A 72,089-nucleotide genomic window follows, 5' to 3' on the forward strand; every position below is an offset into this window, starting at 1 on the left:
ATAGCTTGGAGACAAAGATTAAGAAGATGCAAGAAAGGTTTAACAAGGACCTAGAAGAAATAAAAGAGAGTCAATATAAAATGAATAATGCAATAAATGAAATTAAAAACACTCTGGAGGCAAACAAATAGTAGAATAACAGAGGCAGAAGATAGGATTAGTGAATTAGAAGATAGAATGGTAGAAATAAATGAATCAGAGAGGATAAAAAGAAAACGAATTAAAAGAAATGAGGACAATCTCAGAGACCTCCAGGACAATATTAAACGCTACAACATTCGAATCATAGGGGTCCCAGAAGAAGAAGACAAAAAGAAAGACCATGAGAAAATACTTGAGGAGATAATAGTTGAAAACTTCCCTAAAATGGGGAAGGAAATAATCACCCAAGTCCAAGAAACCCAGAGAGTCCCAAACAGGATAAACCCAAGGCGAAACACCCCAAGACACATATTAATCAAATTAACAAAGATCAAACACAAAGAACAAATATTAAAAGCAGCAAGGGAAAAACAACAAATAACACACCAGGGAATTCCCATAAGGATAACAGCTGATCTTTCAACAGAAACTCTTCAAGCCAGGAGGGAATGGCAAGACATACTTAAAGTGATGAGAGAAAATAACATACAGCCCAGATTATTGTACCCAGAAAGGATCTCATTCAAATATGAAGGAGAAATCAAAAGCTTCTCAGACAAGCAAAAGCTGAGAGAATTCAGCACCACCAAACCAGCTCTCCAACAAATACTAAAGGATATGCTCTAGACAGGAAACACAAAAACAGTGTATAAACTCGAACCCAAATCAATAAAGTAAATGGCAACGGGATCATACTTATCAGTAATTACCTTAAATGTAAATGGGTTGAATGCCCCAACCAAAAGACAAAGACTGGCTGAATGGATACAAAAACAAGACCCTACATATGTTGTCTACAAGAGACCCACCTCAAAACAGGGACACATACAGACTAAAAGTGAAGGGCTGGAAAAAGATTTTCCATGCAAATAGGGACCAAAAGAAAGCAGGAGTAGCAATACTTATATCAGATAAAATAGACTTTAAAACAAAGGCTGTGAAAAGAGACAAAGATGGTCACTACCTAATGATCAAAGGATCAATCCAAGAAGAAGATATAAGAATTATAAATATATATGCACCTAACACGGGAGCACCGCAATATGTAAGACAAATGCTAACAAGTATGAAAGGAGAAATTAACAATAACACAATAATAGTGGGAGACTTTAATACCCCACTCACACCTTTGGATAGATCAACTAAACAGAAAATTAACAAGGAAACACAAACGTTAAATGATACAATAGACCAGTTAGACCTAATTGATATCTATAGGACATTTCATCCCAAAACAATGAATTTCACCTTTTTCTCAAGCGCACATGGAACCTTCTCCAGGATAGATCACATCCTGGGCCATAAATCTAGCCTTGGTAAATTCAAAAAAATAGAAATCATTCCAAGCATCTTTTCTGACCACAATGCAGTAAGATTAGATCTCAATTACAGGAGAAAAACTATTAAAAATTCCAACATATGGAGGCTGAACAACACACTGCTGAATAACCAACAAATCACAGAAGAAATAAAAAAGGAAATCAAAATTTGCATAGAAACTAATGAAAATGAAAACACAACAACTCAAAACCTGTGGGACACTTTAAAAGCAGTCCTAAGGGGAAAGTTCATAGCAATACAGGCATACCTCAAGAAACAAGAAAAAAGTCAAATAAATAACCTAACCCTACAACCTAAAGCAACTAGAAAAGGAAGAAATGAAGAACCCTAGGGTTAGTAGAAGGAAAGAAATCTTAAAAATTAAGGCAGAAATAAATGCAAAAGAAACAAAAGAGACCATAGCAAAAATCAACAAAGCCAAAAGCTGGTTCTTTGAAAGGATAAATAAAATTGACAAACCATTAGCCAGACTCATCAAGAAACAAAGGGAGAAAAATCAAATCAATAAAATTGGAAATGAAAATGGAGAGATCACAACAGACAACAGAGAAATACAAAGGATCATAAGAGACTACTATCAACAATTATATGCCAATAAAATGGACAACGTGGAAGAAATGGACAAATTCTTAGAAAAGTACAACTTTCCAAAACTGGACCAGGAAGAAATAGAAAATCTTAACAGACCCATCACAAGCACGGAAATTGAAACTGTAATCAAAAATCTTCCAGCGAACAAAAGCCCAGGTCCAGATGGCTTCACAGCTGAATTCTACCAAAAATTTAGAGAAGAGCTAACACCTATCCTGCTCAAACTCTTCCAGAAAATTGCAGAGGAAGGTAAACTTCCAAACTCATTCTATGAGGCCACCATCACCCTAATACCAAAACCTGACAAAGATCCCACAAAAAAAGAAAACTACAGGCCAATATCACTGATGAACATAGATGCAAAAATCCTTAACAAACTTCTAGCAATCAGAATCCAACAATACATTAAAAAGATCATACACCATGACCAAGTGGGCTTTATCCCAGGGATGCAAGGATTCTTCAATATCCGCAAATCAATCAATGTTATACACCACATTAACAAATTGAAAAACAAAAACCATATGATTATCTCAATAGATGCAGAGAAAGCCTTTGACAAAATTCAACATCCATTTATGGTAAGAACTCTCCAGAAAGCAGGAATAGAAGGAACATACCTCAACATAATAAAAGCTATATATGACAAACCCACAGCAAACATTATCCTCAATGGTGAAAAATTGAAAGCATTTCCTCTAAAGTCAGGAACAAGACAAGGGTGCCCACTTTCACCACTACTGTTCAACATAGTTTTGGAAGTTTTGGCCACAGCAATCAGAGCAGAAAAAGAAATAAAAGGAATCCAAATTGGAAAAGAAGAAGTAAAACTCTCACTGTTCGCAGATGACATGATCCTCTACATAGAAAACCCTAAAGACTCCACCAGAAAATTACTAGAACTAATCAATGATTATATTAAAGTTGCAGGATATAAAATCAACACACAGAAATCCCTTGCATTCCTATACACTAATAATGAGAAAACTGAAAGAGAAATTAAGGAAACAATTCCATTCACCATTGCAACGGAAAGAATAAAATACTTAGGAATATATCTACCTAAAGAAACTAAAGACCTATATATAGAAAACTATAAAACACTGGTGAAAGAAATCAAAGAGGACACTAATAGATGGAGAAATATACCATGTTCATGGATCGGAAGAATCAATAGAGTGAAAATGAGTATACTACCCAAAGCAATTTATAGATTCAATGCAATCCCTATCAAGCTACCAAAGGTATTCTTCACAGAGCTAGAACAAATAATTTCACAATTTGTATGGAAATACAAAAAACCTCGAATAGCCAAAGCAATCTTGAGAAAGAAGAATGGAACTGGAGGAATCAACCTACCTGACTTCAGGCTCTATTACAAAGCCACAGTTATCAAGACAGTATGGTACTGGCACAAAGACAGAAATATTGATCAATGGAACAAAATAGAAAGCCCAGAGATAAATCCACGCACATATGGACACCTTATCTTTGACAAAGGAGGCAAGAATATACAATGGATTAAAGACAATCTCTTTAACAAGTGGTGCTGGGAAAACTGGTCAACCACTTGTAAAAGAATGAAACTAGAACACTTTCTAACACCTTACACAAAAATAAACTCAAAATGGATTAAAGATCTAAATGTAAGACCAGAAACTATAAAACTCCTAGAGGAGAACATAGGCAAAACACTCTCTGACATACATCACAGCAGGATCCTCTATGACCCACCTCCCAGAATATTGGAAATAAAAGCAAAAGTAAACAAATGGGACCTAATTAAACTTAAAAGCTTCTGCACAACAAAGGAAACTATTAGCAAGGTGAAAAGACAGCCTTCAGAATGGGAGAAAATAATAGCAAATGAAGCAACTGACAAACAACTAATCTCAAAAATATACAAGCAACTCCTACAGCTCAACTCCAGAAAAATAAATGACCCAATCAAAAAAATGGGCCAAAGAACTAAATAGACATTTCTCCAAAGAAGACATACAGATGGCTAACAAACACATGAAAAGATGCTCAACATCACTCATTATCAGAGAAATGCAAATCAAGACCACTATGAGGTACCATTTCACACCAGTCAAAATGGCTGCGATCCAAAAGTCTACAAATAATAAATGTTGGAGAGGGTGTGGAGAAAAGGGAACCCTCTTACACTGTTGGTGGGAATGCAAACTAGTACAGCCACTATGGAGAACAGTGTGGAGATTCCTTAAAAAACTGGAAATAGAACTGCCTTATGATCCAGCAATCCCACTGCTGGGCATACACACTGAGGAAACCAGAAGGGAAAGAGACACGTGTACCCCAATGTTCATCGCAGCACTGTTTATAATAGCCAGGACATGGAAGCAACCTAGATGCCCATCAGCAGATGAATGGATAAGAAAGCAGTGGTACATATACACAATGGAGTATTACTCAGCCATTAAAAAGAATACATTTGAATCAGTTCAAATGAGATGGATGAAACTGGAACCTATTATACAGAGTGAAGTAAGCCAGAAAGAAAAACACCAATACAGTATACTAAGGCATATATATGGAATTTAGAAAGATGGTAACAATAACCCTGTGTACGAGACAGCAAAAGAGACACCGATGTATAGATCAGTCTTATGGACTCTGTGGGAGAGGGAGAGGGCGGGGAGATTTGGGAGAATAGCATTGAAACATGTATAATATCATGTATGAAACGAGTCGCCAGTCCAGGTTCCATGCATGGTACTGGATGCTTGGGGCTGGTGCACTGGGACCACCCAGAGGGAGGGTAGGGGAGGGAGGAGGGAGGAGGGTTCAGGATGGGGAACGCGGGTATACCTGTGGCGGATTCATTTCAATATTTGGCAAAACTAATACAATATTGTAAAGTTTAAAAATAAAATAAAATTAAAAAAAAAAAAGAAAAGCAAAGGAGAAAAAGAAAGATATTCCTATTTGAATGCAGAGTTCCAAAGAATAGCAAGGAGAGATAAGAAAGCCTTCCTCAGCAATCAATGCAAAGAAACAGAGGAAAACAACAGAATGGAAAAACTAGAGATCTCTTCAAGAAAATTAGAGATACCAAGGGAATATTTCATGCAAAGATGGGCTCAATAAAGGACAAATGGTATGGACCTAACAGAAGTAGAAGATATTAAGAAGAATTGAAAGACTACATGGAAGAACTATACAAAAAAGATCTTAATGACTCAGACAACCACGATGGTCTGATCACTCACCTAGAGCCAGACATCCTGGAGTGCCAAGTCAAATGGGGCTTAGAAAACATCACTATGAACAAAGCCAGTGGAGGTGATGGAATTCCAGCTGAGCAATTTCAAATCCTAAAAGATGATTCTGTGAAAGTGCTGCACTCAATATGCCAGCAAATTTTGAAAACTCAGGAGTGGCCAGAGGACTGGAAAAGGTCAGTTTTCATTCCAATCCCAAAGAAAGGCAATGCCAAAAAAATGCTCAAGCTACTGCACAATTGCACTCATCTCACACGCTAGGAAAGTAATGCTCAAAATTCTCCCAGCCAGGCTTCAGCAATACATGAACCTTGAACTTCCAGATGTTCAAGCTGGTTTTTGAAAAGGCAGAGGAACCAGAGATCAAATTGCCAACATCTGCTGGATCACTGAAAAAGCATGAGAGTTCCAGAAAAACATCTGTTTCTTCTTTATTGACTATGCCAAAGCCTTTGACTGTGTGGATCACCATAAACTGTGGAAAATTCTGAAGGAGATGGGAATACCAGACCACCTGACCTGCCTCTTGAGAAACCTATATGCAGGTCAGGAAGCAACAGTTAGAACTGGACATGGAACAACAGACTGGTTCCAAATAGGAAAAGGAGTATGTCAAGGCTGTGTATTGTCACCCTGATTATTTAACTTATATGCAGAGTACATCCTGAGAAATGATGGGCTGGAAGAAGCACAAGCTGGAATCAAGATTGCTGGGAGAAATATCAATAACCTCAGATATGCAGATGACACCACCCTTATGGCAGAAAGGGAAGAGGAACTAAAAAGCCTCTTGATGAAAGTGAAAGAGGAGAGTGAAAAAGTTGGCTTAAAGCTCAACATTCAGAAAACGAAGGTCGTGGAATCTGGTCCCATCACTTCATGGGAAATAGATAGGGAAACAGTGGAAACAGTGTCAGACTTTATTTTTTTGGGCTCCAAAATCACTGCAGATGGTGACTGCAGCCATGAAATTAAAAGATGCTTACTCCTTGGAAGGAAAGTTATGACCAAGCTAGACACCATATTAAAAAGCAGAGATATTACTTTGCCAACAAATGTCCGTCTAGTCAAGGCTATGGTTTTTCCAGTGGCCATGTATGGATGTGAGATTTGGACTGTGAAGAAAACTGAGCACCGAAGAATTGATGCTTTTGAACTGTGGTGCTGGAGAAGACTCTTGTGAGTCCCTTGGACTGCAAGGAGATCCAACCAGTCCATCCTAAAGGAGACCAGTCCTCGGTGTTCACTGGAAGGACTGATGTTCAGGCTAAAACTCCAGTAGTTTGGCCATCTCATGTGAAGAGTTGACTCATTGGAAATGACCCTGATGCTGGGAGGAATGGGGGCAGGAGGAGAAAGGGATGACAGAGGATGAGATGGCTGGATGGCATCACTGACTTGATGCACATGAGTTTGGGTGAACTCCTGGAGTTGGTGATGGACAGGGAGGCGATTCATGGGGTTGCAAAGAGTTGGACACGACTGAGCGACTGAACTGAACTCAACTGATTGGGGTCTTAAGGTAAGAATACTGAAGTGGTTTGCCATTCCCTTCTCCAGTGGACCACGTTTTGTCAGAACTCTCCACTATGACCCATCCATCTTGGGTGGCCCTACAGGGCATGGCTCATAGTTTCATTGAGTTAGACAAGGCTGTGAGTCATGTGATCTCTTTGTTTAGTTTTCTCTGACTGTGATTTTCATTCTGTCTGCCCTCTGATGGATAAGGGTAAGAGGCTTGTGGAAGCTTCCTGGTGGGAGGAACTGGCTGTGGGGGAATCTGGGTCTTGCTCTGATGGGTGGGGCAGTGCTCAGTAAATCTTTAATCCATTTTTATGTTGATGGGCGGGGCTGTGTTCTCTCCCTGTTCTTTGGCCTAAGGCTGAATTATGGTAGGGTTAATTCTTTTAAACACTTACAGGAAAACTTGTTATTATGGCTCTCAAGTGCATTTTCTTCACTCTGCTTCTGCCAGTACACAGCACAAAGCTCTTTTCTCAGTGATGCTGATTTTTCAGGGTCAGTTCAACCTTTTAAGATGTCACCTTGTGATTTTGGCACACCTTATGAGGAGATGGTGTACAGGGAGGCAGAGTTGCCCATTATCAGCTGCAAGTCATAAGTGCTGTTTGGCAGAGTTAAGAAATTTAAACAAGTTTCCCAGGGCATAGGTAGTTCCAAATTATTGCCTGTATTATAATTCTAACTTGTTTACTTAGCAATACAAGGAGGGTTTTAAGAAACAACTCTCACAATAAACATTTAACATAAAACACCTTATGCACATATCTCTAGCTGATTAGTGGTTCATATAATCTCTTACACTTTCCATCATCCAGTCTTAACTTCATGTCTGAAGTCTTCCTGCAGCTCGTTCTCTACTTCTGCTGCTGCTGCTGCTGCTGCTAAGTCACTTCAGTCGTGGCCGACTCTGTGCGACCCGATAGACGGCAGCCCACTAGGCTCCCCCGTTCCTGGGATTCTCCAGGCAAGAACGCTGGAGTGGGTTGCCATTTCCTTCTCCAATGGGTGAAAGTGAGATGTAACATATTTCTCTCTCTAGAGAAAACCCTGTCTAACTTCTTCCTGAGGTAATCAAAAGGGGAGACATTACTTTAGCTAATTTTCTCTTGTTGCAAAAAAACTCCTTGCCTCTCCCCAATAAATTCCTTTCTGTCAGCAAAAGGCACATCTCACTGCTTATTCTATTCTACCTCTTCTTAGTCCCTAATGAAATGATCAAACTCCAGTAAGTATTATGTTTGCAGTTTTGCAGTTTTATTCCGCTTTTCCTTCCTTTTGAAGAATCACATTTGTTCCCCCCCATCTAGTGTGTGAATTTATCTGCTCACTGTGTCTTGTTAGTTAGTACATTCCCTTTAGTTTCAGGGGTGCTTTAGGTTAAATGAGAAGTTTTAGAAACACCAGAAACAAAACTTACAGAAGAATTTGTTCAAGGTTAAAATGGTAATGTTACAACAAAATTTGCATAACACCATAGGTTCTCTTTCTAAAGAGTTTTCTACTGGAATTCCCATCAGTTCAGTTCAGTCGCTCGGTCGTGTCCAACTCTTTGCAACCCCGTAGACTGCAGCATGCCAGGCCTCCCTGTCCATCACCAACTCCCCCCGGAGTTTACTCAGACTCATGTCCATAGAGTTGGTGATGCCATCCAACCATCTCATACTCTGTTGTCCCCTTCTCCTCCCGCCTTCCCATAGTTTTATTATTTTCATTTTCATTTACAATAGTCTCCTATCAGCTTCTGTTGTTGGTCAGTTAGGCGTTAATTGCAGGGGTGCTTACCATGGTGAAATAAAATGGCTCAAACTGGGGATCTGCCTGTTAAGATGTATCTGGAAACAATGGTGGAGTCAATCAATGTTGAAACGAATTTGGGGTTTTTTTGTTAGTCATATGTTACTGAGTGCAGCATTTTGTTCCCCAAATTGGACTTTTTTGTTGTTATTTTGAACCAACAGTAAAGACCCTAACTATTGAAATACAAATGGCCAATGAACATGAGAAACATATTTTTAATAAGATAAATTCAAATTAAGAACACAGTGGGAACATATTTTCAATCTATCCTATTTTCGTGAATTATTTTAAAAACAATATAGTCATTATTTATACAGACATAAGCAAGCAAACACTCAAAAATGGCTTTGTGTTAGTGAATTGACAGATTCCGCCCCCACTTTTGACTAATGTGTCTTCTGTGTCCACCATGTGCCAGAAGCTTGACATGCATTATCTTATTTAATTCTCAAAACAAGTTTGTGAGGTAGGCACTCTTATTATCCCCATTTTATAGATGAGAAAATTGAAGCTTAGAGATGAAAAGTAACTAACTTAATCCCATAAAACTTTGAGTGGCAGACTTGAATACATGTCTTTTGGATTCTAACACCTATGCCAGCCTCATTGAGTGTTGGAATTATAGGAGATGTTTTATTTTTTCCCTACTCCCCTCAATGTATTTTTTAAAAAAATGAACATTATACTTTTTATAATCAAAAGATACAGCTCATTTTTTTAAAAGGAGTTCCTCCTGTATTTCTCAATTTGCTCTATGTGAGATCAACAACTTTGGAAGTGGTATGAAATTATCCAGAAGTAAGGTATATTTGCAGAGAGAATGCAGCCCTGTCTACGGATCAAGACAGGCAAGTGTAGGTTTCATAGAGTCGTCAGTTGTGGCCCTCAGTATGTATATAGTCTTGAAGGGCTCTTTGCTTCAGCAGAGGACTTTTCATGTGGAAGTCTTATATAGAAATTGAGTGTATTTCCTCTCTCTACCCACTCACACTCATCACTCCTAAGCCTGGGTCATAATATACTTCATTCAAAATGTATTGAGATAAGAATTGTCCATGTTATGGCTTTGCTCTTTATCATCTATAAAAGAGAATCTAGAATATTGAACAGTTTCTCATTTAGTAAAACAAAATCAAGCTACTCAGGATTCAAATGTGCTAATTATTATTTTGTTTTATAAATGCTCCCACAAGATTGTCCTGTATAATTTATTACTTAAATGGACAGCATTGTAAATGTTTAACATGTTTTTCTCAGTGGGAGTAAGTTCTTTATCACATGCCTGTTGGAAATAGAAAAAAAAAACACATTTGAAACTAATTACCTTACTAAAACATTGTTTAGTATTTAGGCCTCGTTAATTTTATAAGTCAATGTCAAGCTGTTGGTTAGATGAGCCTCTGTGGGCTATTCACACCCTGTTTAGAATTCTTGCCTCTTAATTGTTTTTCTTAGGGCATCTTTCACATCCTTGTTCCTCAAAATATAAATGAGAGGGTTCGGCATAGGGCTTACATTACCACAAATTGCTGAGATGACTTTATCCTGGTCCTGGTACTGCCTTGACTGAGGTTTCAGGTACATGTAGATGGCTGTCCCATAAAATATGTTGACCACAGGTGGATGGGATCCACAGGTGGAGAAAGCCTTGAGCCTGGCCTCTGCAGAACGGATCTTCAGCATGGCAACCACAATGCAAGTATAGGAGATGAGGATGAAGGTGAAGGGCAGGGGCAGTGTGAATATACCAACGACCAGACCCAGAATAAGTCTAACTGGAGTTTCTAAGCAGATGAGCTTCAAAAAGGCCTGTGTCTCACAGGTAAAATGTTTGATGAGATTGTGTCCACAAAAATGGGCCAGAATTGCAGTGATTGGTATTTCTGCTAAAAGGAAGCACTAGCTCAGGTCACCACAGCCAACTGTATGCAGACCTGGTTATTCATAATGATAGTGTAATGCAGGGGATTTGAGATTGCAATAAATCTGTCATAAGCCATGACAGCAAGGAGGAGGCACTCTGTCATCCCCAGAAAAAGAGAAATGACCATCTGAGCATAACAGCTAGTATAGGAAATGGTGGGGTAGTTTCTTAAAGCACTGAAAGGTACTGAATTGCTAGAGTAGCAGATATCAAGGAAGGACAAGTTGCTTAAGGAAAAATACATAGGGGTGTGAAGCTGTCTATCTACTTCTAACCAAGACAATGATAGGACTGTTACCCACTAATGTGATCAGATAGACTGCTACCATGGTGCAGAAAAAGGCAATCTGGTCTTTTGGATGATTCAACAAACGCACGAGGATGAATTCTGTCACCCCGCTGGCATTATCAGAAACTGGAATATCCATTTTGTTCTATTTGCTGAGGTAGAAGAAATTGAAATCATTTTATTTTGGGAGACATTGATTATTTGCTGTATCCTCAGTAACATGCATGCGTGCGTGCTCAGTCACTTTAGTCCTGTCCTACTCTTTGTGACCCTATGGACTATAGCCCACCAGGCTCCTCTATCCATGGGATTCTCTGGACAAGAATACTGGAGTGGGTTGCCATGCCCTCCTCCATGGGATCTTCCTGACCCAGGGATCAAACCTGCATCTCTTGTGTCTCTTGCATTGCAGGCAGATTCTTTACCACTGAGCCACCGGGGAAGCCCCCTCAGCAGCATATCAGGTGCTATTAGGAGAAGGAGAATATCTACCAAATAAGTGATGTTGTTTGTAAGTTTATGTTCTATTTTGGAAGATAAAGCATTCATACACAGCACAAGATTAATTTACAAAGTAGCACAATCCATTGTAAGTTTTATTTCCTTCCTATATAAAATGAGGGAGGTTGGACTCCACCTGAACATGCTTTGAACACTCCCCCTTAAAGAAAATGTGCTAATTTACTGCTTAAACATAATCAGATCCCTGAATCACAGAATTACTAACTGTTTTTTCCTGCTCTGAATATTAGTCACAGATTTGTCATTAGCTGGTTCATATTCATGATATAAAATATATGCCCAGTTCACTCTCATTTCTTCCTTAACATGTACATCAAATCAATCACTAAGTACTATGGGTTCATTCAAATCTGCCTACAAATCTCCATATCCACAGCTACTTCATCATCTCCCATCTGGACTGCTTAATGATACATGAGCTGCTTAATGTATCTCCTTTCTTCCATTCTTACCTCCCTATAGTCTAGTCTATACATAACTGCCAGAGACTTTTTACAAACATACATAATTACGACCTTCCCATGCTAAAAAGCCACTTGAAGGGCTTTTAATTACAACTGGAATGTAATCTAACCTACTTACCATGACCCACAAGATTCTAAATGATCATGAATCCTTACCTTGTGCTGTCTCTTCTCATGCTGACTTTATTTTAGTCATATTATCTTTATGAAGAATCTAAGCTTGTTCCCACCTTAGGACTTTTGCACATTGTGTTCTTTCTGCTAGAAATATTCTTCCTACCTTCTTTGTTTGGTGAATTGCTAGTCATTCTTACTATTAATGTGTGTGTGCATGCTAAGTCACTTCAATTGTGTGTGACTCTTTGCAACTCTATGGAGTGTAGCTCGCCAGGCTCCTCTGTCCATGGCATTCTACAGGCAAGAATACTGGAATGGGTTGCTGAGCCCTCTTCCAGGCAATCTTCCCAACTCAGGGGTCAAGACCGCATCTCTGATGTCTCCTGCATTGGCCGGCATGTACTTTACCACTAGTGCCACCTGAGAAGCCCTCTTACTATTAATATCTCAGTCCAAAAGAAAGTTCATTCGAAAAGCCATCCCAAACCCCAGTAATTTAAATCAGATCTCTTTGTTAAAATTGTTCATAGTACTCAGAACTTTTCCTATATGGCTTTTATCATAGTTTGTGTTTATATAGTTGTGTGATTATTTAATTTTTGCTCTCTTACTATAGCACTAGAAAGAACAAGCCCCTGACTCTTCTATGTACTGCTTTATTCTCACTATCTTACACAAAATATGGGTTCAATGTATGTTTGTTGAATGAACCAAAGCCAGTTACTTGGTCTTCTGTCTTACCAAATGTCATGAAATTGATTTGACTGAAACTACTTTGAACTGGCTGAAGAAAATAAATGTTTGATTTGACGGTAAACAGCTATGATGATAAACAGTTAATATATCATAGTATTCAGTCTTTTTTTTTTTTTTTTTTTTAACTTTTGGCCACACCCTGCAACATGTGGGATGTTAGTTCCCCAGCCAGGGATGAAATGCATTCCCCCTGCAAGGGAAACATAGAGTCTTAACCACTGGACCACTGGGAAGTCCCTCATGGTATTCAGCTTTATTAATAGCTCAGAAATGATACTTTTTTAGCTCTATAATTTGCCCTTTGCATGGAGTGCATAGTCAGTCACATCAGTCCTGTTTGACTCTTTGTGACCTGATGGACTGTAGCCCGCCAGGCTCCTCTGTCCATGGGGTGTGCCAGGCAAGAATACTAGAGTGGGTAGCCATTTCCTTCTCCAGGGGATCTTCCTGACTCAGGGATCTGACCCACGTCTCTTGCACTGTTGGCAGATTTGTTACTGCTGAGCCACTGGGAAAGCCCTTTGCATGGAGGGAAGGTGTGATAGTGAAGAGAGAAAATGGGTTTATTCTAAAATCTGGAAAAAAAATGTTTTCACCCTTTTCCATCCATTCCAAATTTTATTTTTTTTGTTTGGTATGATTATATCAGATATGCATACTATCACAGACTAGTTCATTATTAAGGTCAAGCTCTTTTCCTGGATTGTCTGTAAAAATTCTCATGAATTACGTGCGTGCTCAGTCATGTCTGACTTTTTGCGACCCCATGGACCTACTAGGCTCCTCTGTCCATGGGATTCTCCAGGCAAGAATACTGGAGTGGGTTGCCATTTCCTCCTCCAGGGGATCGTCCCAACCCAGGGATCAAATCCACACCTCTTGTCTCCTGCACTGGCAGGAGGATTCTTTACCAACAGCACCACCTGGAAAGACCCCTTCTTACAAAGTTCTAGTCACAAATCAGGATTTGGGGCATCTACGGTGTAGTTTCAGTCTCATGAGGCAGTTGTCAGGCCTTGGTGAGAACAGGCTGTGGATGGGAAGGTTTGTCTTGGGCGTTAGACAGCAGGGAGAACTATCCAGGCTAATGAATGATGTAGGTGATCTCTTTGGATTCTCCACTCAGGACAGACTCCAAATCTCAGAAAGCACATGATGTTTATAGACAAGTAATTCAGGAAGTAGAGTAAGAATTTATAACAAGCTCCTCAATAAAACCTAATACAGGATAAAGCCTTCTGAAAAGAAATCAGGACCAAGGGCCAACAAACTGAAAAAATACTGAGCTGCTGCCAAACTTCGAATTACAGTTGTTTTTACTTATGAGTGATCCTACAAGAAGGGCTTTTAACTAGAAGGGGATGACAGAAGATGAGATGGTTGCATGGCATCACCGACTCAATGGGCATGAGTTTGAGCAAGCTCCTGGAGATGGTGATCGACAGGGAAGACTGGTGTGCTGCAATCCATGGGGTCACAAAGAGTCGGACATGGCTGAGTAACTGAACTGAACTGAATGAGAATTTAAAGGCTCCTTTTTATTCTGTATACTCCCAGAATTAAAATCAGAAAACACAATCAGAAGTGAAAAGGTCTTCTTGGAGTAGAGTTATGGGATTGTGACTGAAACAAAAGTCAGGTGATCTGATCTTTATTCACCACAAGCATAGTTTATTAATAGCATTACAAGAATTGGATTTTCGGGGCACAGATTTTTTCAAGGAGTACTAAAGTTTCACCTAGAATGGCAGCATTTTAAATCATAAGGCCTTATTTTGACTGGCAATATCTGCCATCATATAGCCCTAAAAATCTCAAAACAAATGCCAGTGTAGATAGCTGGAAAACAAAGAAGACATTTTTGTGTTTATATGATTTTAGAGAATCTCACTCAGAGAAGGTGATGACACCCCACTCCAGTACTCTTGCCTGGAAAATCCCATGGATGGAGGAGCCTGGTAGGCTGCAGTCCATGGGGTCGCTAAGAGTCGGACACGACTGAGCAGCTTCCCTTTCACTTTTCACTTTCATGTATTGGAGAAGGAAATGGCAACCCACTCCAGTGTTCTTGCCTGGAGAATCCCAGGGATGGGGGAGCCTCGTGGGCTGCCATCTATGGGGTCACACAGAGTCGGACACGACTGAAGCGACTTAGCAGCAGCAGCAGTATCAGCAGAGAATCTCACTAGACTAACCATATATGTGTGTATGTATATATATATATTTATTGAATAATTCAGTGTTTTAGCGCTGTGTGGGCTAGATTCTTTCTAAATTAACTAGACATATGTGGAGATTTTCACATGTAGTCACAGGCTTCTGATGTTTCAGAAATATATTGGGTACGCTTTTCTTCACACAGGTTTCCCAAAGAGGGCTTTCCTGGTCCCACTTACCATGTAAAAGCATGCTTCCCAGGAGGACTCATTTCATTTTTTATACTAAAATTAATGGATGCTTGGAGTATCTTCCCTGTTCTCTGTGCTCTTCAGAAAGCTTCCAGGTCCTCAAAATATACTGGAATAGATAGTGAGTACAGACAGGAATTGCTGTTATTCATATCAGGCAGTGCAGACTGTTGGTTAAGAGCATGGATTCCTAATCAAAGTTTGAATCCTGGATCCATCATTGATTCACTATGTGACATTGGTAATTTGTTTAACTCACTTATTTTGGTTTCTTCAGTTATAAAGTTGGGGAAATTATAGTGACTACCTCATAGGGCTTTTGTGCTACATATATATTTATATATCTGGTGCATATATATATATAATATAAATATATATATATATTAGCTATTATTATTTTAAAGTGAATCTTCATTTGGGAAGTAGCACCCATGACAATGTGACCACATTTGTCGTCTTTCTTTGCTGGAAGAGGGAAAATAATTAAATGAATGAAGACATAAATAAGGCAATATGGTCAGATTATACTATGAGCCTTCTGAAAGAAGAATTTGCATTTTATTTATTTCTATAACTCCAGTACTTGTCTCAATTCCTGACACATGGCAGGAAGTTAATGAATAAATGAAGATTGGGGGAATCAAATTGATTTTAGTCACTGGAATAGCAAAAAAAGCCCCTCAAACAAAAACAGCAAGGTCTCTAAGAGTTGTGTTAATATATAGCTCCTTACGTGTTGTAGGATCATTACCTTACTGACGTATTCGGGTCTTTCAAGGGGGGTGAGTTACAGGTGCATCCTAGGAGATCCATGTCAAGACTGACCATTCCATACATATATGTTGATTTGCTCAAAAAGACAAGTATGGCTTCCTTCTTCCTTGCTGGGTGTATGTTCTTCACCTGCTCTTGGGTTTTATTTTGATTCTATTCAGCATTTTAGAAACCAGGACTTTAAGTGGTCCAAAAGATGAACAAGAGAAGAAGAGAACAATCTTAAACATTATCTGCTGTTACTTTCTGTGTTTATTCACTCTGGTTCCAAAGAAGCGATTTCACTAAGAGACTTCAGGGATTAGGTCCCTAAAATAGGCAATTAAATCCTGTTACTGAACTAAAGCTGTATATTCTTCTGGGATGTTATTTCTAAGTCATTAAAATACAAGTAGATTTTGTCTATTAATACCAATGTTTTATTAGTGACAGTATGTAAAATTTTTGACTAACACTATCAACCCGACTTCTGCTCTTGAGTTACCAGATAATGGAACCAACACTAGGGTGATTACTCAGAGTCCTGTGTTTCTTGGGAGGGTTTCCAATGCAGTGACTCAAGAAGGTAATGAATGAACAGGAAAGGAGGAATGGCTTCCATCTATTGTGATGCCATGAAAGCTTCAATTAAGCATTCAGGTAAACAAAATTATGTTAACAGTGTTTATTGGAGATTTCCTCTTCTTCACTTTACCCTCAATTTCCCCAGCCCATCCCAGCCTCTTTGACTTGAATGGTTTCTGGAAATTCCACTTTTTCCTAAAACTTTGGTGAATTACTTTTGAGGTGCCATACCCAGGCGGCACTGTTGGTAAAGAATTTGTCTGCCAGTGCAGGAGACACAAGAAGTGTGGGTTCAATCCCTGGGTTTTGAAGATCCGCTGGAGTAGGAAATGGCAACCCACTCCAGTATTCTTGCCTGGAGAATCCCCATGGACAGAGGAGCCTGGTGGGCTACAGTCCTTGGGGTCTCAAAGAGTTGGACATGACTGAGCATGCATGCACTTCATAGGCTGTCACTGTCTAAATATAATCCTGCACCTTCTCATTCACTGTCCCATTGATCTACTTCATCTGTGCCTATGGCTAATTATGATAATATTATTTTATTGATTTCTTGCCCAGTTGTAGCCTGAATATATGATCTGATTGTTTATTATTTTACATGTATCCTTCTTAAAATTTCCAACTCAGAGTTCAAGATTTTAGGGGCTAGGAATGAGGCATCTTAGTAAATAGTCTAGCTGGAAAAGTGAAAGTTAAAGTGTTAGTAGCTCAGTCGTGTCTGACTCTTTGTGATCCCATGGACTGTAGCCCTCCAGGCTCCTCTGTTCATGAAATCCTCCAGGCAAGAATAATGGAGTGGGTTGCCATTCCCTTCTCCAGGGGATCTTCCTGACCCAGGAATCGAATGCAGGTCTCTTGCATTGCAGGAAGATTCTTTTTTAAAAATTTATTTATTTTAATTGGAGGCTAATTACAAGCAGATTCTTTATCACTGAGCCACCAGGGAGTGCTTCTCAAAATGTTTTCAATGAGATAAAAACAGAATTGAGAGTAAACAGTAACTTTTAAAGTGATTTGACATTGCCAAAATATTTTTGTTGTATTTTGTAAAATATCAGTCTGTAACAGCTTGGAACTTTAAAAATAGTTGTATTTTACCCCAGATAGTTAAGTATTAGTTGGCCATGTATTCATTTAACAAATTCTTATTATGTATGTACTCTGGGCCAGGAACTATGCTAGGGAAACAGATGAAAACCTTCTTGTTCTCAATAAACTTATGATCTAATTTGGGATAAATACTCCAAAACAACTGATTATAAAATACTAGGGAAGATGTTGAATTTAAGATTGAACTAAATGTTATTAAGCAAAAGAAAATGGGATTAAGTCACCTGTCCAGGTTTAAACAGAATGGAGTACGCTCTGGGGAAGGCTTCACTGAGGACATGACATTTGATCTGAACTTGAAGGATGACTGAGGTTTTGCCAGGCATAGAAGACAAGAAGGTCACTGCAGGCAGAGAGAACAGTGTACACAGTGGCATATATACATAAAGGGGTCAGAAAACAGTACTGCTTTCCTGGGGCCTGGGGTCTGCAGAGTTAAGGTAGAGAATAAGGATAAACAGGTTTGCAAGGGTCTCAAGTAATGTTGTATATCCTATAGGTAGGACTTCACAGGTGGCTCAGCAGTAAAGAATCTGCCTGCCAATACAGGAGATGCAAGAGACCCAGGTTCTATCCCTGGATCAGGAAGATCCCCTGGAGAAGGAAATGGCAACCCACTCCAGTATTCTTGCCTGGCACTTCCCATGGATAGAGGAGCCTGGTGAGTTACAGTCCATGGGGTCGCAAAGAGTCAGACACAACTGAGTTGGCTGAGTACACAAGCATGCATCCTACGGGCAATAGGGACCCACTGCAAGTTTCTAATCTTGGAGTGGGATTGTAGAGGAAGGTTTAATATGATGACATTTTCCCCTTTAGATAGTCATTCTGGAGAAGTTGGTTGGATGGCTAGTTTAGAGAGAGACTGGATTAGAGAAAAATAGGAGCTGATTATAGTCATCCTGGTAAGGGCTGAGGAAGCTGTGAACTAGGGTAGGTGCACTGAGGACAGAGAAGAGATGGATTTCAAAAATATTTCAGAGCAAGAATCAATAAGATTCGGTGAGTGAGTGGTCATTAAGGGTAAGTGAGGAGAATATGTAGAGGTTAAGTCTGAGGATAATGAAAATACCATTGTGTAGTATTTTTAGAGTACTTTTAGCTTTTTAGTGTCTAACATCTATGATCTCATTTGATCTTTCAACCCTTCTGAGACAGGTTAAAGAATACATTTTCCCCTGTTGGACAAATGCAGTCCAGAGAAGTTAAGTGATTCATCCAGAGTTTCATAGCTCATTAGCAGCAAAATCCAGACTAGAATCCAGACTCCCTGACACCTAATCATGTGCTTTTCTCACTCCATCATGATGCTGTACTGAAAAAGTGCTTGACCTGCTGCTTACACTTAATCAGAAACAGTTGGTATGCATATTACTAGCAGGGAAAAAAGAGAGAAGGAACACAGTGAGATGAACACCAACTACTTTTGAGTCAATTGAGACTTCAGTGTTAGTAGTAATAACTGTATAATAACAATGCTGCTGCTAAGTCGCTTCAGTCGTGTCCGACTCTGTGTGACCCCATAGACGGCAGCCCACCAGGCTCCCCCGTCCCTGGGATTCTCCAGGCAAGAACAATGGAGTGGTTTGCCATTTCCTTCTCCAATGCATGAAAGTGAAAAGTGAAAGGGAAGTTGCTCAGTCGTGTCCGACTCTTAGCGACCCCATGGACTGTAGCCCACCAGGCTCCTCCGTCTATGGGATTTTCCAGGCAAGAGTACTGGAGTGGGGTGCCATTGCCTTCTCCATAATATAGGTAAAGCTTATTGAGAACTTACTATGTTCCAGCCATAGTTCTCAGCATTTTATATAAAATCAACTGATCCAATTGTTTTAACAACCTTATAAATTCAGTCCTATGATTGTCATTCTGTTATAGATGAGGAAATTGAGACAGGAAGTTGCCCAAGTTTGTATAGCCAATAAGAGTCAGGGTCAGATTTTTTTAGCTAGACAATCTGAAAACCTAATGTTTTTACCTTTCCCAATTCAGCAACAGCTTTACCTTCTTCCTACTTTTCTTTTTCAAAGACTCCTGAACCCATCAGTCTCCCCTCAAAAAGAGCATCTGGCATCAGGAGAATTGTATTTTTTAATTAAATTAATTTTTTATTCAGGTATAATGGACACATAACATTATATTAGTTTTAGGTGTACACCATAATGATTTGATATTTGTATACAATAAGTAATTACCACCATAATAATTCTAGGAGAATTGTATTCTAATCCCAGTTATATCATTAACTGCTAACGTTGATAATATCACAGCCTTTTTATAGCTCTTTATCATCTGTTAATGTCAGTTTCACAATAGTAATAATATCTGCTTGCTTATCTCATTAAATTATTTAGAAGATGATATGAGGTAATATATGTTCAAGAATAAGATAAACCATAAAGTGCATAAAGTGTTTATAATCTTAGGAACTAGGAAGATATAAATTCACATAGTAATGCTGCCCGTGTATATGTTTTTCTTCCCACCTAGACAGTGAATTCTTTGAGCGGAAGGATCAAATATGTTTTTCTGACCACTCCATCTCTGGCAATACCACTCTACTTGTATAGTAGGTAGTTAATAAGTGCATGTTAAATGAGTGATATATGTACAGAGGCTTGAATGCCTGGATGAGGGCGCAGCCTTGAAAAGCACTATTTAAGAAGCATATAGGCATTTCAATTCCTGGTGCCTTAGGTTCATGTGATCCAGATGTCACGATGACAGCTAACACTTGCTGTTCTCTAACTATAGGCCAAGTGCTTTTCTAAGTGCTTTACATGAATTGAGTCATACAGTTCTTATAACTGAGCTATGAAGTCACATTCAACACCATTCCCATCCTTTTAAGCTGTCAGCTGTATTGTAAAAGTATGTAGACTTTGTAAACAGAGATTTCAGTGGCTTTTGAGCTTTGTTCCTTGAAGCATCTACTTCAGTGACATCATTGGTAACAGTTTCCTTAAAACTTCCTAAGATTCTTGCAATTCCTGCAACTGTCTAAAGTTGTTGGCAACATTCTTTTACCTTCCCTCTCACAACACTTCCAAAGGCTTCATAGACCTCTAATTCTCTTTATTAAATCCCTTCCTGCCTGATATAACTAGAGTGGGATTGTCTACATAATCAAACTCTGAACACTATAAGTAGTGTTACATCAGCCCACTTCACATGGAGAGATCGAAGCACAGAAAGTAACTTGAAAGAGGACTGGTAGAATGAAGCTCTGAATCCAAAAATTTTGGCTCCAGGGGCTGTGGTCTAAATAGTGAGTTCACTGCCTTTCCTCAAGTGAAATCCCCAATCCTATGAATGGGGCATGGTATTTTTCCTTAAATCTCTATTGGAAAATATCATTTTGCAACTTTTTTTTTCAGTTTGCAAACTTTCTTCTCAATTTTTAGCAGAGCTATCTTAGTTTCAAACCAATCCTTGCTTTCCAAGGTGAAGCAAGGTAAGCTTCACTACCCAGCTATCTAGAATGGGGAGCACAGTGGAATGCTTCTCACAGTGCCTGTGAGTGATCAAGCGGCCAAGTGATAGTCAACCTTAGGGGTTTTCAACAATCTGGAATTGATTTTGTTCTACAGCACCCTCATACAATTCATTTTTCATAGTTAAAATGAATTAGTATCAATGTTGCATTAGATTGCCTTTGGGATTTAGATGCCTAGAAACAGAACACTGGTGCTGAAAGGGCCATAGCTATGTTAACTAGCTGCTATGCTTGTTAAATAAATGCAATTATCCTCAAATTAAAAATAAAAACATTTTAGAAATAAATAAAAACTAATTTGGAAAAAAAAGCCAAGTGCCTACTTGTTTCAAAGTTAAAATTTAAAGTCAGCAGATAGATCCGTATATATTGATCTGGAAGAATGTTCATGATATATTGTCAAGTGGAAAAAGCAAGTTGCAGAGTAAATTGATGATATCATTCTCTTTTTAAGAAAAGAAAAAAAAAATCTATATAAAATAACACCTAGATGCAGAATGTTAGAACTAGAGAGATCCTTGGGTAACAAACACAACTTTCCTATTGCATTGATGAGCAAATTTGAAGGCCAAAGAGTGATATAATTAAGGTCACATAACCAGTTAGTAGCAGAATCAATTCTGCAGCCCCATCTCCAGACTCCACTCTGTCACTCTGTCTGTAAGCTGTGTCTCTACCAACAAGTCAATACGGAGACAAAGCATCTAGTGACAGTTACAGTTTTGTAGTAGAGGCATTATTAACAAAAATACGATTCTCACTTTAAGCTGCAAATAGAGAGCTGTAATAGAGAGTAGAATATTTCTCCCCCTGAAAGCAAGGTCACTAAAATGAGCACTCTTAATATTTCTCCTAATTTCTGATTTTCTCTCTCCCTAAAGGCTCTATTATTTTTTCATGTAAAATTTTATTGATTCCATCAATTTAACTTTATTTCACAATGTTAATTTGAAATATTTATTTTAATAGTAAAGAATATTTTGCAAAATGTATGAAACTTGCCCTAGCACCTAGTACCTAGTGCCTGGTTAAAAGTAGAAAGTTAACATTGGTTGAATGAATAAATCCAAGATTTCAATCACTTGGCTTTTTTTTTCAAAATTAGTTTTTATTTTTAAAATGTTTTTATTTTTAATTTGAGGATAATTGCATTTATTTTTTATTTCTTGATATTAAAACATGATTTCTGTGGCCGAGAATACTACAATCTTTTAAAAATATGTAATAGATGGAATTTGAATAAATGTTGCATGTATTTGAAAATTAGACTGTTTTGATAAGTGATTTACTCATTCCTTTTATTTAGTTAGTGAGTAAACATGTGAGGCAGGTCTCTTGTGTGTCTGGTACTCTCTTTGCAGTACCAAACAAAGCGGCATCAACTTCCAGTGGTCAGTGTCTGACGAGTGCATTGAATATCTGCTTGCTCAGTGATGCTGTACTTCAGATCTAGGTGCTGTGCATCATCTTTTTATCTATTCATCTATGTCCAGTTCTCCATCAGGTTGCTTTGGAGAAGACTTCATTATGTTTGGTCAAACTGCCCAAAAAGTGAAACCAGGAGACAAGATATCTGGGTCTTAGTCTTAGATTGTTTCCAAAAAGTTTCATGGTCTTGGGAAATTTACATTCGGTTCACTGAGCCATTGATTCTTTATCTAAAGCAAGAGCTCTGTAATAGATCGTTGTTTGTCAAATGTTTTATTATCAGAACTCCATTTTCAAATGAAATTTTTCACAGAAAATTTCACCTCCATTGACAGGTTCCAGGCACCACAGCCAAACCCATAGAACTGCATGAACCAAAGTTTAAAAACCACTATATTATGTACAGTAACAGGGAATGGAGTTTTTAAAACATAGTCAATTGTATGATGGAATATTATTCAGCAGGAAAAAGGAACAAACTACTGATGCCTACAACAACAAGGATGAATCTCAAAATCCTGCTGAATAAGAGAATCCATGCACAGAAGAGCATATACTGTATGATTCCACTTATAGTCAATTCTAGAAAATCAAAGCTGACATATAATGAAAAAAATCAGATGAGTGGTTGCCAGGGGTTGGGGGTGGAGGAAAGGGTGGACTACAAAAGACCATGAGGAAACTTTTGGATGTGATAAAATTGTTAAGTAGCTGTATAGTGGTGGTGGTTCTGGGAGTACCTGTCAAAATTTAAATTGTACACTGGTCTTACGTTGAGATCTTTAATCCATTTTGAGTTTATTTTTGTATATGGTGTTAGAAAGTGTTCTAGTTTCATTCTTTTACAAGTGGTTGACCAGATTTCCCAGCACCACTTGTTTAAGAGATTGTCTTTAATCTTTAATGTTCGAGAGAACATAGGCAAAACACTCTCTGACATACATCACAGCAGGATCCTCTATGACCCACCTCCCAGAATATTGGAAATAAAAGCAAAAGTAAACAAATGGGACCTAATTAAACTTAAAAGCTTCTGCACAACAAAGGAAACTATTAGCAAGGTGAAAAGACAGCCTTCAGAATGGGAGAAAATAATAGCAAATGAAGCAACTGACAAACAACTAATCTCAAAAATATACAAGCAACTCCTACAGCTCAACTCCAGAAAAATAAATGACCCAATCAAAAAATGGGCCAAAGATCTAAATAGACATTTCTCCAAAGAAGACATACAGATGGCTAACAAACACATGAAAAGATGCTCAACATCACTCATTATCAGAGAAATGCAAATCAAAACCACTATGAGGTACCATTTCACACCAGTCAGAATGGCTGCGATCCAAAAAGTCTACAAATAATAAATGCTGGAGAGGGTGGAGAAAAGGAACCCTCTTACACTGTTGGTGGGAATGCAAAGTAGTACAGCCACTATGGAGAACAGTGTGGAGATTCCTTAAAAACTGGAAATAGAACTGCCTTATGATCCAGCAATCCCACTGCTGGGCATACACACTGAGGAAACCAGAAGGGAAAGAGACACGTGTACCCCAATGTTCATCACAGCACTGTTTATAATAGCCAGGACATGGAAGCAACCTAGATGTCCATCAGCAGATGAATGGATAAGAAAGCAGTGGTACATATACACAATGGAGTATTACTCAGCCATTAAAAAGAATACATTTGAATCAGTTCTAATGAGGTGGATGAAACTGGAGCCTATTATACAGAGTGAAGTAAGCCAGAAGGAAAAACACCAATACAGTATACTAACGCATATATATGGAATTTAGAAAGATGGTAACGATAACCCTGTATACGAGACAGCAAAAGAGACACTGACGTATAGAACAGTCTTAAAAAAAATAAATAAATAAAATAAAAGCTCCTCCTGGTGATTCTTACGAGAGTTAAAAGTCAGAACCCACTAGACCACAATATGCCCTTACTCAGTTTAGCTTTACATAATTTATTTCTGTATATTTGACTTATAAAAGCACTTTCATAATAAAAATGCTACAAGATGAAAAAAAATAAATTGTACACTGTAATTACATAAATTTTATTGTACATAAATTATATCAAAAAATCGGTTAAAAATCACTTCATTAAATAATCTCTAAGGCCTCTGAAATTTGGATACAGTGAATGGGATCTGAAATCAGTTATATCTGGGTTTAAATACTGGTTCTATGGCCACGGGCAAATCACAGAACCTCTAAGAGTCTCAATTTCCTTATCTCTACTATGGATTGATAATAGTGATTCTTCCCTGAATTGTAATGAGAATTATATGTGATAATGGACATAGCTCAGTACCCAGTATATGGTTAAGTGCTTGATAAATATTGGGTGCATTTATAATTTTAAAATTCCAGATACTTTTCTGGACAATATTGAAAAGTTCAGAGGTGGCATATAGATGATCTGAATTCTAATTTTTATTCTGTTACCAATTATATATGACTTTCAGTTCAGTTCAGTCACCCAGTTGTGTCCAGCTCTTTCCAACTCCATGGACTACAGCACACCAGGCTTCCTTATCCATCACCAACTCCCTCAGCTTGCGCAAACTTATGTCCATTGAGGCGGTAATGCCATCCAACCATCTCATCCTCTGTCTTCCCCTTCTCCTCCCGTGTTCAATCTTTCCCAGAATCAGGGTCTTTTCCAAGGAGTCAGTTCTTCACATCAGGTGGCCAAAGTATTGGAGCTTCAACTTCAGTATCAGTCCTTCCAATGAATATACAGGACTGATTTCCTTTGGGATTGACTGATTTGATCTCCTTGCAGTCCAAGGGACTCTCAAGAGTCTTCTCCAACACCACAGTTCAAAAGCATCAATTCGTTGGCACTAAACTTTATGATCCAAATCTCACATCCATACATGACCACTGGAAAAACCATAACTTTGACTAGATGGACCTTGTTGGCAAAGTAAAGTCTCTGCATTTTAATATGCTATCTAGGTTGGTCATAGCTTTTCTTCCGAGGAGCAAGCATCTTTTAATTTCATGGCTGCAGTCACGCATGATCTGCAGTGATTTTGGAGCCCAAGAAAATAAAGTCTGTCACTGTTTCCATTGTTTCTCTATCTGTTTGCCATGAAGTGATGGGACTGGATGCCATGATCTTAGTTTTTTGAATGTTGAGTTTTAAGTCAGCTTTTTCAGTCTCCTCTTTCACTTTCATCAAGAGGCTCTTTAGCTCTTCTTCGCATTCTGCCATAAGGGTGGTGTCATTTGGGTATGTGAGGTTATTGAAATTTCTCCCAGCAATCTTGATTCCAGCTTGTGCTCCATCCAGTCTGGCATTTCTCATGATGTACTCTGCGTATAAGTTAAATAAGCAGGGTGACAATATACAGCCTTGACATATTCTTTTCCCAATTTGGAACCAGTCCATTGTTCCATGACTGGCTCTAACTGTTGCTTCTTGACCTGCACACAGGTTTCTCAGGAGGAAGGTAAGGTAGTCTGGTATTCCCATTTCTTTAAGAACTTTCCACAATTTGTTGTGATCCATACTGTCAAAAGCTTTATCATAGTCAATAAAACAGAAGTAGATTTTTTTTTCCCGGAATTCTCTTGCTTTTTCTATGATCCAACAGATGTTGGCAATTTGATCTCTGGTTCCTCTGCCTTTTCTAAATCCAGCTTGAATATCTGGAAACTCTTGGTTCATGTACTCTTGAAGCCTAGCTTGAAGAATTTGAGTATTACTTTGCTATCATGTGAAATGAGTGCATTTGTACAGTAGTTTGGACATTATTTGGCATCGCCTTTCTTTGGGATTGGAGTGAAAACTGACCTTTTCCAGTCCTGTGGCCACTGCTGAATTTTCCAAATTTGCTGGCATATCAAATGCAGCACTTTCACAGCATCATCTTTTATGATTTGAAATAGGTCACCTGGAATTCCATCACCTCCACTAGCTTTGTTTGTAGTGATGCTTCCTAAGGCCCACTTGAATTTACACTCCAGGATGTCTGGCTCTAGGTGAGTGATCACACCATCATGGTTGTCTGGATCATTAAGAACCTTTTTGTATAGTTCTTTTATATATTCTTGCCACCTCTTCTTAATATCTTCTGTTTCTGTTAGGTCTTTAGTTCTATCCTTTATTGTGCCCATCTTTGCATGAAATGTTCCCTTGGAATTTAGTTCACTGATTCCTAAATTGTCGATGTTCACTCTTGCTATCTCCTGTTTGACCACTTCCAATTTACCTTGATTCATGGACCTTACATTCCAGGTTCTTATGCAATATTGTTCTTTACAGCATTGGACTTACTTCCATCACCATCGACATCCACAACTGAGCGTTGTTTTCACTTTGGCTCAGCCTCTTCATTCTTTCTGGAGCTATTTCTCCCCTCTACTGCAGTAGCATATCGGGCACCAACTGACCTGGGAGTTCATCTTTCAGTGTCATATCTTTTTGCCTTTTCATACTGTTCATGGGATTCTCAAGGCAAGAATACAGAAGTGGTTTGCCATTCTCTTCTCCAGTGGGCCACATTTTGTCAGAACTCTCTACCATGACCCATCCATCTTGGGTGGCCCTACAGGGCATGGCTCGTAGTTTCATTGAGTTAGACAAGGCTGTGGTTCAAGTGGTCAGTTTGGTTAGTTTTCTGTAATTATGGTTTTCATTCTGTCTGCCCTCTGATGGATAAGGATAAGAGGCTTGTGGAAGCTTCCTGATGGGAGGGACTGGCTGTGGGGGAATCTATGTCTTGTTCTGATGGGTGGGGCCATGCTTAGTAAATCTTTTGTCCAATTTTCTGTTTTGTGTGAGGCTTTAGACAATTGTTCATCTTTCTCTGGGCTTCTGTTTGTCTCATTGTTAACGTGAGGGATGGATTATGGTAACTTTTGTTACCAGCTTTACAGCAATATTAGGAATACAGAATGAGATAATATATTTGAAAGAAGTTCAGAAAAAGAAAAAAAATGAAACACTACAGTAACGTAGGAAATGGCTATGATACAATTTTCTCATGATTCTGAGGTTAAGTGGAGAGAATCGTGCTTTTACAACAGGCCTTGCCTTCAGTAAAGTTGTAAAATTTCTGACATTTGTCTTCTGGCCTTTTATTATACCATTCTTCGTCCTATTTTCCAATTTCACTTATGCCTCACCTCCTGCTAACAGTCATAGGAGGTTGTCTTACAGCTTAGGTCTCTTCTGTCAGTGAGGAAATGATTCTGAGACATTTATTTCCCTGAAGTTGAATAGCTTGACGGGTGACTACTAATGTGTTTTATGTAAAGAAAGAGTAAAAATATTGTGAAAGTGAAAAGTGAAAGTTGTTCAGTCGTGTCCGACTCTTTGCGACCCCATAGACTATACAGTCCATGGAATTCTCCAGGGCAAAATACTGGAGTGGGTAGCCTTTCCCTTCTGCAGTGGATCTTCTCAACCTAGGAATCAAACTGGGGTCTCCTGCATTGCAGGTGGATTCTTTACCAACTGAGCTATGAGGGAAGCCCCCCAAAAGTACTGTCTGTAACTGAAATTGAAGTCTCAGTAGGAATAAGCTTTTGTGGTGAACACATCCTGAAGATTCTCACATGACAATCACCTACTGTACCAAGGGTAAAGGTGTTAATCCCTCAGTCGTATTCAATTCTTTGTGACCCCATGGACTGTAGCCCGTCAGGCTCCTGTGTCCATGGAATTCTCCAGACAGAATACTGGGGTGGGTCAGGGGATCTTCCTGACCCAGGGATCAAACCTGGGTCTCCTGCATTGCAGGTGGATTCTTTACCATCTGAGCCACTGGAGAAGGGGACAACAGAGAATGACATGGTTGGATAGCATCACTGATTCAATGGTCACTTTTTGAGCAAATTCTGGGGGATGGTGAAGGACAGGGAAGCCTGACGTGCTGCAGTCCATAGAGTCCATAGGGTCTCAAAGAGTTGGACATGAGTTAATGACTGAACAACAACCACTAAAGGTAAAAATGAAACTTTTAAACAGTTTTTACCATCACTGAAGATGTAGCTGAATGGTATTTTAGAAGTTTAGAAGCCAAGAAGACTTATGTCCTTTTTGCCATAACTTTCCTCATTGCCCCTTTAACATCCTTATTCCTCAGGCTATATATTAGGGGGTTCAGCATGGGTGTAAGAGCCCCATAAAACACTGAGATAAATTTGTCTTGATCCGAGGATGACTTGGACTGTGGTTTCATATACATGGAAATGGCTGCCCCATAGAAGATCACCACCACAGTCACATGAGAAGCACAGGTAGAGAAGGCCTTGAGCCTACCCTGAGCTGAGCGAATCCTTAGGACAGCAGCGGCAATTCGGACATAGGAGAGGAGAACAAACCCAAAGGGTAGGAGAAGGGTAAAAATGCTTGTGATGAGGATCAGAAGCTCATTGAGACTGGTATCAGAACAGGCCAGCTTAAGAAGGGAGAGAATCTCACAGACAAAATGGTTGATGACATTTGCCTCACAGAAGTGAAGCCTCAGGGGTAAGATGAGCATGGAAGTGAGCACAAGAGATGCCCCCCATGAGGTAGCAGCCAGCCAGACACACACTGAGCTGTTCATGACCACGGAATAGCGCAGGGGACTGCCGATAGCAACCACACGATCATGGGCCATGACAGCCAGTAGGAGGCACTCTGCTGTACCCAAGGCCAAAGAGACACTTATTTGGGTCAAACATCGTGGGTAAGAAAGGTAAGGATGAGCAGAGAAGCAATGCACCAAAGCCTGGGGCATGGAGACTGTTCCATAGCAAAGGTCCAAGAAAGACAGGTTACTAAGGAAGAAATACATTGGAGTGTGGAGGTGAGGGTCAATGTAGATAAGAAAGATGATAAGTCCATTCCCCAATAATGTGCTGAGGTAAGTGATCAGCACCAATGTGAAAAATGTGACTCTCCACTCAGGATAGTTAGATATTCCAATAAGGAGAAACTCGAATACTGCTGTAGCATTATCCATGGCCATCCTTTCCACTTTCCACTATTCATTGAATGGGTCCAATGTAGTTGTCTAGTTTTACCTGAGAGAATGAGAATAGACACGGAAGGATGGTATAAGAAAGTTGGAAATAATTAGGGTGTACAGGATCATTCTCTTTGCCCTCTTCAAGAGATATAAGAATACAAATGAGATATCTATGATGGGAACAGAGGCCAAGCTAAAAATCTACTCCCTCCCCTGGAAAACAGCAAATTCCCCATCCTTTAGAAATGGTTATATGAAAAGTTCTCCAACCCACTTTTGCCAGATGCCTTTTTGTTTCATTTTTTTCCAAGTAAGAAGAGAGGAAAAGGAGGGCATCTTTCTGCTTCTCTCACTTGTTCACTTTCCAAGACAATTCTGATTCATAAAAATGGTTGAACATCTGTCAGGTTGAGTTATTGCCTCCACCAAGAGGGTACCTTCTGACAGTCTTAGCTAAAATATTGCCTATTCTTGTGTCTCACTCTTAGATTGTTCATACCTCCATTCTCCCATTTTGTTAGTATCTACTATGGTTCTTGTCATAGAGTCCTGCCGAGTATTTCTTTGGTCTGAAGTGATATTCTATAAATATGGTTTATCATGGAACTGCTGAGGTCTGTGAAAACTCTGCTAATGTCCATGGTTGGAGTTACATTTCCAGCTCTTATGGTGTTTTCCTTGTTGTGATTTCAGGGCCCCAGTTAAGAATGTGACAATCTAATATGATGTTTCTAAAAGTTTGAGTGGTAAGAAGTGACCACCCTACCTGAAAAAGCACTCTCTTCTCACCTTCATCATTCTCTTTCCCCTCATGCTGCTTAATTTTTCTGATAGCACGTTCCAATATTTGAAACTGCATTAATGATTTGATGGTTTAGTACTTACTTGTCTGCCATGCAAATGTACATTGATTGAGGACCGAACCTTGTCTATTTTTCTTTTTTTTACTGGCTTGTCCTTGGTACCTAGGACAGTGCCTGGGCCATTATATGTAACTGTTGGATATGGAATGAATAGAGGAATGTATAAAGTCCTGGGAGGTCACACATATTATTCAGAATCAAACTATTCCTCTTGTCACCTGCACTGCCATTCCTTATTCCGATTCATTGTCATTACTCACCTGAATTTTGCCAACAGCTTCCTCACTGGTTTCCCTCTTTCTGGCTTTGCCCCCATTCACTTCAAATGATTCAGCTAAACTGTAAGTTGGATCAGATTACTTTTCCATTAAAAAGTTTCTATAGCTTTCTCTTTCAACCTAATTTAGCACCATCTCCTTGCTATGAGCTATCAGGTGTTACATGGTTTGCTTTCCCTTTACCTCTCGGACCCCAGTGCCTCCTATTCTTTTCCTTGCTTACTTCGCTCTAGTCACACTGGCCTCCTCGTTGTTCCTTAAACACCATGGCTCATCCCTTTCTCAGAGCCTTTGATCTCTTTGATCTTGTTACTCCATATTTCTGAAACCAAGATCCTTGTATAGCTTGTCTTCCCACTCCTCTTAAGTCTTTACTCACAGTGCATCTTTTTGGTCAGTTTTTCTTTGGCCGCCCTGTGTAAAAGCTTTACATTTCACCCCTGGTATTTTACGTCTCCCTTTTGTACATGATTGTTTTCTTTAGAATTATTACTTCTAGCACATTATATATTTTATCTATGAATTATGTTTTTAATTATCTCTCTCAACTAGAATATATACTTAGTGAAGTTGCTGCTGCATGCCCAAAACCTAGAATAGCGCCTGGTGCATGGAAGGTTCTTAAGGATTATCTGCTTAATGAATGTGTGAATGCAACTCTTTAGCTGTTCCACACTAAAAGACAGCCTCTCTTTCCACCTGCCTCTTCCCTAGATAATGCTGTTTATATGCCAAGCACCCCCTAATGTATACGTGCTCCTTCATGACAGCAACTTTCCCTTCTCTTCTATCCATTTCTTGAAGCTTCTGCTACCCACTGGCTATTTCTCTGGATAAGTTTCTTCCCTTCACTGGCTGAGATTTTTATTTGCAATCTAGTTAAACTGAGTGATCTCTAAGAGTCCTTCTACCTCTAACTTGCTAGGATTCTCTGATTTCCCTCAATCAAAATGAAAACAAAACAAAATTCAACACTCCTCAGAATAGGAAGAATCCACATTTTTCTCCACTGTTGGAGAAGCATGTGGGCTACAGAAAGGGTTTACTAAGGGATGGAATTTCTCTAACCATCTTTGAAATGGGAGACTCACTTGTCTTTAGAAGTCTTTAGCAAAGAAGATTCTATAAATCTCCCACTTCTCTGTCCTGGAGTCCAAGTAACCTATCTCTGTGTCTAGTTCTCTACTTGTTCAGCCTCCCAGACAGGCTAAGTACACAAGAATGTTACATTCATGGAAGTGAAAGTGCATGCCACTTGTGAAGTGGTAAACACATGTAAGGGTTAAGGAGAATAGTAACTTGCCTTCACAGGACTGTGCTCATAGCTTGAGAAATCTAATGCTGATTTTGTCCTCATTTATCATGGTACTCTGAGAAAGGGGTTTCCCTTGGATTGCTTCTTCCTTCCCAAGCTAAAATTGAAATAGTCATTTCCACAGAGGAAAAATGTAGAAAGATTAGAGTCACATGACTATATGAAACAATGCCCTGAAGCCTGTTATATTTTAAGTTAGTACACTCATACTTCCTGGAGAAGGAAATGGCAACCACTCCAGTATTCTTGCCTTAAGAATCCTATGGACAGAGGAGTCCATGGGGTTGCAAAGAGTCGGACACGACTGAGTGACTAACACACACACTCATACTTGAAATTTGAGTGGTTTGTGTTTAACTCTCAATTACCTATATATGGGCCATTCAGAGTAGAATATCTAGAAAGATGGTGGACAAGCTGCAGATGGGAGGATGAAGTGGTTTTGCATAGATACAGACTGCTGATTATTATGCCATTTAAAAATATCTGTTGCTCCTAGAATGCTATAAAACAGACTGATTTTGTTGTTGAATATTAAATATTGATCAAATGTTTTCTCTCCTTATATAAACCTATCATTCTTAATGACCTGAAAGATGTGTTTTGTTTCTCCAGTATTGAGGTTGTGTTTATAGAGTCTAGGGCTTCCCTGGTGGTCAGACAGTAAAGAGCCTGCCTGAAAGACAGGTCTGTGGAAGACCCAGGTTCGATCCCTGGGTTGGGAAGCTCCCCTTGAGAAGGAAATGGTAACCCACTCCAGTATTCTTGCCTGGAAAATCCCATGGGTGGAGGAGCCTGGCAGGTTACAGTCCATGGGGTCGCAAAGAGTTGGACTTGACTGAGCGACTTCACTTTCTTTTCACTTTTTATAGAATCTATCCCTTAGCTTTTCCTGAATTTAACTGAAAAAGCTAATGAGCCATTTGACTAAAACTTGGTGCTCAGTCTATGTGGGTGTGGGGAGATTTGTTTTTAATGGTGTTAAGCTTACTGACAGAAACTGGAATCGAACCTATGAACTTGCCTTCATTAGTACTGTGTTTGGACCTATGGAACTAGAATTGATGACAACTTCCATTTCACACTCAAAGGCTTTTCAGCATCTAAATCAAGGGCACTATTTTTCATTTAGTGTGGGCCCTGTTGTCCAAAGACAGTGCTGATTGTCTTATCCTAAAATTATCATTAAAGAAGAATGTTTCCCATCTCAGTCTTGTTGCCTGCAATTATTTATATAGCCTAATTTTTCTTTCAACTAACAGCTGCCGTTTGCCTTCCTGGAGGTTGCCCATGTCTGATAAATGAGTAGAGATTTTTTTTAAAAGTAGGAAGGGGAATGAAAGAAATTGGAGTCTTTTTCTGATATTGACTCACCATTGGAGGTTCCTCTCAAGTACCAGTAGATGGAGCAGAATGAGACTGCCAAAAATATCAATTTTCTAACAGTTGTCAGGTTTGGAACACTGACAATCTTCCTGAAAACTCTCCTGATGAGATTTCAAAAGCCTTTCCAGCTTCTCAAACTCCCAAATGCCTGGAAACCTGAAGAAAAAAATATTTTTTTAAAAAAATTAGGTCAAGTTACAATTGCCAAATCTTTGATGTACAGCCCTTGTTGATGGTATTATATTATTTAATTTCCTAGACAAACATTTCTGTCACTGACCTTTGACTCATATACATTGTTGTCTTATTTTTCCTAGAAAAGTTATAACATAAGGAGGATTGAGGTCTTTCAAATACTTTGCCTCAAAACCCTTAGATTATTTCAATTTTAGAGCTGCTAGATTAGACACCTTTTGCCTCTTGGCAATATTTATCTATCTATTACCTTATCTTGATGAACTGGAACACAATTAAACCAAACTGTCACTTTAAAAAGACGGAAATGATAATAAACCATGTTATGTTCAGGGCTTTAAAGAAAACTGAATGATTTCAAGGAAGTATCCTGGGCTCCGTGAATATCTTACCCAGTTTCCTACTCTTCCCTACTACCTATTTTCAGTGTCAGAATGTGAAAGTGTACAACCTGAAGACTCCAAGGTCCTGAGCATTCCTCAGTCAGCAAAAAGATCTAATGACAGTTACTCTACCCACTAAAGCATTTCAAAAGCATTAAACTGGAGTTGAAGCCCAAAGCCATTTGGTTACCCCTCAGTTGTCCAGGAAACATAACGAACAGAACCTGCCTTACAATTAGCAGTTTGGTTTTTAGAAATTATGCCATTCTTCCCCTTCTCTTGATCTAGGTTCAGAATCCATCGCTATATGTTTACCTGGAAGCCATCACCAGAGGTTCTATCTCTGGGAATATACTTTGCTCTGAACTAAATCTATAGATCCTACTTTCTCAGCCTACTCATGATGTCTGGGGTCCAGTTCTCTTCCAGATTCCATTTCAAGTGCAAGGAGAAAGTTGATGAGCTGCTCAGTAACTTAAATACCTTGAAGTTGCAAAGTGTTACCAGACCATTTATCTCACGAGTACAGTTCAAAGTTTCTGGTCCAGAAAGAAATAATTAACTTGTGAGAGCTTCAGGGACCTCATCCCAAACAGGCAATTAAATTTTGCCAAACCAGAGTTGTTTGGAAAAGAAAAAAGTGATATTTTGTGTAGGGAAAACAAATAAAGAGAAAGGAGACTTTTGAGACCACGAGACTTTTGTATACCACTGTTGGGCTTTGCAGAGAACTAAGAAATAATTCTTTTTTATTTCAGTCTGTAGTCTCTTCACATTCTTTCTGTATTAAATTGGTGCCATGACAGAGCTTGCAGCTGGTAGAGAAATGCCTACCGGGGCACGGCTGGGATAGACAGTGCGCAACGGCAAGCGCGTGTGGTATTGATTCCCACGCTGAAATAGCCCTCAGGTTTGCCTTTCCAGTCCCATTTCCACCACCCCAGCCTGCTCCAACAGCTTCCATGGGAGCTTTTTGTCAACTGTATCAAGTCTATATTCCTTCATGTGACATGCAAGGTCAACTGTGATAGTTCCCCATCTATCACTGAACGTTCATTTGTTCAGGCATTTACACATTACTGTATTTATTCTACAAATAATGATTACCCACCATGTGTCAGGCAACGGACTTTGCAATGAGGATACAATGGAGAAAAAAAAATCCAGACAGAGATCCCACTTTCATGGAGGGAAAATGGATATTAACCTAGCAACCAAGAATATAAATATGCACCTGTGATAAGTGTTACATGGTGATATTTTTATTGATTCTCACAACCACCTCTGTCTCCCACGACTTCTCAACAATTTCTGTCCAGTTGAGTCAGGATACTTTCTTCATTGCTCTTTGAAAGCTCACTCCTATTCTTTCTGCACCAATAGTCCTGATGGTCTACCAACCTCAAGAGCAAAATACTACGTAATCCATTTTTCAACACTCAGCCTAGTAATTTGGCTCTTTTGTTATATGTTTGTCTATGTTATTGGATTCTTTAGCTATATCATACGTAACCTGAGGACAAAATATTGTTTTTTCACTTCTGTAACACTTTTTATGGTAGTAGCAGTAGATAATAGCGGAGTGGGAAGCCGTCTGAGGTAGTGGTTATGACTGTGTACCCAGAGGCTTACTAACTATGTGACTTCGTTCAAGTAATTCAAATTATCTGTCCCTAATTTTCCTTTTCATAGGAAATAAGTAAATACATGGAAAGTGCTTAGAATAGTGCCTGGCACATGGAAAGTTTCAATAAATACTACCATTATTAGCTTTTTCTGCTTCTCCAAATGCATTCGCATAAGTTGGTTCTTTTATTTTATAAATGAGAAAATTGTGCCCTAAAGCAATGAAGTGAATTGGCTAAAGGTCACACAATTAATTAAAGACAGAGATGGAGAGAAAACTCAGGCTTTATTACTTCCAGATCAGTGACTTTTAAGAAATTACCTGTATGGTATTTTACTTGATGCTTTCTTTGAGGACAAAGGTCTCAAATCTGGTACTGAACAAGATTTTTTCCAGGTCCTTGGGTAACTCAGAATGCCATATTTTTACCACTTTATTAAGGTATCAATCTTTAGCTGAAACTTGTTTCTCTGTCAATTAGTAAACAGTAATATTTAGGATTCTTTACTATCTGAGCCACGGCACTGCTAGAGGTAAAGAACCTGCTTGCCAGTGCAGGAGATGTAAGAGACATGGGTTCAGTCCCTGAGTCGGGGAGATTCCCTTGGAGTAGGAAATGGCAATTCCAGTATTCTTGCCTGGAGAATCCCATGGACAGAGGAACCTGGTGGGCTACAGTCCAAAGGGTCAAGAAGAATTGGAGGGGACTTAGCACAGCACAATATTGAAGATAAAGAATCAGCTCTTATGAAAGTACTTAACTTCAGTCAGCGTTATGACCACTGAATGCATCCCTAAAGTGTCATATCTCAAATTGTTTAAAAGGGAGGGCCTAATGAGAAAGTGGACACCTTACAAGCTGTCTGACATTGGGCTAGTCACTTTGACTTTCTGCGGCTTATTATTATTATTTTTACCATACAGACCATTTCCAAGGCCCATTCCAATTATGACCTTGGTTAAAGAGAAACTGTTCATATTCAAAGCATCCTTTTTTGATAGTGGGTCATAAATATCTTTCCTGTGTATGAAAGATAACTAAGGAAGTTATGTTAAATCCTAGTATCAGTAAAAGGGTGGCAGGAAAGATCTGGGTTAAGGTAAAAAAAAAAAAAAAAAAAAAAGCCGGGGAGAGGGGCATTTGTGGATTCTGTAGTTTAGTGCAGGGATGTATCCTAATAGTGAAATGAAGGCCTTAGAAGACTGAATAGCAGGAGTTACTGTGGGCAAAGGGAAAGAGGCAGGGGTTGGGGGACTAAGCTGATGGGAATATGTTTCTCTATTTTGGAAAGATTGTGACTAGTAGACCTTTTCAATAACTCTACTTCTGACGCACTCTTGAAAGATCCTTAATCAGAGGATGAGCAAAAGAAAAAGTGTGTGGTGAATTCCAAAAGGCTAACTGTAATCCAGGCAATTCCTCATCACAGTCTTTGGATGCTTGTCTGGAGTTATGCACAAAACTACAATCTTCATTTAGCAAGTAACAATTCTGCCTTCTCCCTTTTCCTTATGCTATGAGATAGACCTGAGCCGTGTATTAGCAGGAAAAAAAGGGAGATGAAGTTCTGGACAGGACTGATCAGCCAGCTTTTCATGTGCTTAGTCGCTCAGTCATGTCCAACTCTTTGTGACCCCATGGACTGTAACCTGCCGGGCTCCTCTGTCCATGGGGATTCTCCAGGCAAGAATACTGAAGTGGGTTGCCATGCCCACCTCCAGGGGATCTTCCCAACCTAAGGATCAAACCAAGGTCTCCTGCATTGCAGGTGGATAACTTCACCATCTGGGCCACCAGGGAAGCCCTGGTGGCTTCTCATAATAGTCTTAAAATAGATTTATAAGGAATTTGTCTCAACACTGGAAATGATGTGCTCATATTCAAATAGAAAAATGTTCTTCCCACCTGTGATGCTTTGAGGTTGATCCTAGACAAATGGAACATATCCTTTTCTTTCATTTTCACATTTCATGGTAAATATTTATTTCTTGTAATTGCACAGTACCCAAGTGGATCTCTGTATTTGGCCCCTGCCGTCAGATATAAAGATTGAAAACTTTGAAATTGCCTTTGAAAACTAAGGATCAATAAAAGAAAAAATATGAGAAAAACATGTTTATGAATGATAACTAAAGGGAACTCATGACACTGCCTTATTTAACTTTGAAAATGTCTGTAAATACCAAATTAAAAAATAAAGTATAGTTTGAGACAAATGTCCCATCTTGCCTATGACAGTGCATTAGGAATAATAGAAGTGGTAAGTTTAGAATCAAGGATGAGAACCCTAATTAATGAAGTGTGCAGTAAGATTACCAAATGCTTTATCCCAGCTATAGTAGTGCCTAGGGTACAGCAGGTACCCATAAATATTTGTTGAAATAAAGAATTAATCAATAAATGCCTCCTTCCAGAGGTGGCTCAAACTAAATACTGTAAAAATCATTCTTTCTCTCCAAATTAAAATATTTTCCATTTGAAACATATAAAGAAAAGGACTATGGAGTGGCTACTAAGGGTCTAGGGTTTTAACCTGTGAACGGTTCATAAAGGAACTTATAGAACACTTCTAACAACTTTGTGTCTGAGAGATTCATCCAGGCTCAGGAGGCATAATTAGCCTCAATGCATTGCTCAAAGTTGAACAATTAAAACTTATTTCTTCCAAACCCCCAAAGATGCCACACTGGGCATTGTTAAGAAGTTGGCAGACTTGGCAGTTAACTTAACCTGAAACTTCCAGCCCTATAATGACATACTAATTGTAAACAATGGGGGAATGGAGAATTTCTCAAGATGAGAGTGGAGAAAATTTGAAGGCTTAAAAACAATAGAAAAAAAAATGTTCTGTATGAACAGAAGCCAAGCAGTGGGACTTAATTTCAAAAACTTTTTATGAGTTTCTCATAAGAGAGTTGTACCAAATGTGTTCATGTAAATGGCACCAACTTCAGAATATGAGACTTTATCATAAATGACCCCAATATAAAAATGCAAATGCCCTCTTGGCAGATCTGGGTTCTAGGCTTGGCTATGTCACAAACTTGCCTTATTATTGTAGTATGTCTATTAACCTCTTCATGTTTTTGAAATGGTGAACCATCATCCCTACTCAAAGTACTGCATATGGGTAGTGTAAAGAACCAAATTACATACTGAGTATGAAACACACTCAAAAGATAAAGAAATATGCAAATTGTGGAATTATTTTAAGGGTTTAAAAAGAGTCAGAGTCTATAGATCTCAATATCAGGTCTAAATTTCAGGTAGAATACACTGTGCCTTCTCTGATTTATTTTTGGGGGAAATATATATCTACTTGCTATATAGATTATTTCATTTACATTTACAGAAGACCATTGAAACATAATCACACTTTAATTTTGTAGATTAAGAAATAGCCTTAAGGAAATAAAACAATTTGTGGCCTAGATATGCAATGTGCCTAGAGCATAGTGAAGTGAAAGTCTGACTCTTTTCGACCCCATGGACTATATAGTTCATGGAATTCTCCAGGCCAGAATACTGGAGTGGGTAGCCTTTCCCTTCTCCAGGGGATCTTCCCAACCCAGGGATCGAACCCAGGTCTCCTGCATTGCGGGCAGATTCTTTACCAGCTGATCCACCAGTGAAACCCAAGAATACTGGAGTGGGTAGCCTATGCCTTCTCCAGCAGATCTTCCTGACCCAGGAATTGAATCAGGGTCTCCTGCATTGCAAGTAGATTCTTTACCAGCTGAGCTACCAGAGAAGCCCCTAGAATATAAGAAACACTCAATAAAAGACAATTAGTACTATGGACATTATTTATCATGTAGTCATTTGATATATTCAGATCAGAAGCATTTTAAGCTTCTGAGGAGGAACATGATGATTAAAAACTATTGACAGCATAGTTTGTAGAGAGACAACAAACTCAATGCAGAAGTCTAGTTTCCAGAAAATTTACATTTCTTTATCTATTGATTGATTCATTAATTGATTTATTCTGCTGCTGCTAAGTCACTTCAGTCATGTCCAGCTCTTTGTGACCCCATGGACTGTAGTCCACCAAGCTCCTCTGTCCATGGGATTCTCTAGGCAAGAATACTGGAGTGGATTGCCATGCTCTCCTCCAGGGGATCTTCCTGACCCAGGGATCGAACCTGTGTCTCTATGCCTCCTGCATTGGCAGGCAGGCTCTATACAACTAGCACCACTTGGGAAGCCCAATTGATTTATTTATAAAAATTTAAATTACTTCATCTATTGATTGATTGACTGATGTATTCACTTGTTAAATAGACATATATTGATTACATACTATGGTTTCAGACAATATATCAGAAGCTCAATGAACATAAATAAATATGTCTAGGTCCCTAACTTCAATAATCTTGTCATTTAGTAAGGAGAGGCCGATGCCTAAAAGAGTGTATGCAAAAAAAAAGTGTTGCTGGTGCTTTGATAGGAATGACAGCTATATCGGGACAAAGAAAAGAGGCTGGTCAATTCCACTGGGAGTGATATACTGTCAGGAAAGTTTAACTGAGGAGGAAAGCTTGAAGTTAAGTCTTTAAGATATGTGGATGCTAGTCTGGAAACATGTAGGAAGGTAGAAGGGAAAATCAGAGAGAGGTACTAAGGCCCAGAGATGTGAAAAGTCCTACCTAGTTTGGGAAACCAAAAGCAGCTCAGCATAATAGGACCTGACATGTAAAGAGAAAATGAGGGAAGCAATCAGGTTGCAGAGTTAGGCAGAGGTCATAAATGGTGTTGTCCACCATGCTAAAGACTTAGACTGTGTTCTGAGTGGAAAGTCACTGAAGAGTTTAATAGGTATATGGTTGATTTTGGTTTTATAAAGATCACCTTGACAGCATTGTGGAAGATGAAATGAGTGAGGCAAGTCTGGAGACAGCAAGACTCGTTGGAAAGTTGCTGCAATAGTCCAGATGAGGCTTGAACCAAGGTTTCAGTAGTATCTTTATATGTAAAATGGGAATAATACTAATTCATAGTGTTTCGTGAGGACTAAAAGAGTTAATGGTGGGCCACAGTCCGTACAGTCAGACATGACTGTGTGACTAAGCACAGCGCAGCACACAAAGGTTTTAATACTTGTTCTTAGGACAATGAATGGCACTTGTGCTGTTGTGGGCAAAGTCACTTCAGTCATCTCTGACTCTTTGTGATCCCATGGACTGTAGCCCTCCAGACTTCTCTGTCCATAGGATTTCCCAGGCAAGAATACTGGAGTGGGTTGCCATTTCCTCCTTCAAGAGATCTTCCCGACCCAGGATTGAACCCAGTCTCCTGCATTGCTGGCGGATTCTTCACCGTCTGAGCCACCAGGGAAGCCCAAGAATACTGGAGTGGGTAGCGTATCCCTTCTCCAGGGGATCTTCCCGACCCACGAATCCAACCAGGGTCTCCTACATTGCAGGTGGATTCTTTACTGTCTGAGCCACCAGGGAAGCCCAATATATGCATATAACAGATTTTATTTATCCTTTCATTCATTGATGGACATTTGGATTGTTCCCACTTTGGGGATATTATGAATAATGCTGCTAAAAATAATCATGTACCAGTTTTACTGTGACATATGTTCTCATTTCTCTTGGGTATGTACCTAGAAGTGGAATTGCTGGGTCACGTGGTAACTCCAAGTATAATCATTTGAGGCACTACCAGATTATTTTCCAAAATGATTGCATCATTTTATATTTCCACCAGCAATGTATGAGTGTTCTGATTTCCCCAGCTTCTCACCAACACGTGTTATAATCTAACTTTTTAATACTATAGATAGTTATTCCAGTTAGTGTCAAGTGGTATCTCATTGCTCTTTTGATTTGTTTTTTCCTGATGACTAATAATTTTGAGCATCTTTTCATGTGTATGGGTGTTTTCTTTTTTTTGCCATTTGTATAGCCTCCTTGGAGAAATGTCTATTCACATTCTGTGCCATTTTTCTCCTTTGCCACTTTTTAATTCAACTTTTTGTCTTTTCATTGTTGAGATGTAATCAGTTCAGTTCAGTGGTTTAGTCATGTCCGACTCTTTGCAACCCCATGAACTGCAGCACACCAGGCCTCCCTGTCCATCACCAACTGCCGGAGTCCACCCAAACCCATGTCCATTGAGTCGTTGATGCCATCCAACCATCTCATCCTCTGTCATCCCCTTCTCTTCCTGCCCTCAATCTTTCACAGCATCAGGGTCTTTTCAAATGAGTCAGCTCTTCGCCTCAGGTGGCCAAAATATTGGAGTTTCAGCTTCAACATCACTCCTTCCAATGAACACCTAGGACTGATCTCCTTTAGGATGGACTGGTTGGATCTCCTTGCAGTCCAAGGGACTCTCAAGAGTTTTCTCCAACACCACAGTTCAAAAGCATCTATTCTGCACTCAGCTTTCTTTATAGTCCAATTCTTACATCCATACATGACCACTGGAAAAACCATAGCCTTGACTACACAGACCTTTGTTGGCAAAGTAATGTCTCTGCTTTTTAATATGCTGTCTGGGTTGGTCATAACTTTACTTCCAAGGAGTAAGCATCTTTTAATTTCATGGCTGCAATCGCCATCTGCAGTGATTTTGGAGCCCATAAAAATAAAGTCAGCCACTGTTTCCACTGTTTCCCCATCTATTTGCCATGTAGTGATGGGACCAGATGCCATGATCTTAGTTTTCTGAATGTTGAGCTTTAAGCCAACTTTTTCACTCTCCTCTTTCACTTTCATCAAGAGGCTTTTTAGTTCCTCTTCACTTTCTGCCATAAGGGTGGTGTCATCTGCATATCTGAGGTTATTGATATTTCTCCCAGCAATCTTGATTCCAGCTTGTGCTTCTTCCAGCCCAGCGTTTCTCATGATGTACTCTGCATAGAAGTTAAATAAGAAGGGTGACAATATACAGCTTTGACGTACTCCTTTCCGTATTTGGAACCAGTCTGTTGTTCCATGTCCAGTTCTAACTGTTGCTTCCTGACCTGCATACAGGTTTCTCAAAAGGCAGCTCAGGTGGTCTGGTATTCCCATCTCTTTCAGAATTTTCCACAGTTTATGGTGATCCACAGAGTCAAAAACTTTGGCATAGTCAATAAAGCAGAAATAGATGTTTTTCTGGAACTCTCTTGCTTTTTCCATGATCCAGCAAATGTTGGCAATTTGATCTCTGGTTCCTCTGCCTTTTCAAAAACCAGCTTGAACATCTGGAAGTTCACAGTTCACATATTGCTGAAGCCTGGCTTGGAGAATTTTGAGCATTACTTTACTAGCATGTGAGATGAGTGCAATTGTGTGGTAGTTTGAGCATTCTTTGGCCTTGCCTTTCTTTGGGACTGGAATGAAAACTGACCTTTTCCAGTCCTGTGGCCACTGCTGAGTTTTCCATATTTTCTGGCATATTGAGTGCAGCACTTTCACAGCATCATCTTTCAGAATCTGAAATAGCTCAACTGGAATTCCTTCACCTCCACTAACTTTGTTTGTAGTGATGTTTCCTGAGGCCGACTTGACTTCACATTCCAGGATGTCTGGCTCTGGATGAGTGATCACACCATCATGATTATCTGGGTCATGAAGATCTTTTTTGTACAGTTCTTCTGTGTATTCTTGCCACCTCTTCTTAATATCCTCTGCTTCTGTTATAGTTCTTTATATATTCTAGATATAAGCCCTTTAACAGATATACAATTTGAAAATATTTTCTCAAATTCTGTGGGTTGTATTTGCACTTCTTGATAGTCTTTGCTCTGAAACAAAAAGTTGTAATTTCAATGAAGTCCGATTTACCTATTTTTTATTGTTGCTTATGCTTTTGTATTATATAACAGACTCTTGCCAAACTCAAGATCATGAAGATGTACCATACGTTTTCTTCTAAGACTATATAATTTTAACTCTGTCTTAGCCTATTCAGGCTTCTGTAACAAAAAAGCGCAGAGTGGCTTGCTTATAAACATTTATTTCTTATAGCTCTAGAGGCTGGAACCTCTAAGATCAAGGTACCAGTAAGACTGAGTGAAAGTCCTCTCTTTAGTTCATAGCCTGCACCTTCTTGCTGTGCACTCACAATGTGGAAGGATGTAAGGATCTTTCTGGAGACTTTTTTTTATAAGGGTGATAATCCCATTCATGAGGACTCCACCTTTATGACCCAAGTACTTCCTAAACTCCCATTTTATAATGCCATAATATTTGGGACTTGGTATTTCAACATGTTAATTTTGGAGGAACATATTCAGACCATAGAAATCTCTTAAACTTGATCCATTTTGAGTTACTTTTTGCATATAGTGTGAGGTGAGGGTTCAACTACATTCCTTTGAATACAGTTTTTCCAGAATCATTTGTTGAAAGCACCATTCTTTCCCCATTCAGTCATCTTGACACCCTTGTTAAAGATTAGTTGAACATACATCACTAATTATTAGAAATGCAAATCAAATCTACAATGAGATATCACCTCATACCAGCCAGAAAGGCTATCATCAAAGAATCCACAAACAATAAATGCTGGAGAAGGTGTTGAGAGATGGGAACTCTCCTACATTGTTGGTGGGAATGTAAATTGGTACAGTCACTATGGAGAACAGTATGGAGGTTCCTTAAAAAACCAAAAATAGAGCTTCCATATGACCCTGCAATCCCACTCCTGGGCATATATCCAGAGAAAAACATGATCTGAAAAAGATACATGCACTCTAATGTTCATTGCAGCAGTGTTTACAATAGCCAAGACATGGAAGCAAACTAATGTCCATTGACAGAAGAATGGATAAAGAAGAAATGGTACATCTATACAATGGAATATTACTCAGCCATTAAAAATGATGAAATAATGTCATTTGCAATGGCAAGGATGGACCTAGAGTGTCATACTGAGTGAAGTAAGTCAGACAGGGAAGGAGAAATATTGTATGACTTCCCTTATGTGTGGAATGTGAAAAGAAATGATACAAGTGATCTTGAAAATGATAGAAGTGAGCTTACAAAAGTCTGTGAAAAACAGACTCACAAACTTTGAGAACAAGCTTATGGGTTTCTGGAGGGAAGGAGAGGGGAAAGGGACAGTTAGGGAGTTTGGGATGGACATGTACACACTGCTATATTTAAAATGGATAACCAACAAGGACCTACTGTTTAGCACGGGGAACTCTGCTCAATGTTATGTGCCAGCCTGGATGGGAGGGGAGTTTGGGGGAGAAGGGATGCATATACATGTATGACTGAGTCCCTTTGTTGTTCACCTGAAACTATCACAGCATTGCTTGTTATTTGGCTATATCCCAATACAAAATAAAAAGTTCAAAAAAGTCAGCTGAACACAGATGTATGAACAAATTTTTTGACTTCTATTCCATTTATCTATAATGTCTGTCTTTGTGTTGTTAACACACCATCTTGATTACCATGATTTTGTAATAAGTCTTGGAATAAGGAAGTGTGAATCCCACTACTCTATTCTCTTTTTCAAGTTGTTTTGGCTATTCCAGGTCCCTTTAAATTCCATATGAATTTTAGAATCAACTTGTAAATTTCTACAAAGAAGTAAGCTGGGATTCTGATAGGAACTGTACTGAATCCGTAGATAAGTTTTGGGAGTATTGTCATCTTAGCAGTGTCACGTCTTCTGATTCATGAATATTGGGTGTTTTTCAACTTATTTAGATCTTTATTTTAAGAACGTTTTATAGTTAAGTATCTTATTCTTTTTGATGCTTATTGGTAATGGAAGTGTTTTCTTGTTTTCATTTTCAGATTGTTTATTGCAAGTGATTTTTGTATATTGATCTTGTTTCTTGAAATCTTACTGACCTTGTTTATTTGTTCTAATCATTTTCTCAATAGATTCCTTAGATTTTCTGTATTTAAGATTATGAAATCTGAGAATAGAGATAATTTTACTCGTTCCTTTCCAGTCTGTGTATGTCTTTTATTTCTTTCAATTGGTAAATTGCCCTGTCCAGAACCTCCATTACAGTGTTGAACAGGTGGGGCAAGAGTGGAACTTTTCTTGTTCCTGATTTAGAGGGAAAGCCCCCACTTCCCCCCCCCACATTAAGTATGATGTTACCTTCAGATTTTTCTTAGATTCTCTTTATCAGTCTGAAAGTTTCCTTCCAATCCTAGTTTGTTGGGTGTTTTACTCATGGAGTGGAATGTTGAGCTTTTAATAAAGGAATATTAGAGGCTTTTACTGAGATAGCTATCATTGTTTCCATTTGCATATAGACTGGATGAATACATTTTAAGATTTTTTTTTTCTGCATTAAAACATTAGGTAACATGATTCTTTAATAATGAACTTTAAGGGACTGTGCCAAGTTTTACTTTATTAAGGATAGTGTGTCAATTGCTGCTGGCCCCTAGTTTGACACTGACAAAAGTTTTGATGTGTAAAACTTTTCATTTCAATATTTTCTGCAGTGTACTTTGGCCCATGCTACACTAGAGCAAGATCTACTCCAGCATGTTAAACATCTGTGCAAATGTTCTCACCAATTTATCTTTCATGCTTACTAGGAAATGAGAATGGGGACAAATTGTGTTACATGTTAAATGTCTTAAATTGATTTAATCTCTCATTTCCTGGAAGCTTGGAGACCTTTCTTATACTGTCCTTCTTGATAGGATTACTAGACAGAAGTGAGGGGTCAATATTCTCATTCTTAGGTGCAGATAGAGATCAGTCAAGGAACTTGGTCACTCTGTCCATCATTTTATCATGGAATTCTCATCACTTCAGTTGTAAAGAAAGGAAACATTTAAGCTAAAGCTTCCCCCCATTTTTTAAAGCTATGTCTTAATTTGAGTTACCATAAAAAACACTATGGATTGGGTGGTTTAAACAACAGATACTTATATATCTCACAATTCTGGATGTTGGGAAATCCAAGGTCAAGGTACCATCTGAGCTGGTTCATGGTGAGGACTCTTGTTCCGATTTGCATAGAGATGCCTTTTTGTGGAATTGTCATATGCTGGAGAGAGAGAGAGTTTTCTCTCTCATGTATCTTGTAAGGGCTTCTCACATGACTCAATTACCTCTGAAAGGCTCCACCTCTACAAACCATTACATTAGGGATTAGGACTTTAGTAGGTGAATTTTGGAAGAACACAAGCTGAAAGTTTAAAGAGATATGTAATTCACACAATATTTCCCTCAAATATGTTATATTAATGCTAATTTGTGCGAGGAGTTGGGGCAAAGGGACTCCAATTCTCCTCTAGATGACTTCATTTTTTAAAAAGAAATTGCAGTGTATTTTATTTTTTAAATTATGTATTTGTTTTTGGCTGTGTTAGATCTTGGTTCTTGTGAGGGCTTTTCTCCAGTTATAATGAATAGGGGGCCACTCTCTAGTTGTGGCGCACGGGCTTCTCATTGCAATGGTTTCTCCTGTTGCAGATCACGGGCTCTAGGGCGCACAGGCTTCAGTAGTTAAGGCACGTGGGCTCAGTAGTTGTGGCTCTCTAGCTGTAGAGCACAGGCTCAATATTTGTGCTGCACAGGCTTAGGTGCTCTGCAGCATGTGGGATCTTCCCGGTTAAGGATTGAACCCCTGTCTCCTGCATTAGGAGGGGATTCTTTGCCCCTGATCCTCCAGGGAAGCCCTAGATGACTTTAATTCCACTATTGACATATTAGCACATCTAAGAACACTAGCAGCAAGGAAAACTAATATTTGCATAACATTGTTCAGTTTATAGAACATTTTTATACTTATCAAAATTACTCCAATATCAAAGCAATGAAATATCCATTCCATAATGTAGTGGGAAGGGCACCTTAAGATATGTCATATAGGAAATCATGCTGCTGCTGCTGCTGCTGCTAAGTTGCTTCAGTCGTGTCCGGCTCTGTGCGACCCCATAGACGGCAGCCCACCAGGCTCCGCCTTCCCTGAAATTCTCCAGGCAAGAACACTGGAGTGGGTTGCCATTTCTTTCTCCAATGCGTGAAAGTGAAAAGTGAAAGTGAAAAGTGAAAGTGAAGTCACTCAGTCGTGTCCGACTCTTCGCGACCCCATGGACTGCAGCCCACCAGGCTCCTCGATTCATGGGGTTTTCCAGGCTAGAGTACTGGAGTGGGGTGCCATCGCCTTCTCCTAGGAAATCATGAAAGCTCCCTTAATAGAGACTCAGATAAAAAATTTTCATGTTAATGACATCCTTAAATTTCCACAATAGCCCTTAAGAATCTTCTAGTCAAGAAGTATACTTAAGGTCCTGACACTTGTTGTTTTAATTTCCTTTATAAAGCTTTTATTAACTTGCAACAAAATAATCAAACTCTACCATTTACCGAAACCATAGATTTGCCTTTTGAAGGAGAATGTAAATCTTGGCTTTTACCAGGTATCTCAGTGAAAGATGAGAAACCATTATGTATTTTAGCTTTCTATTTTGGGTCCCCCTAACCTTTTGATAGACAGATGCTAAGTCTAATGCAGCTGAAACTTCATCCGATGGCTGCAACACTGGACAAAAGCCAAAAGGACCTGGGCTTCATATTTGAACCAAATAGATTCAAGGGCTCAGGGAGAGGTATGGACAAGTTATCAATTTTCATATTTTCTGATAATGAGTTTTGTCTAGAAAAACTATTTTTATGATCACCAGTTGACCAGCTTGGACAATACACTAAATGCACTCTTGAAGCCAGAAATTACTATTTTAAAATTGAGAGGAAACAGTTTCCTCAGGAAGTATACTTTTCTGGTCATTTACAGATTTTGACTCTTTAGATTGTAAGCTTTACATTCACTGTCTCACACACATTCATTCATTTCACTCATTCTTAAAAGCATTTATTCAGTGCCTGCTACTTTCTTGGCTTGCCTCTAATTATTTCTTTGAAAAGTGACTCATTTGGAACACACCTAAAAACATGGGCTAGTTATTTGATATTTTTAAGTACAGTCCAAATGCATCAAATCTGAAGGTTGTTGGGGAGGGCTTCGGAAACAGGCTCATCGCTCCTGACATTTCCTCTGCTGAGAATTTGCAGGGAGCCTCGTAAAAACTAAGGGCCAGAGGAAATGCCCCCTGTGATGCTCCACATTTCCTCTCCCACAGTGACAACATACGCCTGGGATGGGTCACAGTGCCCATGTTTGCTTATCCCCATGGGGCCTCTTCTTGCCCTTTGCTTTCAGCTTTAGTGTCACGCAAGTCCTTGGCAGCTAACATCACAGCTTCCCAGGTGACCGAGTATGGAAGATTTTATACTTCTCATGAAAGCCAGCCTAGAACAGAGATTTCAAAGACCAGTGAAGGAAGCGTTCTCACAGCAGGTGTTTTGGCTGTTCTGATTGATGCCCTTTCGTTTGGATAGCAGAGAAGCCAACCTCTTGGTTAAAAGAACATCCATGACTTCTCTGAGACATTGTGCACTGTCAAGAGTTCATGTTGTATTGATGCACCTTCCCTGCCCATTAAATGGAATCATCTTAGTCTCTCCATATATAAGTCAGGCTAGCCAAGTTCTTAAGAAGATATTAAATCCATTGGACAGTCTTTTATTTTATTTATTTTTTTTTCCCATCATCAGTATTTATTGAGCATTTACAGTGTACTAGGCACAATAGAACATACAGAAAACATTGTCCCTGCTTTTGAGGAGCTTACATTCTAGAAGAAAAAAAAAATACACCTCTTTTAAAATGGTTATTTTTGTTTGGTGTTTTCTGCAAGGTACTGAGGAAATAGTTGGTAGGGTGAGCTTTGGGTATTACTTAGCCCCATCATTATTTAAAGAGAGGAAGGGGAAGGAATTTAAAGGCAAAGACAATGACAGACCATTCAGGATAGGGTAGGGTGTAGGGGAGATAACACAATCTCATCAACTCAGGAGAGATTAGCTGCAGTGAATAGGAAGAGGGAAATAGTCTGTGGGATGCAAGCAAAGGAAGCAGGGTGTCCTTAGACATTGAGTGGAGCCAGAAAGATCATGCAGCCTTTTCCCCAAGTACATGGCCACCAAGTAGGAATGGTTGGTGACAAGACAGAGGCTAAAAAAGGTAATTCTGTGCACCTGACAAATAGAAAGAAGAAAGGATCAAAATTGAAGACAGGCTAAAGAATACCAAGAAATTCTTAAAAACAAAAGTGATTTGGAAGCACAAAACTTACAGTTAATGCTACCCAATGTCTTGATGCGCCAAGAACACTGTGGCTTCCTAAGTTAGAAAATGCCATATACCAAAATTTTAAATAGAATAACATTACTTTTTTCAATCAACTCCCCGTCTCTGAAAAAAATTTTCAGGGGGAGGAGGGAGTATAGGACATGGTTGGGAACAGTAGTAGTTATCTTAGTAGTATTTTACCGTTATGATAAACTTTGTATTCAAACTTGGTAAAAGCCCATTAGCTGCCAAGAGGGAATAAGGAATAAATTTCCAAAAATGTACAATTTCCTTTAGAGAAGTTTCAGAACCAAATGACTAATTTACATGAAAAGCTGTAGAGAAAGTAGTTGAAAAGTCCATTCATAAAACTTTTATTCCACTTACATGAACTTAATACACGTGTTCTTAACAATTATGCTTGGATTGTTCATGAAAATCTCATAAGACATTAAACAAAGCTAGCCATCATCTCAAGTTATTTCCTGTTAACTATTTTTTACAGCACATGCATGTTAGGCAAGTATCAAAAAAAAAAAAAAAACCACAAAACCAAAAAAAAAAAAAAAAAAACTAAAAAAAGTTAAATACATGGGTTTTTGTTTTACTGCTGTGCTTGATATACATGAAGTAATGAATATCAAGCAATTCATTTTACTGCATCTTTACTTGTACATTTGTTCTTAGGTTGCCTAAAACATTTAAATACAAATAAAATGAGTGTGCAAAAATAATGAAAGCAAACAGCAGGTAACTTTACAAATAATGGAATGTGAACCGTTTCTGCCCTTATCCAGAGTAAATTGGGTCACAACTAAAGGAACACTTCTATAGCTGCAGTCAACAGTGTGCACACTGAGTCTGAGTATTCCACAGATAACACATGGTTTAACATGCAATATCCATGGGATATCCATTTCTACTACAGCTCTGTAAATGCTCCAAACCTAAAAAGTACCCACAACTACACCTGTGATTGGAACCAATTATCCCTTTTATTCCCCACCAGGACATACCAATATGCAGGTAGTTTTCTTTGCTTAGACATGGAAGCAGTTTTAACACTGGCCCTTGTGAAGCCACAATGTACCAAAAGTACTATGCCAAACATTTATAACTTGTATAAAAATTCCACATCCCCATATTGGCCACCTCAAGATGAAAACAGATAACTCCCTAAATGTTAACTGGCTCTACTCCCCTAATATTAAACATAAAAACCACATGGGAAATATAGAAATTCAAATAGAAGTAACATAAACCTGTCATAAATCGTAAACAAAAAACTATTTGTGGGACAGCATGGATGACAAATGGTCTACTGTGTAAATTTTAGAATGAGGCAGACAAAAGTTGGAAGGCAGGTTAATTTTCCCCTCCTTCTCCTGCTTCAGCTTCGTCTCCTTGGGTATCCGATGTCCATAATGTCAAGTTATCTCTCAGTAACTGCATTATTAGCGTGCTGTCTTTGTATGACTCTTCACTTAATGTATCAAGTTCAGCAATGGCTTCATCAAATGCTGTCTTTGCAAGAGAGCAGGCTTTCTCAGGGGAGTTCAGAATCTCATAATAGAACACAGAGAAGTTAAGGGCCAGACCCAGTCTGATAGGATGTGTTGGTTGCATTTCCTTTTTGCTGATTTCAAAAGCTTCTTGGTATGCTTGCTGTGACTGATCCACAATCCCTTTCTTGTCATCACCAGCTGCAACCTCAGCCAAGTAGCGGTAGTAGTCTCCTTTCATTTTCAAATAGAAGACTTTGCTCTCTGCTTGTGAAGCGTTGGGGATCAAGAACTTTTCCAAAAGAGACAGTACATCATTGCAGATATCTCTTAGCTCGGTCTCTATTTTCTCTCTGTATTCTCGAGCCATCTGCTGTTTTTTCTCAGCACCTTCTGTCTTTTGCTCAATACTGGAGACGACCCTCCAAGATGACCTACGGGCTCCTACAACATTTTTATAAGCAACTGAGAGAAGATTCCTCTCCTCATTGGATAATTCAGCTCCTTGCTCAGTTACAGACTTCATGCAGGCTGCCATGTCATCATATCGCTCAGCCTGCTCGGCCAGTTTGGCCTTCTGTACCAGCTCGTTTTTATCCATGACTGGATGTTCTGTGTCCGGAGTAGGTGGCGGCGGACGGACGGGGCTCAGCAGTCTCTGGGCGGCAGCGGCGAGGCTGAGACTCTGGAGTCTTTTAATTCAAGATGGACAATTATATCCTCGATCTCACTTCACCATATCTTCCAAGGACCATGAAAATATCAGAATAACTATAAAAGTGAAAATAAACCTGCAGTTGCAATGACGAATAGGGAGTAAAGTTGTAGAAGTGAAAACTATTAGAAGACTGAACAAATTTAAATTAATTTGGGGAAGTAAAAAACATGTGGGCTGGTGTTCATGATGAAGGTAAAAATAGAGTCAAGGCTCCTGCAATCTAAGCTAGAAAAAGGACAGGGCAACTAGGAAAGCAATATTATATTTTTCTCTGAAACTCTGGAAAAGCAATGCTCAGAACTAACAGAGATATGGACATTGAAAGGACCATAGGTCAGAACATAAATGTGGTGTACATGTATTGATTTGTTTGCAATCTACTCTGTGAATTTTCATGTTGGCCAATGGAAGAAAAGTAAATATACAATTATCATACGTGGAGTCTGTGACATATGGAGATTTACTGCGTCCTCAGAAAACATACATATCCCCAGGGGATAATGTTTGGGAGAAACTTTTCTTAGAAAAAAATTAGGCTTCTGGTTATCGAAACTGACTATTCCAACACCTCTCTTCACAGTATATTCTCAACCAAAGATTGCTCCCTATTAAAAGATACGTGACAAAAATGAATCAACAGGGCATGTGTGCTAAGATACTGTAATGGAAATGAGGCAAAATACAGCAAATGAGTCAGTTGGAGCCTACATAACAAGAATATGCCCCAAGCCAGAAGAAAATATTGAACACAGACTTCTGTCTCAAATAAAATAAAGACAATGTGGAATTTCAGAAATAGGACCTCAAAGATGAGCTTCACAAATTTAAAGAAAAGATAATAATCAGACAATGGGAAATGACAAATGAACCAGCAGAGCTCCAGAAAGATATGTAATATGAAATAACTTTAAAAATTAGAGGAATAAAAAGCTCAAGGAATACTAGAAATGAGAAGCTAGGCATCCGTGAACATACAATCAGAGTCATTGTATATACATCCACTCCAGTGGCTTGAAATAGATCAAGTTGAAATGGATAAGAAAAGGGAGCTGAGAAGATCTGAACAGAAAAGCATAAATATAGGGGGAAATAAAGATAAAATAGATACATAATTGACATTTGCAAAAAAAGGGAACAGAAAAATAAAATTAAAAGTGTTATAGTAATACTATAAGACCCTAACTTGCATAATCAGACTGCACAGCCTGTCTTTTCTGAGAATTTTCAGGAAACACCCTGAAAACTAAGGGCCAGGTTGGATTTGCGTTTCCTCTCACAATTTTGCAGTGTATACCTGGGATGGGTTTCACATTGCCCATTCTTGCTATCTATATGGAGCCTCTTGGCGCTCCCTGATTTCAGCTTTTATGTTATATATCATTACAATCCCTGACAGCATATTAAAGAGCAGAGACATCACTTTGCTGACAAATGTCCATGTAGTCAAAGCTATGGTTTTTCCAGTAGTCATGTACAGATGTGAGAGCTGGACCATAAAGAAGGTTGAATGCCAAAGAATGGATGCTTTCAAATTTTGGTGCTGGACAAGACTCTTGAAAGTCTCTTGGACAGCAAGGAGATCAAACCAGTCAATCATAAAGGAAATAAATTCTGAATATTCATTGGAAGAACTGGTGCTGAAGCTAAAGCTCTCATACTTTGACCACTTGATACAAAGAGCTGAATCTTTTGAAAAGACACTGATGCTGAGAAAGATTGAAGGCAAAAAGAGAAGGGGGCAGTAGAGGATGAGATCATTAGATAGCATCACTGATTCAATGAACGTGACTTTGAGAAAACTCTGGGAGACTGTGATGGACAGGGAACCTTGGCGTGCTGTAGTCCATGGGGCTGCAAGGAGTCACACACGACTTAGTGACTGATGAACAACAATATCACTAACAAAGCACACTGTGCTAAGTTTACTGTGCCTCAAATGTCAAGAAAAAATGCTATGGGTACATACCCAGGCCACTCTCCATTCCCAATGAAATCAACTACAAGGACAAAAGAATCAGGCTGGCATCAGACATCTAGGCAATAATAATTCCAGAAAACAGTGAAGAAATGCCTAAGATATCTTAAGTAGAAAGAAATGAGAAAAAATTTATACACAGACATTATTTTAAACATGCAAGAATGAAGATGTAATGATTTTCTATTGCATGTGTAACAAATTGCCACAAAATCCAAAGCTTAAAACAATATAAATTTATTATCTCGTACTTTCCGTATTTCAGAATGCTATGTACAGCTTAGTTTGGTGATGTCTCTGCCTAGAGTCTCAAGGGGCCCCAGTGATTACATTGGGCCCAGCTGTCTAACCTAGGATACTCTTTTTTTTTTAAATTTTAATTGGAGGCTAATTACTTTACAATATTGTAGTGGTTTTTGCCATACATTGACATGAATCATCCATGGGTGTACATGTGTTCCCCATCCTGAACCCCCTCCCACCTCTCTCCCCATCCCATCCCTCAGGGTCATCCCAGTGGACCAGCCCTGAGCACCCTGTCTCATTCATCGAACCTGGACTGGTGATCTATTTCACATATGATAATATACATGTTTCAATGCTATTCTCTCAAACCATCTCACCCTCGCCTTCTCCCACAGAGTCCAAAAGACTGTTCTATACATCTGTGTCTCTTTTGCTGTCTCACATATAGGGTTATCATTACCATCTTTCTAAATTCCATGTATATGCATTAGTATACTGCATTGGTGTTTTTCTTTCTGACTTACTTCACTCTGTACAATAGGCTCCAGTTTCATACTCTGTCTATCTTAAGGTCAACTGAGTAGTAACCTTAATTCCACCAGTGAAGTATCTCTTGCAATTTGACGTAACACATTCTCAGCATTCCAGAATTAGGGCATAGACAACCTGTGGGGAGGAGTCATCATTCATCCTACCAGAGTAGGTGATAAAATCCCCATCAGTTATTCTTTATGAAAAATTCAACTAATTAAGTTACATGTGAAGAAAATTTTATGAAGGGATTTGTAATGAACATGGAATATATTTTAAAAATACAATGAAAGATATCTATTTACATACAAGGATATAAATCAATTGCATTATTTAGGAAAAGGATTGATAACTGCTGTAATAAGCACTATCAAAATATCAGAGCTTGAACTCAGTAAAGGGTTATTTCTTGTTCCCATCACTGTCTGTTAAGTGACTCTCTTAAGTGGCTCTTCTTTTCCACACAGTGACTCAGGAATTCAAGGCCATTTTCAATATGTAGTTCTGTTGTCTGGAAATCATTCACTTTCAAGTAAATGTATTGGAGAGAGAGAGAGTGCAAAAGCTAGAGCAAGAAACAAGATTCTCACAGGATAGTCTAGAGGCCAAATCTGGAAGCTGTATAAATCATTTCTGTTCACATTCTTGGTGGTATAATTCATCACATGGTCCAACCTAACTACAAGGGAGGATGGGAAATGTAGCCTTTGTGAGTTCCTAGAAAGAGGAAATAAACTTGGTGTATATCCACTTTCTGCCACAATAACATTTAATGAAATAGAAACAATGTTCTTTCTGATCCAAATCAGCAGGTATAAATTGGTAGAGCAGTTTGGAGAATATTTAAGTGTAATTACTCTTTTACCTTTCATATTGATTGCTTTAAAAGTTGATGAAATAAAATTATTCTTAGTTTATTACTTATATATATGAAGATAACCATATGAACTAAAAATATGAACATAAAAAATAGGAATTAAGAGATAGAGATGGATTTAGAGTCAGAAGAAGTATTAAGTAGTTATTTTCTTATCTGCCATAGTGTGTAGCCTCTAATGTATTTTCTACAGTTTATAATTAAAGAAATCATGATTTAAGTTTATTGCATGAAGCCATAGTCATTAAAGTAGCATTTGGCACTAAAACAATAAACTTTAGAAGGCATAATTGAAATAAAACAAAGAAAAGTAGATTAATATAGGGAAGGACAAAACACAGAGGAAATTTTCTAAAAAAGCTTAACACAAAGAAACAAAAGCAAAAAGTGGCATATCAGTAAGTAGACATGAGACAATCTTACCATGAAAGATATTTAGCTGAATATAATTATATATATATATATTTTTTTTTTTCAGAGACACACTCAGAATAAGATGGAGTAGCAGAGACTAGAAATCTATTTAGTGCATCTATCATCTATCTAAGCCTGGCATGCTGCTGTCCACGGGGTTGCAAAGAGTCGGACATGACTTTGTGACTGAACAACAACGTATGGGAAAAGAATCTTCAAAGGAGTGGATATGTGTATATGCATAACTGATTAACTTTTCTGTATGGCAGAAACTAACATGGCATTGTAAATCAACTATACCCCAATAAAAATTAACTAAAAGATAAAAGAACTATGAGATCCACTTTAGATTTTTAAAAAGCCTACAAACAATAAATGCTAGAGAGGGTATGGAAAAAAGGAAACCCTCCTATACTGTTAGTGGAAATGTAAATTGGTAGAGCTACTATGGAGAACAGTATGGAAGTTCCTTAAAAAACTAAAAAATAGAGCTACCATATGATCCAGCAATTCCACCCCTGAGCATGCATTCACAGAAACCCGTAATTTGAAAAGATAGATGCACTCCAGTGTTTATTGCAGCACTACTTAAAGTAGCCAGGACAAGGAAGCAACCTAAATGTCCATTGACAGAGAAATGGATAAAACAAGTGTGGTACATATATGCAACAGAATATTACTCAGCCACAAAAAGAATAAAAGAATGCCATTTATAGCAACATGGATGGGTGTAGAGATTTCCATATTGAATGAGACCAGAGAACAATAAGTATAGTATGATATTGCTTATATGTGGAATCTAAAAAAATGATACAAATGAATTTATTTGTAAAAAGTAAATAGAGTCACAGATGTAGAAAACAAACTGATGGTTGCCAGGGAAGAAAGGTGGGGGATGTATAGATTGGGAGATGGGGATTGACAGATACTTATTACTACATATAAAATAGATGACTAATAAAGACCTACAATCAACCTGCCTGACTTCAGACTATACTACAAAGCTATAGTCATCAAGACTATACTGGCACAATACTGTATGGGCACAAAGACAGAAATATAGATCAATGGAACAAAATAGAAAGCCCAGAGATAAATCCACGTGCCTATGGACACCTTATTTTTGACAAAGGAGGCAAGAATATACAATGGATCAAAGACAACCTCTTTAACAAGTGGTGCTGGGAAAACTGGTCAACCACTTGTAAAAGAATGAAACTAGAACACTTTCTAACAAAATAAACTCAAAATGGATTAAAGATCTAAGTGTAAGACCAGAAACTATAAAACTCCTAGAGGAAAACATAGGTAAAACACTCTCTGACATAAATCATAGTAGGATCCTCTATGACCCACTTCCGAGAGTAATGGAAATAAAAGCAAAAATAAACAAATGGGACCTAATTAAATGTAAAAGCTTTTGCACAACGAAGGAAACTATAAGCAAGGTGAAAAGACAGCCTTCAGAATGGGAGAAAATAATAGCAAACAAAGCAACTGACAAAGAATTAACCTCAAAAATATATAAGCAGCTCATGCAGCTCAATACTAGAAAAATAAATGACCCAATCAATTAAAAAATGGGCCAAAGAACTAAACAGACATTTCTCCAAAGAAGACATACAGATGGCTAACAAACACATGAAAAGATGTTTGACATCATTCATTATCAGAGAAATGCAAATCAATATTGTAAAGTGAAAAAAACAAAACCACAATGAGGTACCATCTCACGCAGGTCAGAATGGCTGCTATCAAAAAGTCTACAAACAATAAATGCTGGAGAGGGTGCAGAGAAAAGGGAACCCTTTTACACTGTTGGTGGGAATGCAAACTAATATAGCCACTGTGGAGAACAGTGTGGAGATTCCTTAAAAAACTGGAAATAGAACCGCCATATGATCCAGCCATCCCACTGCTGGGCATACACTGAGGAAACCAGAATTGAAAGAGACACATGTACCCCAATGTTCATCGCAGCACTGTTTATAATAGCCAGGACATGGAAGCAACCTAGATGCCCATCAGCAGACGAATGGATAAGAAAGCTGTGGTACATATACCCAATGGAATATTACTCAGCTATTAAAAAGAATGCATTTGAATCAGTTCTAATGAGGTGGATGAAACTGGGGCCTATTATACAGAGCGAAGTAACACAGAAAGAAAAACACCAATACAGTATATTAACACATATATATGGAATTTAGAAAGATGGTAATGATGACCCTGTATGTGAGACAGCAAAAGAGACACAGAGATGAAGAACAGACTTTTGGACTCTGTGGGAGAAGGTGAGGGTGGGATGATTTGAAAATAGCATTGAAACATGTATATTGCTATGCTATGCTAAGTCACTTCAGTCGTGTCTGACTCTGTGCGACCCCATAGACGGCAGCCCACCAGGCTCCCCCGTCCCTGGGATTCTCCAGGCAAGAACACTGGAGTGGGCTGCCATTTCCTTCTCCAATGCATGAAAGTGAAAAGTGAAAGTGAAGTTGCTCAGTCGTGTCCGACTCTTGGTGACGCCATGGATTGCAGCCTAACAGGCTCCTCCGTCCATGGGATTTTCCAAGCAAGAGTACTGGAGTGGGGTGCCATTGCCTTCTCCAAACATGTATATTACCATATGTGAAACTGATCACCAGTCCAGGTTTGTTGCATGAGACAGGGTGCTCAGGGCTGGTGCGCTTGGAAGACCCTGAGGGATGGGATGGGGAGGGAGGTGGGAGGGGGTTCAGGATGGGAGACACGTGTACACTCATGGCTGATTCGTGTTGATGTATAGCGAAAGCCACTACAATATTGTAAAATAATTAACCTCCAATTAAATAAATAAATTAATTTTTTTAAAGAAGACCCACAGAGAACTCTACTCAATACTCTATAATAATCTATAAGGGAAAAGAATCTAAAAAAGAGTAGATATATGTATATGTACTACTGATTTATTTTGTTGTATTCCTGAAACTAACATTACATTGAAAATCAACTATAAACTCCAATACAAATTTAAGAAAAGAATACATAGGACATATATAACCTAAAATTTTGAAATTATATAAAAATAAACATTGAATTATACAGCTTTTAAACAGAGAAAATATCAATATGTTCTTATCAGTTGGTTAGATAAATTTGCAATAACTGAACTTCAAAGAAGAAAATAAAGTCAAAATAGTAGAAAAATAGATGATATTTGCTGATAAGAGAATAATAAAGATAAAAATTAACAAAACAAGTGTCTATTTAAGTTATTTGTCCATTTTCAAATGTGATTATTATTATTATTATTTTGCTATTGAGTTGTAGGAGTTCCTCAAATACAGAATTTGCCAATATTTTCTCCCATTCTGTTATTTGCCTTGTCATTTTATTGGTTGTTTCCTTTACTCTACAGAAGCTTTTGAGTTTGATGTGGTCCCACTTGTCTATATGTGTTGTTGTTGCCTGTGCTTTTTGTGTCATATTCAAGACATCATTGCCAAGATTGAAGTCCAGAAGACTTCCCTCTGTGTTTTCTTCTTGGAGTTTTAACAGTTTCGGGTATTATCTTGAAGTCTTTAAACCCTTTTGAGCTGATATTTATATATGGTATAAGATACAGATCCATTTTTTTCTTTGCATGTAGACATCCAGTTTTACCAGCATAATTTTCTTGAGTAGACATGTCTCAAAAGAAGATAAACAAATAGCCAAGAGCTATATGAAAAGGTGCTCAACATCACTCATTATTAGGGAAATAAAAAGAAAACCACAATGCGATATCAGCTCCCACTTTTTAGAATGGCTATTATGGAAAAGACTCTAATGCTGGGAGGGATTGGGGGCAGGAGGAGAAGGGGACGGCAGAGGATGAGATGGCTGGATGGCATCACTGACTCAATGGATGTGAGTCTGAGTGAACTCCGGGAGTTGGTGATGGACAGGGAGGCCTGGCGTGCTGCGATTCATGGAGGCGCAAAGAGTCAGACACGACTGAGCGACTGATCTGATATGATTATAAAAACAAATGCCAACAACAAGATAACAAGTGTTGTTCAGTTCAGTTCAGTCACTCGGTCATGTTTGACTTTTTGCAACCCCATGGACTGCAGCACGCCAGGTTTCCCTGTCCATCACCAACTCCTGGAGCTTACTCAAACTCATGTCCATTGTGTTGGTAATACCATTCAACTATCTCATCCTCTGTCATCCTCTTCTTCTCCTGCCTTCAATCTTTCCCAGCATCAGGGTCTTTTCCAATGAGTTGGTTCTTTGCATCAGGTGGCCAAAGTATTGGAGTTTCAGTTTCGGCATCAGTCCTTCCAATGAATATTCAGGACTGATTTCCTTTAGGATGGACTGGTTGGATCTCCTTGCAGTCCAAGGGACTCTCAACAGTCTTCTCCAACACCACAGTTCAAAAGCATCAATTCTTCAGCTCTCAGCTTTCTTTCACATCCATGCATCCACACATGATGTATGGATCATCCATCACAACTCTCACATCCATACATGACTACTGGAAAAACCATAGCTTTGACTAGACGGACCTTTGTTGGCAAAGTAATGTCTCCGCTTTTTAATATGCTGTCTAGGTTGGTCATAACTTTTCTTCCAAGGAGCAAGCATCTTTTGATTTCATGGCTGCGTCACCATCTGCAGTGATTTTGAAGCCCCCCAAATAACATCTCTCACTGTTTCTATTGTTCCCCCATCTATTTGCCATGTAGTGATGTGACTGGATGCCATGATCTTAGTTTTCTGAATATTGAGTTTTAAGCCAATTTTTTCACTCTCCTCTTCCACTTTCATCAAGAGGGTCTTTAGTTCCTCTTCACTTTCTGCCATAAGGGTGGTGCCATCTGCATATCTCAGGTTATTGATATTTCTCCCAGCAATCTTGATTCCAGCTTGTGCTTCTTCCAGCCCAGCGTTTCTCAGGATGTACTCTGCATATAAGCTAAATAAGTAGGGTGATAATATACAGCCTTGACGTACTCCTTTTCCTATTTGGAACCAGTCTGTTGTTCCGTGTCCAGTTCTAACTGTTGCTTCCTGACCTGTATACAGGTTTCTCAAGAGGCAGGTTAGGTGGTCTGGCACTCCCATCTCTTTCAGAATTTTCCACAGTTTGTTGTGATCCACACAGTCAAAGGCTTTGGCATAGTCAGTAAAGCAGAAATAGATGTTTTTCTCGAACTCTCTTGCTTTTTCCATGATCCAGCGGATGTTGGCAATTTGATCTCTGGTTCTTCTGCCTTTTCTAAAACCAGCTTGAACATCAGGAAGTTCACGGTCCCCATATTGCTGAAGCCTGGCTTGGAGAATTTTGAGCATTACTTTACTAGCGTGTGAGATGTGTGCAATTGTGTGGTAGTTTGAGCATTCTTTGCATTGCCTTTCTTTGGGATTGGAATGAAAACTGCCCTTTTCCAGTCCTGTGGCCACTGCTGAGTTTTCCAAATGTGCTGATATATTGAGTGCAGCACTTTCACAGCATCATCTTTGAGGATTTTAAATAGTTCCACTGGAATTCCATCACATCCACTAGCTTTGTTCATAGTGATGCTTCCTAAGGCCCACCTGACTTCACATTCCAGGATGTCCAGCTCTAGGTGAGTGTGAGTGATCACACCTTCGTGATAATCTGGGTCATGAAGATCTTTTTTGTACAGTTCTTCTGTGTATTCTTGCCACCTCTTCTTAATACCTTCTTCTTCTGATAGGTCCATACCATTTCTGTCCTTTATCGAGCCCATCTTTGCATGAAATGTTCCCTTGGTATCTCTAATTTTCTTGAAGAGGTCTCTAGTCTTTCCCATTCTATTGTTTTCCTCTATTTCTTTGCATTGATTGCTGAGGAAGGCTTTCTTATCTCTCCTTTGGAGCTATTCTTTGGAGCTCTGCATTCAGATGGGTATATCTTTCCATTTCTCCTTTGCTTTTTGCTTCTCTTCTTTTCACAGCTATTTGTAAGGCATCCTCGGACAGCCATTTTGCTTTTTTGCATTTCTTTTCCATGGGAATGGTCTTGATCCCTGTCTCCTGTACAATGTCATGAACCTCTATCTGTAGTTCATCAGGCACTCTATCAGATGTAGTCCCTTAAATCTATTTCTCACTTCCACTGTATAGTCATAAGGGATTTGATTTAGGTCATACCTGACCTAAAGTAGGTTCTCCCCACTTTCTTCAATTTAAGTCTGAATTTGACAATAAGGAGTTCATGATGTGAGCCACAGTCCACTCCCTGTCTTGTTTTGGCTGACTGTATGGAGCTTTTCCATCTTTGGCTGCAAAGGATATAATCAATCTGATTTCGGTGTTGACCATCTGGTGATGTCCATGTGTAGGGTCTTCTCTTGTGTTGTTGGAAGAGGGTGTTTACTATGACTAATGCGTTCTCTTGGCAGAACTCTGTTAGCCTTTGCCTTGCTTCATTCTGTACTCCAAGGCATTTTTAAAGAAGTAAACATGCCATATACAACACTGTGGATGGAGCTAAGGATATTATGCTAAATGAAGTAAGGCAGATATAGAACAAATACTGCATGTTGTCACTTATATGTGGTATCTAAAACAGTGGAATTTAGAGAAGCAGAGAACAGAATTGTGGTTTCAAGGGGTTGGAGTGAGGGAAAATGGGGAATTGTTTAATAAGCGTAAGTGAACTAATACAATATTTGTCTCTCTGTATCTGGCTTATCGGAGAAGGCAATGGCACCCCACTCTAGTACTCTTGCCTGGAAAATCCCACGGATGGAGGAGCGTGGTAGACTGCAGTCCATGGGGTTGCTAAGAGTCGGACACGACTGAGCAACTTCACTTTCACACATTGGAGAAGGCAATGGCAACCCACTCCAGTGTTCTTGCCTGGAGAATCCCAGGGACGGCGGAGCCTGGTGGGCTACCGTCTATGGGGTCGCACAGAGTCGGACATGACTGAAGCGACTTAGCAGTAGCAGTAGCAGCATCTGGCTTATTTCACTAAGCATAATGTCCTCCAGATCCATCTATGTTGTTGCAAATAGCAGGATTTCTTTCTTTTTTAAAGCAGAATGACATTTCACTGGATGGTAATACAAAATTTTATTTATCCATTGATCTGTCGATAGATATTTAGGTAATTTCCATAGCTTGACTATCACTACATGCATCTTTTAAGGTAAGTTCCTGTTTGGGCACTGCCAAGTAGGGGACTTCCCAGGTGGCTCAGATGGTAAAGAATCCAGCTGCTAATGCAGGAGACATGGGTTTGATCCCTGGGTGGGGAAGATCCCCTGGAGCAGGAAATGGCAACCCACCCCAGTATTCTTGTCTGGAAAATCCCATGGACAGAGGAGCCTGGTGGGCTACAGTCCACAGGGTCACAAAGAGTCAGACACAACTGAGTGACTGAGCAAGTACACATGCAACTCAAACAAGGCTTTCCTGACTCTACACTAGGTAAATTTTGCTCTGTTTCTTAGACTATCCCATGCATATGTCACACATATATATGCACATATGTTACATATGCACTCTATTCCAGTGATTGTGCTATGGATACAGTGGTGAATACTGACTGCCTTTAAGGAGGACTCAGTTTCTTTGATGAGGCCACTGCATAAATATATTATCACAATGTCATGTGCTACATATGTGTAATAATGTCTGTATTCACTAAATATATTGGAATAATTAATAAATGAGTGTCAGTGGTAGGCAAATTCCACATGGGTCTAGATGCATGTTTAAAATGAATTTCTCACATGGTGGTTAATATGTTAACATAATAATATTTATTATATTTAGGCCAGCTACTTGACTGCTTCGGATAAATTCAACTTGATCATTGTATATTAATATCTTTACATATTGTTTGACTCAATTAACTCTTTTTAATTTTAAGATTTTCCTATAATCTAGGTCATGAGAGAGAATGGCATATAAAATTTCATCCTCATATTGTCTTTTGGTTCGGATAGCAAGATTATAATAACTTCATAGAATGAGTTAGGGAGTATTATCTATTTTATTTTCTAGAATATATTATTTAAGATGGAAATAATCTGGTTCTTCATATTTTTGTAGAAAACACTAACAAAAGACTTTCTTTGTATTATTTTCTTTATGAGAAAGATCTTAATACCGCTTCAATTTTTAAAATAGTTATTGGACTATTAAAACTGTATTAAAAAATTTTTTTGGTGATGTATAGGTAATTAGAATTTGTCTAGTTGTCTTCTTTGGCATAAAGTTTTTCAAAGTATTATCTTATTCTACTTTTAATCTGATCTGTACCTATATTAAGGATCCACTTTGATTTCTAGAATTGTATTTTTTGCCTTCTATCTTTTGTTAGGATAAATTTTACCAAAGGTTTGTCTATTTTATGAATATCAATCTTTCAAAGAAGCAGTTTTTGATTTTGTATACTCTTTTTAATCTCCTAGCTGTTTATTTCATTGAGTTTTTTCTTATCATTGTTGTCTCCTTTCTTTTATTACATTTTTATCTTGTTCTTTATTCAAATTTCTTAAGTTAGATATATAGCATATTAATTTTGAGATGATTTAAGTAAATTAAATAATAATTGATATCATTTTCTAATAAAACATGTAAGACAATAACTTTCCTTCTAAATACCAGCTATTTATATGTAATAGGTTTTATAGGAAGCATTTTAGTATTATTTAGTTCTATGTATTTAAAAACTTCCATCCATTATTCTTTAATCTGTGACTTAGAAATGTGCTTTAAAATTTCCAAATGTAAGGGAATTAAAAAAAAATTGCTATTGACATCTAACTTGTGTTTTAATCAAATACCAATTCTCTGAAACTTAACTTTTTCAACCCCTTAATATAATTAATATATGTAGGTGTTCCATTTATCTATGAAAAAATTGATATTTTTAGTTTTTGTGTGTAGAATTCAATTTTTGTTCATTAAATTAAGGTTGTTAATTGTATTTATGTCATTAATATTTAATTTTTATAAGAATTAACTGTCAATAAAAAAGTTATGTACAAATCTCACTAGTATTATGTCAGGATTGCTCATTTAGCAGGTATATCTATTTTTTTGCTTTATGCATTTGAGAATGATTTATTAGATTCATAAAAATCTCATTATTTTTAAATTAAACATTAAAAAAATTTTTTTAAATTTTATTTTATTTTTAAACTTTACATTATTGTATTAGTTTTGCCAAATATCAAAATGAATCCGCCACAGGTATACAGTTTACAACGTCATATTAGTTTCAAGTGTACAGCAAAGTGTTTCAGTTATACAGATTTTTTTCCATTATAGATTATATGATACATAATATATATTATATATATTGAGTATAGTTCCTTGCACTCTGTATATGTCCTTTTGTTTACTAATTTTACTTATAGTAGTGTGTATAATTTAATCCAAAACTCCTAATTTATCTCCCCCCCACAACTATCGCCTTTGGTAACCATAAGTTTGTTTTCTATGTCTGTGAGTCTATTTCTGTTTGGTAAACAAGTTTATTTGTATCATTTTTTTAGATTACACATATAAATGATATTGGGCTTTCCATGGTTGTACTAGTGGTAAAGAACCCAGGTGCCAATGCAGGAGACATAAGACACGTAGTTTCAATCCCTGGGTCAAGAGGGTCCCCTGGAGGAGGGCATGGCAACCCACTCCAGTATTCTTGCCTGGAGAATCCCATGGACAGAGGAAACTGGTGTGTCATGGCCTATGGGGTCGCAAAGTGTCAGACATGATATAGCATACTTATATATATAAATGATATCATGTGATATTTGTCTTTATCTGTCGGACTTACTTCACTCAGTATGACAATCTCTAAGTCCATCCATGTTGTTGACAATGGCATTATTTCATTCTTTTTAATGAATGAGTAATATTCCATTGTGTATATATACCACATCTTCTTTATCCTTTCATCTGTTGATGGACATTTAGGTTGCTTCCATGTCTTGGCTATTGTAAACAGTGCTACAATGAACAGTGCGTGTATCTTTTCAAATTATGGTTTCCTGTGGACACATGCCCATGAGTGGTATTGCTGATCACATGGGAGCTCTATTTTTAGTTGTTTTTAAAGGATCCTCCTTACTGTTCTCAATAGTGGCTGCACAAATTTACATTCTCACCAACATTGTAAGAGAATTCCTTTTTCTCCACACCCTCTAGCATCTATTATTTGCAGATATTTTAATTATGGCCATTCTGATTGATATCTGCTGGCTGTAGATCAGTGGCTCCTTCAACTACAAAGTGATTCAATTACCTTTCGAGGGTGGTTCAAGACACACGGGCGCTCTCCAGTCCTTTTGCCACTGTTGCAGTTTTCTTCACTGGGCTTCCCAGGTGGCCAAAGAATCCTCCTGCAATGCAGAAGACACAGGAAATGTGGATTCAGTCCCTGGGTAGGGAAGATCTGTTGGAGTAGGAAATGGCAACTGACCCTGGTATTCTTATCTGGAAAATTCCATGGATGGAGGAGGCTGGCCATCTATAGTCCATGGAGTCGCAAAGAGTTGGACATGACTGAGCACACACACAGAGTTTCTGCTAACTGGTTTGAGGTGATATTTCATTGTAGTTCATTCTGCAGGTTGTCTTTTCATTTTGTTTATGGTTTCCTTTACTATGCAAAAGTTTTAGTTTAATTAGATTTCTTTTGTTTATTTTTGTTTCTATTTCCATTAATCTAGCAAATGGATTAAAAAATATGGCTGTGATTTATGTCAAAGAGCGTTCTGTTTTCACTGAACTATGGAAAACATACTAAACTAAAAATATGGTAAAAAGCTATGTGTGTAAGAAAAGAGGACCCCTGACTCATCTATTCTGGATACCTATCTTGCGTGGTGATGTGATTACTCATGATGCTAGATGGTGTCAACGAGTCATCTTTGAACACTGATCCTGAATTTATGAGGACGTGATGGCACTGGGTCCTTCTTTGGAACTGACAGGGAGAGAGGGCCTCAGGCAGGGGCCGAGACTGTGACCAGCCCAGTGGCCAGATCCAAGCCAAATGAATCAATAACGCAAAGAGGAAAATTGCCACCTGGGGCAATTTCACTCAACAGCCAAGCTGGCTGAGAGATGTGCCCAACGCCAAAGAGCTCTGATTAGTGTATGTGGAGCTACAGGTGTCCTTCTACCTCTGTGGTGGCAAGCAAGTGGGGAAAGAGCTGTGGCTAGGCAGATCCAAGCTCTAAGGTTGCTTCTCCAGGAGTAGAGCCCTGATAGAGCCTGTGGCAGTCTGGCCTGAGCGGGGTCTGGTCATTGGCAAAATGGGTGGACTCTGCCTGAAGGGCTCATTTTCCTCTCTGAAAACGCTCCTCTTCCAACAGCTAGGGGATGTGCTGTCCAATGACCTCTGCCCTTGGTGATCCCACATTCCAAGGGGTGAGGGCTCAGGGCCCAGCCTCCCCACCCCAAGTCCAGGAAGGTCACTCATGGGCATCATTCAAAGCAAGATGAGGCCATGTTAATAGGGAACTCTCATCTCTAGGTGAATGTGGAACCTCTGGGACAAGAAGGGAAATAACTGCATTTTCTCCCAAAGCCGCCAGAAATAATTTCTCCTTTAATGGTGAAAACAAGAGTCTTTACATCTCTAGATGGTTTACATTGCAGGCTGTAATGAGCGAGAAAATGTCTTTCTTTTAATAGCTAATCCTCTGATGCTTCGTGCCTGGCAAGGTAAGTTGATGCGGCAAATCATCGTCCTGAAAGAGCGATTGAGCCAGGAACAGCATCCTTGCTTTGTCCACTGCGTCACTTAGCTCGTTAGTGTAGCAAGAACATTGGCACCTGTTTGCAATGTGACATTCTTGAAAGAGTGGTGGTTACCAGGCACAGCCCCAGCAAGATGCAGCAAGAGAGGGAAAACTTCTTGCCCCAACTTCTCCCAGTTGCACCAGACGCCTTTACCTGAATGCACTGGTGTCACCTCTATTAACAGTCGCACTGTCCACTTTCCTCTTTTATCTGTCTCCCCACCACTCCCCTCACTGCCAGCCATGCCCAGGAGGCTCAGGGAGCTGGGATTAGTCTTTCCACTGTAGGGAGCGTGAGCTAGGGTTTTCTCTCAAGAGCAGGGTGTCTGTAGGGGGCGGGCCTGAGCAGGTGGGCAGGGAGAGATGGCAGAAGTAAAGGGGCCTCACAGCACACGTGCAGGTGCAAAAGGCCCAGTACTGAGCACTGGCATCCTCTTACTTTGGCCCCTTCTTCCAACTTCATCTCCCTTTGGGGCTTTGTTTTCCCTTTGTGGGTAGGAATTTTTTCCCCAGCATGTCAGCATAAAGTTGGGGTGCCCTTTATGCTGCTAGGCTGCCTCATTCTTCTTTCCTTTGCCAGTGAAGGCTTTCCTTAACCTTCTCTGCACTTCACATCCCATACGAGTGGGGAGGTGTCCACATTAATAATGAAACATCTATGATTTTTTGAATGTCTCTTTACTTGGGAAGTCTTATTCAAGTAAGTGTTTCTGAAAGTCCTGCATTTCAGATTGTTAACACTGTAAATATATTTAGATTACCCTATATTCATCAATTTTTAATAGAATCATTATTTACTCCCTAATAATGGCTTCTTATCAAGTTATCTGCAATTCAGTGTCTTTGGTAGTTAACATGAACTATTTTCCCATAAATACATATTTGAGCAAGCAGTTTCAATTTTCTTCCAAAATTAGCAATGAAAATTAATTATAGGTACTATTTTGTTTTTAATATTAAGATAATCTATCAAAGTCATTTGAAATTATTTTAAGGAAGGCTTCCATAATCATCTCATGAACATTTTATGTCTCTGGAAATTAAAGCTCATAATTTACTGATTTCTACACCTCATAACAATTTATTGTAGGAGCATGGCCATTGCTCAGTGAACAAAAGCAATTGACTTTGTATAAAATCATACTGACAATGGGAAATGGGTTGGTATAGAAGCAGAAGAGAACTCATTGTTTTTAGGTCTTTGGGTCCCTCTCAAATCTACCTGGGATGTGTAAGTTTAGATGGGTACAAGCCAGTGTAATGTAGCTAAAACTTCATCGGAGAGCTGCAACACGGGACAAAAGCCGGCAGGATCAGGTTTCTCATCCAAATCAATCAGGTTGCGGGGCTCAAGGAGAGGACAGAGTTTTTTGTTTTTGTTTTTTCCTAAATGAAATTTGTCTGGAAAAGCTAGTTTACAAACCTATATGAAATGGAGGAGAAAATACATTATCTGCACTCTTGAGGCCAGAAATTAGTATTTTCAAATTGAGATGAAACAGTTTCCTCAGGAAGTATACTTTTCTGGTCATTTACAGATTTTGACTCTTTAGATTGTAAGCTTTACATTCACTGTCTCACACACATTCATTCATATCACTCATTCTTAAAAGCATTTTTTGAGTGCCTACTACTTTCTCAGTTTGCCTCTAATTATTTCTTTGAAAGGTGACTCATTTGGAGCACACCTAAAAACACGGGCTAGTTATTAGATATTTTTAAGTGCAGTCCAAATGCATCAAATCTGAAGGTTGTTGGGGAGGGCTTCGGAAACAGGCTCATCGCTCCTGACATTTCCTCTGCTGAGAATTTGCAGGGAGCCTCGTAAAAACTAAGGGCCAGAGGAAATGCCCCCTGTGATGCTCCACATTTCCTCTCCCACAGTGACAACATACGCCTGGGATGGGTCACAGTGCCCATGTTTGCTTATCCCCATGGGGCCTCTTCTTGCCCTTTGCTTTCAGCTTTTGTGTCACGCAAGTCCTTGGCAGCTAACATCACAGCTTCCCAGGTGACCGAGTATGGAAGATTTTATACTTCTCATGAAAGCCAGCCTAGAACAGAGATTTCAAAGACCAGTAAAGGAAGCATTCTCACATCAGGTGTTTTGGCTGTTCTGATGCCCTTTCTTTTGGATAGCAGAGAAGCCAACCTCTTGGTTAAAAGAACATCCATGATTTCTCTGAGACGTCGTGCACTGTCAAGAGTTCATGTTGTATCGATGCACCTTCCCTGCCCATTAAGTGGAATCATCTGAGTCTCTACATATATAAGTCAGGCTAACCAAATTATTTATAGAAGATATAAAGTAAGCAAAATATTTAATTTGTATTTTCATGCTAAATGGTGTATCTGACAGAAATGTTGACTTACTGACTAGTGAAAAGATGCTAAGTAGAGATAATTCATATTTATATCTGAGAGTTACAAGGATAGTTATTTATCCATATGATCAATGTTTTCATGAAGTTAGGTGTGAAGGTTCCAGGAGACAGTGCATCTTGGAGTCAATTATGCTTGAATATGATATTTTTGAAGGAGCATTACTTTCTCACTTCTCCATCTTATTTGTTAATATAGATACTGGTCTGTACCAGGACACTTGGTTGTTTCAGTGTGGGAAAATTGATATAATAATTAGGTTGCATGTGTTTGTGAATGGGAGAAGTGAGTATACATATGTGTTTCTGAGTACTATGAGTAAGTAGCAAGAAAAATTGAAAGCACATTAAAAATAACTGTGCTTCACTTTTAAAAACTATATTTGACCTAAATTATGTTATTTTTCCTTTTATATTTTTTATTAATGCTGTTGTCAAACTGATTTCTTTACACAGCTCCTCGACAGGCCTGCTTTTTTCAACCAAAACTCTCCTGGACTCCTCTGCCTGTCATCCTCTGAAGCCTCGCTGCCTTAAACTATAGTCTGTAGGGCAGTGACACTGACATTTGTTATACACTTGTTAGACACGTAGAATATCAGGCCGCACTCCTCATCTAATGAATCAATCTTTATTTTAGCAAAATCCTCAGGTGTTTTGCAAATACCTTAAAGTTTGAGAAGTGATCCTCTGTAATGCTGCTGTCTTAAAAATTAAAAAAAAAAAAAGCATCAGTCAACACCTCCTATACCTTTTCTTCTTTTTTTTGCTCCATTTTTACATTAATGACATTGAGTTTCCTCAGTCAGACTGAAAATGTCAGTCATATTTTTCACCTCCACCTCTCATGTTCCTCACATCTCACCCATTGCCAAAGCCTGGAAGTTTTAACATCTTCCAAAATCTCCTGACTTGGTCATCTACTGTCTCTTCCAATTTCTAATCTCTTTGTTCACAGTTTAGTAGGCTTTCATCAGGCTACTGAACTAGCCAGACACTGTGTGTGTGTGTGTGTGTGGTGTGTTTCTTGTGTCCAGACTTTCTGACCATTCTACTTGTTCCTATGTTAGCTTTCCTAAATCATACCTCTGCCTCTGTCATTTTCTGCTCAGCAATCTTCACTGGCTACTTGTTAATTACAAAAACCTGTTTAAACATGCTATTCAAGACTCTCTGCAATGTTTCAAAACACGACCTCTGTCATACTGTCAGTCAGACACTGAGTTTCAGCCTTATTAATTTTTTTCCTTTTTTTCCCCCAAACATGTCTTATAATTTGTTTCTGCCCTGTTTTTGTTTACATTTGAAATGTCCCTCTCAATCATACGTGAAAACATTAACTTCCTTCAAGGCCTTTTAAGCCTATTCTTTGTCCTTTCTCAAAGTTCACCATGTGCTTTCTTAGCGTTATTGCAACATTTTCATCTCTACTCTGCCCTAGGGAGCTTTGCATTCATGTCTTTACTCCTCTGATGAATTCTCAGGTCCTTGAAGGCAGAAACAGTGTCTTCTTCTTATGACCTGTCACAATGCCTAGCCAAGTGCTTTACAAAAAAAGAAAGTGAAAGTGAAGTTGCTCAGTCATGTCTGACTCTTTGCAACCCCATGGACTGTGCGACCCCATGGACTGTAGCCTGCCAGGCTCCTCCATCCATGGGATTCTCCAGGCAAGAATACTGGGGTGGGTTGCCATTTCCTTTTCCAGGGGATCTTCCTGACCCGGGGATAGAACCCGGGTCTCCCACATTGCAGGGAGACTCTTTACCATCTGAGCCACCAAGGAATCCCCCAAGAAAGTGAAAGTGAAGTCACTCAGTTGTGTCCAACTCTTTACAAAAGGAGATATTCAGTAAATGCAGTATGAATGAAGATGAACAGAAGGAGAGGAGATGGAAAACTATGCTCCCACTAAGGGACACCCCAGGTATCAGCAAATATTTATCAAAGTCTTTTTAAAATCAGCTAGTTATATTAACAGCAAGTGGCATGGGATAAATGCAGAGGAGGAGTTAGCTGCTAGGATTAGTCCCATTG

At 38.8% G+C, this 72,089-nt stretch overlaps 2 protein-coding genes and 1 pseudogene across 2 annotated transcripts; all 3 read right to left on the reverse strand.

The window, feature by feature from the left end:
- Positions 1-10,061: 10,061 nt before the first annotated feature.
- On the reverse strand, positions 10,062-10,807 carry LOC102274150 (olfactory receptor 13H1-like; annotated as a pseudogene).
- Positions 10,808-28,546: 17,739 nt separating this feature from the next.
- On the reverse strand, positions 28,547-29,473 carry LOC102273288 (olfactory receptor 13H1). Its single transcript, XM_005909498.1, has one exon. It carries the CDS (start codon positions 29,471-29,473, stop codon positions 28,547-28,549), a length of 927 nt encoding a protein of 308 aa, XP_005909560.1.
- Positions 29,474-50,165: 20,692 nt separating this feature from the next.
- LOC102273578 (14-3-3 protein zeta/delta) lies at positions 50,166-51,830 on the reverse strand. The gene has a single exon (XM_070365889.1). The coding sequence runs from the start codon at positions 51,747-51,749 to the stop codon at positions 51,012-51,014; it is 738 nt and encodes a 245-aa protein (XP_070221990.1). The 5' UTR covers positions 51,750-51,830; the 3' UTR covers positions 50,166-51,011.
- Between the last annotated feature and the right edge of the window lie 20,259 nt (positions 51,831-72,089).

The sequence above is a fragment of the Bos mutus genome, chromosome X (genome assembly GCF_027580195.1).
Source record: "Bos mutus isolate GX-2022 chromosome X, NWIPB_WYAK_1.1, whole genome shotgun sequence".
Classification (NCBI taxonomy): Eukaryota; Metazoa; Chordata; class Mammalia; order Artiodactyla; family Bovidae; genus Bos; species Bos mutus.

Coding starts and splice junctions, on each gene's coding strand:
- LOC102273288 (XM_005909498.1), bottom strand. CDS start 29,473: ATGGCCATGGATAATGCTACAGCAGTATTCGAGTTTCTCCTTATTGGA.
- LOC102273578 (XM_070365889.1), bottom strand. CDS start 51,749: ATGGATAAAAACGAGCTGGTACAGAAGGCCAAACTGGCCGAGCAGGCT.